This window comes from Vanellus vanellus (assembly GCF_965231255.1).
Source record: "Vanellus vanellus genome assembly, chromosome: 17".
Lineage (NCBI taxonomy): Eukaryota > Metazoa > Chordata > Aves > Charadriiformes > Charadriidae > Vanellus > Vanellus vanellus.
Genome location: NC_138922.1, coordinates 835,007 through 906,110, shown reverse-complemented (window position 1 = coordinate 906,110; position 71,104 = coordinate 835,007). Strand labels below are relative to the sequence as shown.

The 71,104-nt window shown below is 43.4% G+C and overlaps 2 protein-coding genes across 10 annotated transcripts; both read left to right on the top strand.

Annotated features, from left to right (window-relative positions):
- Positions 1 to 10,537: 10,537 nt before the first annotated feature.
- On the top strand, positions 10,538 to 28,713 carry LOC309678791 (myosin heavy chain, skeletal muscle, adult-like; the record flags this gene model as incomplete). Of its 4 annotated transcripts, none has more annotated exons than XM_082491946.1 (38): positions 10,538 to 10,741; positions 10,831 to 10,974; positions 11,068 to 11,224; positions 11,557 to 11,584; positions 11,681 to 11,789; positions 11,888 to 11,980; positions 12,859 to 12,922; positions 13,087 to 13,185; positions 13,288 to 13,391; positions 13,469 to 13,607; positions 14,777 to 14,895; positions 14,992 to 15,141; positions 15,844 to 16,014; positions 16,780 to 17,074; positions 17,195 to 17,280; positions 17,803 to 17,890; positions 17,985 to 18,102; positions 18,277 to 18,400; positions 18,486 to 18,622; positions 18,724 to 18,979; positions 19,946 to 20,188; positions 20,408 to 20,584; positions 20,670 to 20,815; positions 20,903 to 20,993; positions 21,082 to 21,471; positions 21,709 to 21,835; positions 21,940 to 22,058; positions 22,332 to 22,528; positions 22,820 to 23,003; positions 23,090 to 23,255; positions 23,429 to 23,553; positions 23,747 to 24,055; positions 26,706 to 26,909; positions 27,299 to 27,424; positions 27,520 to 27,690; positions 27,777 to 27,881; positions 28,015 to 28,110; positions 28,527 to 28,713. In XM_082491946.1, the coding sequence occupies 38 exons, from the start codon at positions 10,538 to 10,540 to the stop codon at positions 28,680 to 28,682; spliced, it is 5,817 nt and encodes a 1,938-aa protein (XP_082348072.1). In that variant the 3' UTR covers positions 28,683 to 28,713. The 4 variants fall into 4 exon arrangements, with proteins under 4 accessions (XP_082348072.1, XP_082348070.1, XP_082348071.1 ...); XM_082491944.1 differs by having other exon boundaries at positions 16,780 to 17,089; XM_082491945.1 differs by having other exon boundaries at positions 11,681 to 11,795.
- A 23,425-nt stretch (positions 28,714 to 52,138) lies between these two features.
- On the top strand, positions 52,139 to 68,709 carry LOC309678792 (myosin heavy chain, skeletal muscle, adult-like; the record flags this gene model as incomplete). Of its 6 annotated transcripts, none has more annotated exons than XM_082491952.1 (38): positions 52,139 to 52,342; positions 52,431 to 52,574; positions 52,668 to 52,824; positions 53,672 to 53,699; positions 53,798 to 53,903; positions 54,003 to 54,095; positions 55,203 to 55,266; positions 55,358 to 55,456; positions 55,550 to 55,653; positions 55,733 to 55,871; positions 56,121 to 56,239; positions 56,333 to 56,482; positions 57,392 to 57,562; positions 58,531 to 58,825; positions 58,946 to 59,028; positions 59,469 to 59,556; positions 59,651 to 59,768; positions 59,943 to 60,066; positions 60,152 to 60,288; positions 60,390 to 60,645; positions 62,467 to 62,709; positions 62,796 to 62,972; positions 63,058 to 63,203; positions 63,291 to 63,381; positions 63,470 to 63,859; positions 63,944 to 64,070; positions 64,304 to 64,422; positions 64,736 to 64,932; positions 65,226 to 65,409; positions 65,496 to 65,661; positions 65,835 to 65,959; positions 66,153 to 66,461; positions 66,606 to 66,809; positions 67,200 to 67,325; positions 67,421 to 67,591; positions 67,678 to 67,782; positions 67,926 to 68,021; positions 68,468 to 68,709. In XM_082491952.1, 38 exons carry the CDS (start codon positions 52,139 to 52,141, stop codon positions 68,621 to 68,623), a joined length of 5,811 nt encoding a protein of 1,936 aa, XP_082348078.1. In that variant the 3' UTR covers positions 68,624 to 68,709. The 6 variants fall into 6 exon arrangements, with proteins under 6 accessions (XP_082348078.1, XP_082348077.1, XP_082348075.1 ...); XM_082491951.1 differs by having other exon boundaries at positions 53,798 to 53,909; XM_082491949.1 differs by having other exon boundaries at positions 53,798 to 53,909; positions 58,531 to 58,837.
- Between the last annotated feature and the right edge of the window lie 2,395 nt (positions 68,710 to 71,104).

Below are 71,104 nucleotides of genomic sequence, written 5' to 3'. Positions count from 1 at the left end.
ATTCCTATATAATGCAAACTGGAGCTAGGTGTTGAGAAAAAAGACTCCAATGATAACAGGACTGCCACCATGGCCAGCACTGTGCATGAGCTTCTGTAGTCCCAAGTCACCATTATGTGTGATGGAGCCCACTTTCCTGGAAATGCTGAAACTTCTGCCTGCCAATGGGAAGCAGTGAATGAATTCCTTACTTTACTTTGTTCATGTGCATGATTTTTGCTTTACCTATTAAAGTGTCTTTGTCTCAGCCCACACGTTTTCACAGTTTTACCCTTTTACTCCCCCATCCCACTGGGAGTGAGTGAGTGAGCAGCTGTGTGGAGCTTAGCTGCCTACTGGGGTTAAACCACAACACTGCCAATACAGCAAAGCCCTTAACAGTGTGTTTTGGCTCAATTAAGGTGTAGACACCTTAGTCACTGAATACAATGAAAATTTTCTTCAGCCACTCTCACAAAGAATAAACCGTGGAATTGCAGACTCACCTCTGACAGCATGTCTCTTTTCCACTGCTTTGTGGGGCGACACACTCTGACCAAAGGAGCAAAGGTCTCAAGGGAAGTGGAGATAAGAAATAGGTGAAGATGTAAAGGCAGGTCATTGTCCTCTACTTGTTGGGAGCTTGTAGCCCAGGTAACGTGCTCTAGCTTACTCGTCATTTTGATAGCTCTTTACTGGACCGTCTCCAGTTTTTCCACATCCTTCTTGAACTTCAAATGCGATAGTGTATTCCAGGTGTGACTGCACCAGCCTCAAGTACAGGAGGGAAGGTAACTTCTTTCAATCTTTTGTGCACATCATTCCTAATGCAGCCCACTATGTGATTTGCTTTCCTCACAGTGAGAAAGCACTGCTGGTTTACATTCAAGCTAGCATCTTCCAAAACTCCCACATCCTTTCCAATGGGGCTAATGCTAAGACACTTCCCTGTCGGGGCGGCATTATTCTGCCTCAGGTGGAAAACTCTGCACTTCTCATTACTGAGCTTCATGAGGTTTCTATTGTCCTCACCCTCACATTTATCAAGATTCCACTGCATTGAATCTCTGCCGTTTGTGATGTTCAGCCACTCCTCCTAGATTAGTGTTCCTGCAAATTTGCCAAAGGTGCATTCTGTGTCATACTCAGGGTATTGATGAAGATTTTGAAAATATCTCATTGTTAACCACAGGGGCACTGTTCTCACTAATATCTCCCAGACAATTACTAATTAGCTGTTGATTTCTACTCCTTGAACAGTCCAGACTGTTCAAATATCACAACAAACCATTAGCCCAGCCCATACATCTTCAACTTCCAAATGAGACACCTGCAAGATATACTATGAAAATCCTTACACCTTTACACAGAGCCTAAAGTTGTTTAGCGTGGTATTTCACAAGGTGTAGTACTTCCACCACTGTCTCCTTATCCACGCACTTATTTCAGCTAAATTTTCCAGTTCGTGAGATAAATGGCACCAAGAAAAAAACATGGGTGGGTGGTGCAGAATGGGGTGTCTTAATGGGATACAGACTAGTAGTCTTGAGATGCCTCCTCTTTCCCACTCTACCTGTGCTGCCTTGCTGAGATGTGACTTCTTGCTCCTAGTCTCACAGACAATCATAGAACATGGTGGAGGGGAAGCCATGTCTTAAGGGGTGGCAGAGAATGAGGCAGCTGCCTGACCTACATCTCAAAAAGGATCTATTTTCAGTGCACCCAAATCCTCCCTCTTCCACGGGAATGTCAGCACTGCAGAGCCTTGCCCACGCCACATTGCTGCGCAGGACAGCCTGCATCCAGGGTCTACTCTCATTCTGCCTCTTCTCTTTTGACTCTGCTATGCTTTGCATTCAGCTACAGTGGAGTCCAGCCTTGCCGATATGGAAACACTGGCAGAAAGTTAACAGAGGCAAGGTCCATTTCCTTTCCCTGTTTCCATCAAGGTACTGTTGTTTCTTCCAGCAGGTCCTTCCTTTCCCAAGGACAAGGACCTTTGTCGCTGTTCCCCACTTTTCTACAGCAGCACTACAGCTACACTAGGAAATTAAACATGTCCAGGAACTTAGGCCAACTGGCATGGGACTGCATACGCTTATAGGAGTAAACTATTTCTGTATCAAGAATGGTGAGGCTGGATGCAGACTGTATTGGGAATGGTCCCAGAAAATGCCAGCTGTCCAGTTATGCCTTTGAACCTGCTTAGGAGATTGGTAACTGGCATAGGTCAAAAGCTTGACAGGGAGTCCACTAATATTTTATCAGTATAAGTGATTGGCTTCCCATATCTGCAAATGTTCCCTGGCATAGTGCAGTATACTAGGAAAGACATAGCACGAGACAGAGTTTCTCCAGGGTAATTCACCGATGTCTGCAAACTTTAGAGTAGACAAGAAATAGCCTTGAGGACTTTGGATTATTGAGGACTTCCGACACACATCCAAATTGTTCATGAAACCGTGCTGGTCTGGAATGGTTTTACCAATACACTTTCAAGTAAGATACGTAAATGAGCTACATTTTTCATCTTGATTCCCTTCCTTTATACTTTTTGTTTTGTTTAGTCAAAATGTCAAGTGTTGGCAACAGTTTCCAGTGGTATATAGTTCTTTCTTTTAGGGAACAAGGTGTTTTATAGCTGACTACTAGGATATCAAGTAAAGAATTAACCGTTTTTAAATATTCTTATTCAGCTGAAGGTAGAAGACAACTGGCAAATTAAAAAAAAAGTTAACTTTTTTTTATTTTCTTAGTGTGCCAAATTTAATGTTAACAAGAAGATTCCTCTAGAACAGGAAATGAACGGTGAGATGTCACTGAAATGGGGCTGTCAGTTGTGATCTGTGAGACCAAGATGACCGGATTTGCAAAGATGGGATTAATTTCCCCAAGGAGCCGGCAGGGGAGGCAGGTGTTCCATACCACGTGACCCATGCCCAGCTATAAGAGGCGCTAGCCGGGGAGAAGGGGGCAGTCGCTACTCGGGAGTGGGCTGTGGAGGTGCGGGTCCAGTCAGTGCACTGCGTGGCAGTACTGTAATCGCGTCCTTATACTCCTTTATCAGTGTTATTGTTTTTCTTTCTTCTTCCCTTTGGCTGTTCTGTTAAATTACACTATTTCAACACATGAGTTTTGCCTTTTTCTGCCGATTTTTGCCACGGCTGTGGGAGTCGAGCGAGCGGCTGCGTGGTTCTTTGTTGCTGGCTGAGGCCAAACCACGACACTAATGAAGGTCTGGCTGGACAACTAAGACTTTCAAATGTCTTCTTATATTGAAAGTTTCTCTAATAGCTTGGGTTGTAATTATGTGGTAGTCAAAAATAGTCACAGCCACAGCAATGAGATTTTCCTCTAGTATGCTTAAAGTGAATGGTTATATATGCTGCCTGCCCATGCCTTTTCAATCTTCCTGGTATGTTGGAGCTTATAGGGAACTGATGATGGCTGAGCTTCTGACTTTTGCATCTGTGTCAACCACACAACACTGAATAAGATAAATCTGAACCAGTGAATTTAGCTTTGAGTTCCAGTTGTTTAATTATGCTGTTTCTTTGTTCTGACATTGAAACCATCATTATTTAAATCTCATTCCATAAGGAAGTACTTGTAGTTTAAGAGGGAGTTGGAGTTTAATCAGTCTTTGAGTTCATCAGATAGCTGGAAGTTTCCTCCAAGACACGAGGCTGATTTCCTCTCAAGCTCTTAGCTAAGCTGTCTCTAAATTATCACCTGCTTTTGGAAGAAATAGAGCTTCCCGTTCCTGCCAAGGTGCTGGATGCATTGCAGGAGCATATGTACAGCATTGCCTACTGAGATGGAGCAGTTTCCTTCTTATGATACACCTTTGGGAACTATGGCTTTTCTTGCTACTCAGGTGGATGGAAGGTGTTCCTTTTTTGTTACCAGAAAATTGTTAAGATACTTTTAATTCTACTGAATTTTCTTTTTGAATTATAGAACAGACATAATTCACTCAAATGTAAGACCGTGTTCTTCAACATACATAGTACTGCCCCAACAGTACGTATTTGAGTGAACAAAAATTAGCTGCTGTTGAGTAGGACCAGAGTTAGGCCAAGAATAAACATTCCGGAGCATTCCAGCTTTATTAATGTATCCTGCTGTGGCCATCTCCATTACCTTGAGTCCTGGATCTTGTGAAGCAGAGTGCTGCACTACAAGCTTTTGCCATGCTAGTTCAACATGGTATTATTTCCATCAGAGACTCTGCTTGTACACAGAAGGAGACCTGAGAGCAACAAGGAAAAGGGTTCAGTTATATGTTACCCTGGGAATGGGGGCAAAGAGCAGGGGACATTAATATCAGAAAGAAGACATAAGAAGGAATTAATTTCTCCAGCCATCCCCTGCTGAGTTTCCATTAAGTCCTGGCAGCAGCGGGAATCAGCTACTTTTCTCAGCTGTTGCTGTAACCTGAAAAGAGCCCTGAAAGGCTCACTTCAAGGTCATATTGAGAAGATAGGGCAGTGCTGCACTAGACCAGGTGGATTCTGGAAAAGACAGTGGGACAGATTCTTTTATGAGAAACCTTCATATTTTAGATGAGATCAGTACATAGGCATTTTCCTCAATTTTTCTGGTACTGCACAGATAATTGCATTTTTCTCTCTGCAGATTGAAAATCGGCTTAAGTGGACATTGTGCCTGACTGCACATACACATCATCAGGTTTAAATTTTTATTACTCCCTCCAAAACCATTCCATTCAATATGTAGAAATTGTGTGAGGCTGCATAAGCCAACCAAAAGTTCTTCATAATTTTTTCACATTGTCTCTGAACAATATAAGACAATCACAGTGGGGAAAACTGTCTACAGTTTGAATTTGATAATACAATTCAGTAAAAAGATAGTTCTGTAAAGTAGACTTTTAAGTAAAGATGAAGACTGAAAAAAAATCCAAAGAATTTAAAGCATTTAAAAAAACAGAAAAAGCACTGTAACTCTATAACAATACAGGGTGTCACCTGAGTTTAGGACTGTGAAATATATTGGCAAACATCATTTTGCTCATGTACAGTAAACCTGTAAAGCATTTTAACAGTCAGCATCTGAATATCCATATATACTTACGTATGGATACTATAGAACTGTGGCATACAGCACTTAAGGATATAAGATTTTCACTGTTTTTTCGCGATTTTTATGAATATTGTTTCAATTATCTTCTTTGGTGTTCATAACACACTACACAGAAATGTACACAACTGTAATTTTTTCTGACTTAAAATTGGGAATTGGGCATATCTTTCATGTACCTTTAATGAAATGCCGTCATAAAAGTACATATGGATATTTTCTGCTATATAGCTGTGGCATAGCACACAGGGTGTAGTTATACCGTCCTGGGAACACTGGTAAAACCCACTTGAACATTAACTAAAAAAAAAATTGAATGATTTGCAGCTAGAGGAAACGTCATCTGACTGCTGAGAGGATATTAGGGAGTGAGGAAGGAATTCTTCTTTCCCATGGCCTGGCTCACATGTGAGAAGCTATCCTGGGATTGGGACCAATTCCATAGAAGGCTTTTGGTTTCCAAACTCTTATGTGATCAGACCTGATGCTACGTTGAAGCCCGCCATCCTAAAAACATGGCTGAGTGACTGTCAACACCTGGAGACACCTTGACTAACTGACAGCTTCCTTTTTAAACCAGACCTTGCCTCGACTGACTGCATGTCCCTGCCTGGCCATGCGCCTCACTACTGCCTGTTACACAGCTGGGTCCACATCCTGTGCACCACAACAGCAAAACCCCAGAAGAGCTCCACTGAAAAAACTGACTTTGTCATTGGCCATTAGAAATTCAAAGATTTTCAGTCCCTAAAGTCCCTCTCAGCTAGACTCTCCATATAGCCCCTGGAGATCCAAGCACATCCTGAAGGCACTTTGTCCCAGCCTGACAACACTGCATAAAGGCAGGCTTGCTACATACCACTGGGAGCAGGGCCCCACAGAAAAGCAGCAGCAGCTACTCAGGGAAGAACTCAGGTATATTGGTGGATGAAAATTGAATGAGCCAACAATGTGCACTTGCAGCCCAGAAAGACAATCAGATTTGGGGCTACATCAAAAGAAGAGTGGCCAGTAGTTCAAGGTAGGTGATTCTGCCCTTCTACTCCACTCTTGTGAGATCCCACCTGGAGTACTGCTTTCAGGTCTGGGATCCCCAGCACAAGAAAGACATGGACCTGGTAAAGCAGGTCCAGAGAAGGGTCCTGAAAATGATCTGGAACACCTCTCCTGTGAAGAAAGGCTGACAGAGTTGGGGTTTTTCAGCCTGGAGTTGAGAAAGGTTCAAGACCTTCTTGTGGCCTTTCAATACTTAAAGGGGGCTTATAAGAAAGACAGAGAAATACATTTTATGACAGGACAAGAAGTGATGGTTTTAAAATAAAAGAGGGTAGCTTTCAAATAGATAGAAGGAAGAAATATTTGACAATGAGGTTGTTGAGACACTGGAACATGTTCCCCAGAGAAGTTACAAACGCCCCACCATTTAAAGTCGGGTTGGATAGGGCTTTGAGCAACCTAATCTCATGAAAGATGTCCTTGCCCACAGCAGGGATGTTGGACTAGATGATCTTTGGAGGTCCCTTCCAATGCAACCCATTCTATGATTCTACTTAATACTTAACCTGTTGCTGCCAGAGGATGCTGCCTTTACAGTTCAGATATTACAACTTCCCTGGGAATGGGAGGCCAGAGCTCCCTCCCCAACCTGATGGGAGAAAACCCTCAGCTCTCATGTCCTGAGAGAGGTCTCAGACATCTCTAGTCCTCCAATGGTCTTCTTAACCCTGCATTCTGATCTGTGAAGACCCTCCTGTCCCCTCCTCGGCCAGGACCAGTAACCAACCGGGCTGCTGGACACCACATGGTATCCCAGTGCCTCAGTTTGGAACAGTTTTGGGTCCCAGACTGGGGTCCAGCCACATGAAATGTGGGTGCTACAATGTCAGAACCCTTCTTGGAGCAAGCTCTTCATGCACAGCGTAGTGCCTGATGCTGGATATTAGCTTGGCTCCCATGCATCATTTTTCTAACCTTGTCCCCCTGTCCCTGACCTCTTTCCCTGACTCCCTTACCAAAATGCCAGTAACCAGGAGAACAGTTTGCTCAGATCTGACAACATTTAAAGCAGCTTAAGTGACAGTGTCCTTTATCTAAAACTAGATGAGTTATTCTTCAGGACTACCAGCAAATTCCTCTTTCTCAGAGTGTCAGGACTGCCTGCCATCTCTAGTGCTGTGATGTAGGCAGCACTATGTTGATAGCTTTTGTTGCAGGAACTGCATGAATGTATAAATATGCAAGGTTAGGTTCTGGGAGTTGTGGGTAGGAAAGGGCTGAAAGGGTCTTTGCCTTTTTGCTGGTTGGTGAATTTGACAGTGGGAGCATGCATATGGGAGGCAGGCTTTAGCTGAGACTGTGGTTTGTTTATGTTAGAGGAAATGGAAGGTAGTGCTGTGTATTGATGGAGAAACTGAAGACTGCAAATCTCTACCTGCGCTGTCTTCTGGATATGTGAGCTGTGCTATGGGTTGGTGGAAGGGCTCTGGGATTCTGCAGGAGCAGAAATTTCTGCAGGAATGGAAAAAAACTTGGTTGATATACAGACTCTGTAATGACCTGTAACCACTCCTTGTTGAAAAGGGGTATGAACATTCAAATGGCATAGGTTTTTACAGGCCCAAATCTTTACCCCAGCAATTTGCTTTATGTATGTTACAGATCGACAGGTCAGACTTGGGAAAAAGACATAAGAAAGAACTGAAGTCCTTTCCTGAATTGCCAATATGGGTACTTTCTGATGAATTAAAACACCATCAAGAATTCTTAAGAAAGGAGCATCTGTTTTTCAGCTGCACTTACCTACATCACCAAAATCACAGCATAGCTTATGACATCTTCCTTTAGCATGAATTCATGCACAGGCTTATAACAACACTTCTTGGAGAATCTTACAATTTTTTGCAATTTCAAGTGTACAGGTGGGTACATGTGCAGGAGTGTATATATGGTCTTCTTCATACATCAGAAGTCACCTCACACCTCCTTCTGAGACTGCAACTTAGTAGTTTGGCCAGTGCCCTCAGCTGCTGGTTGCTGAGACCAAATCTTTGTCTCTTGGCTGGTCATCTTGCTGTGTCTGTGACTCTCAGGCACCAGCACTATCACACTGAAGGATCCAGATTACTCCTCTACTTTCAGAATTTTACCAACACATCCTCCAAATGCTTTTAGTAATACTTAGTTCCCTCTTAGTGACCTGCTTAATGTATTGCTCTTAGGCATTTCTTATAAGCTTCACACCATCACATGGGGAAGATAAATGTTGTCATCCCCATTGTACAGCTGGGATAGCCGCAGCACAGACATACCAAGCAATCCACCCTGGGTCATACAGTGAGTCGGTGGGAAAGCCAGCAATAGAATCCATAAGTCCTGCATCCAAGTTCTCTAAGTGCCTTGACTAGTCCAGATTCCCTCCTTAACACCCTTGTGAAATTATTTATAGGAGACGTATTCATATAGTCCGTAAGACATCAAAATTTTCTAATTATATCTAGCCATGTCAAATGACAATTATGCCCTTAGTTCAGTTTGCCAGACAATGCTTTGCCAAAGAAGGTTTGCCAAAAATTTTTTGACCGAAGAAAGAGTAGGCATCTGTAGCATCTGCAGACTAGATCGTATAAAATGTCCCTGCGACAAGTCTGTCCTGTCTCCACAGAAAGCTTCAAGGTAAGCGTATGGGGTCCGCAGGCTTGCAGGAAGGGGACGGTGCCCTTACATACCACAACATTCCTGCTGCCTCCAGCACTCATTTCCAGGAGGGCACTTAATTTCTCAGCTCAGGTTTTAAATCTGCTTTCAAGGCACCTGCACATTTTCACCCTGGATTTCTGTGCAGCAGCAAGTAAGGAGTTGCCATTTCTCTTTTACAGTACCGACCAGCTGCCAGCCTGCAAGCCACCCATCTGGTGTCACGAGAGGTAAGAATCTGATTTATTAATTCTTAGAGGGCAGAGAAAGATCCTTTTGGATGGGATTTCTGTACAGCTGAGTAAATGGTCACTGTTTCATCCTATATTTTCAAGCCAATGTGGTCACAGTGGAAGGTGCTGGGGTGCTCAAGGCTGGTAAGGTTTTCAAGTGAATCATAGAATCATAGAACAGCACAGATTGGAAGGGGCCTTGAAAGATCATCTGGTGCAATCTTTAAGTGGCTGTGTTTGAAGTCTCTGACTGCTAACTACAGACCAGAAAATCCCCACGGGCATATTCTTCACTTCTGCTTAACTGACCTAACAGGGAGTGAGGCGTGTTTGTTTCCCATCTTTGCTGTCACAGCAGTAAAACTGGACCAAGATGAGCACAGGAGGAAGAAGAGCAAAATTCAACATTTTGTCTCAGAGTGTGGGAATTAATGTATAATTTTGTCCAAAATTTGCCATTAAAGAAGTCAGAGTAGAAGCAGCTGTAATATGAGCAACCACACTCTGCTTGTCACCTCTGTAAAACCCAATGCTGCCGTTTGTTCCCCTTACTGCTCTGCCTGTCCTTTACCCCCCAAAAAATGGAAGCTGGAGCCCACCTCTTCTGTAAGCCACCACCTGTTCCTGCAGGGACAAATAAAGAATTATCATGTTACTGTATCATTTTAGTACAAATATAACACAATATTAAAGGCTGTGTAAATATTAGGTACCTAACTCTATACAGGATAGAAATAAATAAATTATTTCCTAAGCTGCCCACTGTTTTTTCCTGGGGGGGGGGGAAGAAAAAAGTAATTTTTCAGATAAATTAATACTGGCTTTAAAGTTCCATTTTTTTAAAATTCCTGAGTTGAGCTTTGAATCTTTCTGTTTAGCTTTGTTTTCACCTGAAAACATTATTTTTTAAAAAGCAAAAGAAAATAATAGAAATGGAGCAATGTCAGTGTGTTCTGCAACAGCACTACTCTTCTCTTGACAGTCATTGTAGCCATTTATACCTGGATTCAAGAACTCATTAAAATTAGCAAATAATTGTATCATTAATACAATGATACAAATGTTTTAGAGATTAAAACAAAGCCACTACGATGCTTCAGTTGTCTGTGTGGCACTCAAGACAGTGGTGTATGAGCCTTCTGATCTTTCTGAATTAGTATCACCTGGGAAGAAACTGCATTATATTAAAGAGTACCTAAGCAACTGAAAGGAATTTTGAGGTTCTTAACTTCATAGTACAGTGCTTAGGTGTTTGACTACTACGTGACTTATTTCAAATCGATTTCAGTGTAGTAGATCCTAAGTCAAACTATCTTCTAAAAGATAATCTTCACATTTTCCATAAATGTTGAATCATGCCACTGCAAACATATACAATTACTTCCAAGAAAGCTATGAATAGCATTAATGTATTTTTTTTTTCACATCTTTTCTTCTACTAGCAAGTGCTTATTTTTTAAAACATTTTAGCAACATATTTGCTCATTCACAGTGTCCTCTGCTGACAAGCTCCTTCATAAAGTGCAGCCATGTCGTCAGACTCTGAGATGGCCGTCTTTGGGGAGGCGGCTCCTTACCTCCGAAAGTCAGAAAAGGAAAGAATTGAGGCCCAGAACAAGCCGTTCGATGCCAAGTCATCTGTCTTTGTGGTGCATCCTAAGGAATCCTTTGTGAAAGGAACAATCCAGAGCAGAGAAACAGGGAAGGTCACTGTCAAGACTGAAGCAGGAGAGGTGAGTGAAAAACAAGGCTGAAGAACACCATTTGATTCCCAGTCTCAGCTCTTAGCTGACATACATGCACCTCTTTCTTCATCTGGCAGACCCTGACCGTGAAGGATGATCAAATCTTCTCCATGAACCCTCCCAAGTATGATAAAATCGAGGACATGGCCATGATGACCCACCTCCACGAACCCGCTGTGCTGTACAACCTCAAAGAGCGTTATGCAGCCTGGATGATCTACGTAAGTACCGGCAGCAGTCTTCTGTTGGGTAGTGAGGAGGAACTGCTGTGCCAGGCTAAGTGGAAGCCAACGTGCTGTCTCCCTTTCTCGCAGACCTACTCGGGTCTCTTCTGTGTCACTGTCAACCCCTACAAGTGGCTGCCGGTGTACAACCCGGAGGTGGTGTTGGCCTACCGAGGCAAGAAGCGCCAGGAGGCCCCTCCACACATCTTCTCCATCTCTGACAATGCCTATCAGTTCATGCTGACTGGTGAGTGACTCTATCTGTCTCAGAAGGACTGTACCATGAAATTCTCTGAAGGGATACTCGGTCTTAATAATAAGAGGAGACTTTTTCAAAGTCGTCATGGTTCTCATGCATACATACTATTGCACATTTTACTACCTTCACACCATCTTTTCTAGTATTTTAAATGAAAGACACACCTGCACTCAGTGAGGCCTTGCAGAGAGTTTTTTTGTTTGTTTCTTGAAGTCGAGCTGACATCATGGAGTTTAAAGCATAAAACTTACCTGACTACATTTCATTCTTTCTGTGTTGTTCATTGTGTTTTAAGTACTATATTTCTGCCTCTCTCACAGATCGCGAGAACCAGTCGATCCTGATCACGTATGTACACCCCCTGCTCGGGTCCCTGTGGGCTGCCCAGTGCCAGGGACCTCCTGCCTGACCACACGCTCTCTGCTTCTCTCTCTGGTTTGACAGCGGAGAATCCGGTGCAGGGAAGACTGTGAACACAAAGCGTGTCATCCAGTACTTTGCAACAATTGCAGCGAGCGGGGATAAGAAGAAGGAGGAGCAGCAGTCAGGCAAAATGCAGGTAATTTAATAGACACTGACTTGAATCAATGGTTTTCTCTGCTCCTGACGTGATTTTTGGAAGGGTAACCAGCAATAATTATCATCCTGCAGGGAACGCTTGAGGATCAAATCATCAGCGCCAACCCACTGCTGGAGGCCTTTGGAAATGCCAAGACTGTGAGGAACGACAACTCCTCACGCTTTGTAAGTTGCTTAACCAAATGATTCCTGAAAAATAGTAAACAGGAGTGCATGGCAGTCATTCTTTTCTGTTGTTCAGCCACCATGTTTTCAAGAGTAAGAGTGGATTTTCTTATTTTCTTATTTTCTTACCACTTATCTTAAAGGTAATTCTCCAGATTTCAAAAACAGGTATTCTATGAAAAAAATTAATTCTCGTTTGGATTGGTATGGAAATTAAAATAACAGATCACATGCCTTTTCTCCTGTAAGGTATTGCAATGTTAAACAATAGCATTTTTTAGTTTTTATTTCTATTTCCTGTTTGTTTGCTGAAAGACAAGACAATGTCAGGAAGAAAAGGAGGGAGGTTAGGAAAGATAGCAAAGAAAGAGAAAGAGAGATAAAGACAGAAAAAGAAGAATGAAAGAAGGAGAGAGAAAGAAAGAAAGAAAGAAAAAGAAACAGAGGGGGTGGGAGGGAGGCAGAGTTTCTACTTGAATAATATGTTTGCTTTATGTTAAATTTGATCAATCAGAAGTGGCTTATTTGACACCAAGACAGATTTAAGCAGCTGAACTAGTTAAATGGCTATTCCCCAATCATTAAGATGACTGCTCTCTGAACACAGGATATAGTTAGAAGAATTTGGCTAATGAAATCCACCCATTCCTTCTAATTTGTACATTTGGCATACATAAAATGGATAGCTGTGGCACTGTTGATTACTTTTAAGCTCAAAAATGTAAAAGACAACTTTACATCAATGTTGGAATTATAGCTGTTTCTCAAGAAAATGTCTCTAAGTAGAAATCTTGTGCCCAGTGGATGACATGGCAAAACTCTTAATTTCAGATATATTTTTATGATGTAAATCTTAAGACCCTTTTATTCCTTTAAAGGGCAAATTCATCAGAATTCACTTCGGTGCCACAGGAAAACTAGCTTCTGCTGATATTGAAACATGTAAGACACTTTCCTGAACTGTTCACAATCCATCCATTCACCCATTTACTCATACAACATCTTTTCACCCAACAATCTACCCTGCCTTCCCTGCTTTTCTTCCCATCTTCTCCCTACTTTCTTTTTTTGCTGTCTTCTTGTTTCTAATTACGTTTTCCCTCCAGATCTGCTGGAGAAGTCCAGAGTCACTTTCCAGCTCAAGGCAGAAAGAAGCTACCACATATTTTATCAGATTATGTCCAACAAGAAGCCAGAGCTAATTGGTAGGAAGAAGGACTAACTTGGAGGAAGATTGCTGAATATCCCCTCACATTATTACTCGCTTGACTAAACTGAGACTGCATGTCCCCTCTTTTTACTTTCAGACATGCTCCTCATTACCACCAACCCATACGACTACCAATTTGTGAGTCAAGGTGAGATCACTGTTGCCAGCATTAATGACCAGGAGGAGCTGATGGCCACAGATGTAAGTAACAATTAAAAACGTTGTACCTATTGTCACCTCTCCCAGGCAAAGCTTTTATTTTATTGTTCCTGTTGCAGAGTGCCATTGACATCCTGGGCTTCACCGCTGATGAGAAAACAGCCATCTACAAGCTGACGGGGGCTGTCATGCACTACGGGAACCTGAAGTTTAAGCAGAAACAGCGAGAGGAGCAGGCAGAGCCCGATGGCACAGAAGGTATCAGCAAAGTCTGTGGTTGACCTGTTAGAAACAGAAGTATCAATAATAATACAGTATTTGGAAGATGGAGAAAGAGAGCAGTGGAAATGTGTAAAAAGTATTTAGGTGTAGCTAGTATACAGGTATAAAACTGCCATCCTAAATATACCCTTTTTCAATTACTGCCTAATCTTTATTTGTAGTATATATATTCCATGTGTGTCTGTAATTCTCTCCTGGACTGCCACAGTTCTAGGTAGCACATGCTGCTCAGTGTGCTTGTATTAAAGACACACTGAGAAGAGAAAGATCTTTTCAGAAAATGTATTTCTGGTTGTTTTTTTAAAGAAAAATCAGTGTTAGAACATCTCCTTCATAAATTACACGTTATCTAGGAATTTTGCCCAGCTAAAAGGGAACTTTTCTTCAATTTCTTTCTTCTCCTTTGGAGATTCAAACCCATCGCCACCACTACTTAGCAGTATTATTTGAACATCGGTCTAGGTGAAACACAGGTATAATAGGGAAGAACTGACTAAAATTTCTACTTCTCAGCTGACTACTTAATCACTTAAATGTTATATAATGCATAAAAGGTTTAAAATGACTAAGCCCTATCTACTTCTTCCAAAGAACGCTCACAGATGGACTGAAGTTTTAGATTTTGATCCTGAATGATGAATATGCTTGCCTTTCTGCTATGTCTATAACAAGACTCCAGAAAGGGGCACTACTTAATTGTTGCCTGTAATTTTAGAATGCATTCCTTTTTAGGGCTGTAGCTGCTGCCAAAGAACACAGGTAGCCCAAGTACCTAAGTGTATGTTTTGGATTACACTCAGCTGGCCAACCTGCTAACGCTTTTGTGTTTTGTTGCCTGGCTTATAGACACCATGAACTGATGAGCTGCACCTTTCAGGATGAATTTTTAATAAATAAATTGTTTCTAGATGATTCTGTGAAGATTTTTAAAGACACAAATACCATTTAGGTGTCCTGTTCTGAAAAGCTTTCAAAGCAAAGACGATTTTGGTTTTAATGAATGTCGTGTTTCCTCTGAGATCCAGTAAGTAGAGTTTGATCACAAGGACATTCAATATTGCAGTTGCTTTGGACAGGGTTCGTCACTCAAAATGCTGCATGTCTTGTTAGTCTTTATTTTTCTGTTTCCTTGTTCTTATATTTAGTTGCTGACAAGGCTGCCTACCTGATGGGTCTGAACTCAGCAGATCTGCTCAAGGCCCTCTGCTACCCCCGAGTCAAGGTTGGGAATGAATATGTGACCAAGGGTCAAACTGTGCAGCAGGTAACAAGCAGCTGGTGACCGGGAGCCTCTGTCTTGTATCACTTACTATGTGCTCCAGATATTGTCTTCCTTCTGCTGCATTCTTCTTTATTTTAGGTGAACAATTCAGTGGGTGCTCTGGCAAAGGCTGTCTATGAGAAGATGTTCCTGTGGATGGTTGTTCGCATCAACCAACAGCTGGATACCAAGCAACCCAGACAGTACTTCATTGGTGTCCTGGACATTGCTGGCTTCGAGATCTTTGATGTAAGGATTCCATGTTTGAGAAATGCTTTTGCAGGGGGAGGTTGCTATATCAAAGAACTTACAAATAATATTCTTGTGAAGGTTTAACATGCTAATCATTTGTAATTTTCTGGAAAAAAATCCTTCATTGGCTTTTGTAGCACAGAGCAAAATCCTCAGAAGCTTCATCAGTACAAGAACTGAGTTATGTTGTTAATGAAGAAGTAGCCAATAGAATTTTATATGTTGTAATATTTTAACAGTTTGAGCTTAATGTTAATGAGTTTTTAAAACCCAACATAATTACAATAATTTTATATAAGAACTTCTAGGGTAGAACTAGGATTTGGAGATACATTGACAAACATATAACAGTTTCAAGAGGTGCAAATCGTTTAAAGGACCAAGGAAGGAATAGATAAGTGTTTGATCAGAGATATCAAGTGTTTAAAAATTGGCGATCAGGGCATACATTCTTTTTGGCTGAACAAAAAAAATGCCAAAGTACCTTATGAATTTTAGGAGATTCACTAGGAATATCTGCTCTGGAAAAATTTCCACTTTCATTATGTAGGTATTTCTTTGGGGAGCTGCATATAGGTCCTGCTATGGTCCTGATAATACAGTTGTGTTTTAATTTGGGAGTCTTATAAAGGGTTGAGAATGATTAAGAAACGTGCATGTTGACAATGGGTTGTTGTTTTTCTTTTTTCCGCTGGGAAGTTCAACAGCCTGGAGCAGCTCTGCATCAACTTCACCAATGAGAAACTGCAACAGTTCTTCAACCACCACATGTTCGTGCTGGAGCAGGAGGAGTACAAGAAGGAAGGAATTGAATGGACATTCATTGACTTTGGGATGGACCTGGCTGCCTGCATCGAGCTCATTGAGAAGGTAAACTTTTGTATCATATTTTCAGGAACTCATTGTTTGAAATCGGAATGGTTAGATGTTATTCGAAAAAAGGGGGTCTTCCATGGGTAGTTTCCTGCATTCAGCTTTAGTTGTTGAAATATCTCTTGATCTGCACTATTGCTTGTTACGTACTAGAGATATTACAAGTCCACAGATAGCTATGGAAGTCATTCCACACACACCTTCTCTGTATGAAGGGTACCTTCACTTGCTTAATTAAATAACTTTTTTTTTTTTTTTTATCAAGAACACAGGGCAGCTCCCAAAGTAAAATAAAAATATTTTCTTAAGGCTCTGGAATAAAGTTACCTGGACAATATATTTCTTTTCTAGATGGTTCATGGCAAAGTAAATACAGGACAATACAGTCAGTGCCTGAATTCTGAGTGCTAAAAACTGAAAGAGACTTCTTGTAGTTTTGTATTACTTAGGGAGTTGATTAAAAGTATAAAACCTGAAGTAAATATGCAATAGACATATTTGTGAAAGACAATTTAAAATATAATCTTTCTCCTCCTCATTTTTGAACATGGTTTTTGGCATAAAAAAAATTCCTGAATCACTGTGCCAAAGTGTGAGTCAAGCAGGTGAATCATTTAAACTCACGTTTTAGAAAGTTTTCTTCATGGCAAGGGTATTGGTTGGTTTCTCAGCTTCCTGTATTTTACTATATTCCCTTCAAGACCAAGTTGTTATCATCTTATTCAATAGATATTCCCTCTTCCTTATTGTACTGTCTTCCAGCCCATGGGCATCTTCTCCATCCTGGAAGAGGAGTGCATGTTCCCCAAGGCAACTGACACCTCTTTCAAGAACAAGCTTTACGACCAGCATCTGGGGAAGTCCAGCAACTTCCAGAAGCCCAAGCCTGCCAAAGGCAAGGCTGAGGCCCACTTCTCCCTGGTGCACTATGCTGGCACGGTGGACTACAACATCACTGGCTGGCTGGAGAAGAACAAGGACCCCCTGAATGAAACCGTCATTGGGTTGTACCAGAAATCATCAGTGAAGACACTGGCCTTACTCTTTGCCTCCTATGGTGGAGCAGAAACAGGTTAGCTTTCCAAAATTCTTTTTTTTTTTTTTTTCCAAAATTTGTGATATGTAAAGATGCAACGAAGAGGATAATATTTAAAAAATCTTTTTTTTGTTTTTGAAGAGGCTAGTGGTGGTGGTGCTGGTGGTGGAAAGAAGGGTGCCAAGAAGAAAGGTTCTTCTTTCCAGACAGTCTCGGCTCTTTTCCGGGTAAAGTATGAATTTCATTACCTGTAAAGTGACGTGAACATAGTTTCAGACCTGAGCTATCTAAACTCCTGTTCCTCACATGACATTGGTTTTATGATAAAACAACAACAATATGAAATAATCAGAAGTTATTCACTGCCTTTTCCTGTTAATTGTCTGTTTCCATTCGGATTTGTTTCAAGCAGTTTTCAGCTGATCCCCTGAATTTCTTTTAAAAGCTCACTTACATTCTTTGTGAAAAAAGTTTTTCAGAATCTAGGATATAATATAAATATTAATCCTACAAAGGCATGTGTTAAATTTGTTATGCAGTAATACCTTATTTCCTCTAGAAAAAAGTGTGGAATTTTAACCTTTCTTTTTATGAGAATACTTAAGTATATAGAAGGTTTGACTAAAACAAAATATTGGGTTTGAAAGCTTCTTCCTCCTAATATTCATTATATTAGTTCCTTGGCATCTAGTTACAGAGTACAGAGAAGTAACTTTTTTTAATCTGTCCTGCTATACATGATCCCACAGGAGAACTTAAACAAGCTGATGACCAATCTAAGGAGCACTCACCCCCATTTTGTCCGTTGCATCATCCCAAATGAAACAAAAACACCTGGTAAGACACTCAAGCAGAAAGAGAAGTTCCTCTCATACAGCCATTCCCCTCTGCACTGGAAACTGTGGGATTCATTTATGCTCTGAATTGCTAGGTGCCATGGAGCATGAACTGGTACTTCACCAGCTGCGGTGCAACGGCGTGCTGGAAGGCATCAGAATTTGCAGGAAGGGTTTCCCCAGCAGAGTCCTCTATGCTGACTTCAAACAGAGGTAAGAGCACTGCACTTCTCAGCACTATTAAAAGCAATGTTGGTTCATTCATATAGGTTCATTCAGGCTGGACTTTTGTTGTAAAAATTGCTATAGGTGAGCTGGTGGGGTTCAGTAGCTAGTGTGTGTTGGCTGGGAAAAAACAGCCTTATCTTCCTCTTTCTCTCCTCACAGATACAAGGTGCTTAATGCCAGTGCCATCCCAGAGGGACAGTTCATTGATAGCAAGAAGGCTTCTGAGAAGCTTCTTGGCTCAATCGATGTGGACCACACCCAGTACAAATTTGGCCACACCAAGGTACAAATCCTCATTGCCTCACTCACGCTGTGCCTGTGCTTTGCTCTACCTGACAGTGATGTGCTGCAACATTCCCTTTCTCAAGGTCTTCTTCAAAGCTGGGCTGCTGGGACTCCTGGAAGAGATGAGGGATGAGAAGCTGGCACAGCTCATCACCCGCACACAGGCCAGGTGCAGGGGCTTCCTGATGAGAGTGGAGTACCAGAGAATGGTGGAGAGGAGGTAGACATTCCTCATCTTCAATTAAAGTCACTGTACTTGGGGGAAACTCTTTGCACTCTTCGTACAGAAAATATTCAATGTACATTTTAATTATGCTTCAGGGAGTCCATCTTCTGCATCCAGTACAACATTCGTGCATTCATGAATGTGAAGCACTGGCCCTGGATGAAGCTGTTTTTCAAGATCAAGCCCTTGCTGAAGAGTGCAGAATCTGAGAAGGAGATGGCCAACATGAAGGAAGAGTTTGAGAAAACCAAGGAAGAGCTTGCAAAGTCTGAGGCCAAGAGGAAGGAGCTGGAGGAGAAAATGGTGAAACTGGTGCAGGAGAAAAATGATCTGCAGCTCCAAGTGCAGGCTGTGAGTAATTTATTTTTTTTTTAATGGGAAAAATGAGTAAATAAGATCTAACTTTTCTTCCATAGTACAGAACTCTCAAATTGCACACTAAACTGCCTTACAAAATATTTTAAGCTGAATAACATGTAACTAAAGGTAAAATTCAGGCCACATTCCTTCCTTACTCTTTCTCACTACTGCAAAGTGGAGTTTAAGCTAAAGAATGACCTTTTAGTCTTAATGCTTACATGTATGCATCTCCATGTGAGTTGACGACATAAAGCTACATTGTAGTTATTTTAGTGTATTTAGCGGAGTGGGGACAGTGATTCAGTTGACCAACTATTCTGCCTTAATTCTGTTCATGAAATGAAGAGCCTAGTGCCATTTTTTATGGCATATCTCACCTGAGCACCTGTGGATACTGCTTCTAGAAGACTCAAATGCCCATTACATCCTACAGCACAAATGCTAGCCTTGTGTGTTTGTCTCCAATGCAATTGGGCCTCTTGAAACTTTTAGTAACATTTAGGCAACACCCTTAAGTTGAAATGTCCATTTCAGGGAAAGGCAAATCTTGTTCTAGTGTGCACTGACTGTATTGGCTGGGTATGAATCTATAAATCAATGTTTTGAATACTTTCTCAATGGTGGACTTATTTACATTTCTCAATACTACCCCATAAATTACATCCCACATTAAAAAATACAATCACCTTCTAAAGGAGAAAAGGGAAATATCAATTCAATGCAAGTGCCCCTCTGACATACCTGAAATAAACAACATGAAATGTAATGGAGCTAGATACAGTATCTAATGTTGAAAAAGGTACAGAAAAAAATAAAACTGATTAAAAACTAACTCTAAATTTGTAATTTCTAATACAATTACACAGTAATATCTTCCCGAAAAGAAATACCGATGTTCTTTCTGATGCACATCTTTTCCTTCAGCACTGAATAACCTGTGCTGTATTTCCCCACCAGGAAGCTGATGCTTTAGCTGATGCTGAGGAAAGGTGTGACCAGCTCATCAAAACCAAAATCCAGCTGGAAGCCAAAGTAAAGGAAGTGACTGAAAGGGCTGAGGATGAAGAGGAAATTAATGCTGAGCTGACAGCCAAGAAGAGGAAACTGGAAGATGAATGTTCAGAGCTGAAGAAAGATATTGATGACCTTGAGCTAACACTGGCCAAGGTTGAGAAGGAAAAACATGCTACTGAAAACAAGGTAGACACATGGGGAGTCACATAAAGGGCCAAGACATCACTGTTCCCAGAGTAAGATCTTGCTACCATAAAGCATGTTGGCTTTATTAAAATTTGAGCTGTGCATTCTCTGAGCATCTAAATGATACATGAAACACCTGGCAAGCACTGCAAAGTGAAAACGTCACTGCACAAGCACACATGATTTCTACCAAATTTTGATACTTGCTCATATTTGTAGGTGAAAAACCTCACAGAGGAGATGGCAGCCCTAGACGAGACCATCGCCAAGCTCACCAAAGAGAAGAAAGCCCTCCAAGAGGCCCATCAGCAGACACTGGATGACCTGCAGGCAGAAGAGGACAAAGTCAATACGCTGACCAAAGCTAAGACCAAGCTGGAGCAGCAAGTGGATGATGTAAGCCCACGGGCATAGAGCAAGAAGAGGACAGGTATGGAGTTAGACCTGACTGGTGGAGCACTGATGGTCTTGTTGTGTTTAGCTGGAAGGGTCCCTGGAGCAGGAGAAGAAACTGCGCATGGACCTGGAGAGAGCTAAGAGGAAACTCGAAGGAGACCTGAAGCTGGCCCATGACAGCATAATGGATTTGGAAAATGACAAGCAGCAGCTGGATGAGAAACTGAAGAAGTAAGTGTGGCTGTGGGGCACCTGAGTGCTGGGCTGGTGCACTTGTCTTTTCTCTGTGAGCTCTACCACGGTTTGCTCTGCCCAAAGGAAAGACTTTGAAATCAGCCAGATCCAGAGCAAAATCGAGGATGAGCAAGCCCTGGGCATGCAATTACAGAAGAAGATCAAGGAGCTGCAGGCAAGTCTCTGCCCCTTCCCCTCTCTCACCCCGTCCCAGGTCAGGAAGGAGGAGGACATGGGTGTGAAGGGTCCCTGATGTTCCCCAGGCGCGTATTGAGGAACTGGAGGAGGAAATTGAGGCAGAGCGAACCTCTCGGGCCAAAGCCGAGAAGCATCGGGCTGACCTCTCGAGGGAGCTGGAGGAGATCAGCGAGCGCCTGGAAGAAGCAGGAGGGGCAACTGCAGCTCAGATTGAGATGAACAAGAAGCGTGAGGCAGAATTTCAGAAGATGCGTCGTGACCTCGAAGAGGCCACGCTGCAGCACGAAGCCACGGCTGCCACCCTGCGGAAGAAGCACGCGGACAGCACGGCTGAGCTTGGGGAGCAGATCGACAACCTGCAACGAGTGAAGCAGAAGCTGGAGAAGGAGAAGAGTGAGCTGAAGATGGAGATTGACGACTTGGCCAGTAACATGGAGTCTGTCTCCAAAGCCAAGGTATTGACAAATGTACTGAAAACAATTTAAAAATAAATAATGTTGAAACATCTTTTTAAAATATGGTCATTTACTATATAATTCTCTGTCTCTGCATGGAACTGTATTTCTAACCCCCTAACACCAATAGGCAGAATATAGCTTGCATGTCTGTTCACATTTTTCTGGTGAGAATTATGCTGTTCAGAGTAAGGAGTCCAGATGCTAATCTTCTTTAGTTCTCTGTGATCTCCACAGGCAAATCTGGAGAAGATGTGTCGCACACTGGAAGACCAGCTGAGTGAGATTAAGACAAAAGAAGAAGAGCATCAGCGCATGATCAATGACCTCAGTGCTCAAAGAGCGCGTTTGCAGACAGAATCGGGTGAGAGAGCCTCCTCTGTGCTGTGGAACGGGAGAGCATCCAAAACCAGAGTGTTTGTGTAATGGATAACAATAAAAATATTTCCTTTCTGTGTACTTTCCTAGGTGAATATTCACGGCAGGTGGAGGAGAAAGATGCTCTGATTTCTCAGCTGTCAAGAGGCAAGCAGGCATTCACCCAACAGATTGAGGAACTCAAGAGGCACTTAGAGGAAGAGATAAAGGTGATGACTTTTCCTACAGCTGGCCACTGAAAACACTCTTAACTTCACACTGCCTAGAGAGGACAGGGTCTGCTTAGCACAAGCCATACTGGGAGATCTTCATTAGTGAAGTGATTAGTGTGATTAGTGGATTAATTCCTTCAGGCTTACCTCTGTCCTTCATTGCAAACACATGCACCCTCCCAGCAGTTATGTTCACAGTGTTAAATTAGTCCATTGGAAGAGATTTCCCAGTGTATTACCACTCCTGTCCCAATCCTACTCTCTACCCAGGCCAAGAACGCCCTGGCCCACGCCTTGCAGTCTGCTCGCCACGACTGTGACTTGCTCCGGGAGCAGTATGAGGAGGAGCAGGAAGCCAAGGGGGAGCTGCAGCGTGCCCTGTCCAAGGCCAACAGTGAAGTGGCCCAGTGGAGAACCAAATACGAGACAGACGCTATTCAGCGCACGGAGGAGCTGGAGGAGGCCAAGTACGTGGTGACATGATGTGAAGAACCCAGGGGGGAGTGAAAATTGACAGGCAATATGGGAAGATATTCTGAGGAACGTCATGCATGTGTTTTGGACAAGAGTAACAAAAAGTGGGAATCTTTATCCTATGGAAGATTTAGTGGTTTAGTAAAGGCAAAGGCTAAGAACAGCATCAATGAAGACCTTCACTGTGTGACTGCAGACGGCAAAATGATTAGGTACGCTCTTGTAGAAATAAAATCACACTGGTTCCTCTGTGCTAACTGTGAGCTATGCTTACCACCTCCCAGGAAGAAGTTGGCACAGCGCCTGCAGGATGCAGAGGAACACGTGGAAGCTGTGAATGCCAAATGTGCCTCCCTGGAAAAGACCAAGCAGAGGCTGCAGAATGAAGTGGAGGACCTGATGATTGACGTGGAGCGATCAAATGCTGCCTGCGCAGCTCTGGATAAGAAGCAGAAGAACTTTGACAAGGTCTTTTGGGCTCCAGGCCAGGGGCTCCAGGGCAGAGCGTCCCCTCCTGGTTGCCACATGCATACTCACGCCCCGTTTCTCTTCAGATCCTGGCAGAGTGGAAGCAGAAGTATGAGGAAACGCAGGCTGAGCTGGAGGCCTCCCAGAAGGAGTCTCGCTCTCTCAGCACGGAGCTGTTTAAGATGAAGAATGCCTATGAGGAGTCCTTGGACCACCTGGAAACACTCAAGCGTGAGAACAAGAACTTGCAGCGTAAGTCCCTGGCCCTCTGCTCCTGGCAGGGCTTTCTCCCCACCCACCACTACCATCGAAATCTGTGGGTCTGTGCCTGCAGGTCGGCAAAGATACCTGTCACCTTGGTGCACCAGGGCCTTTCGACATTCAGCTCTCTGCCTGACCATTGCACTTTTCACCCTTCCTTGCAGAGGAGATTTCCGACCTCACGGAGCAGATTGCCGAGGGAGGAAAGGCGATTCATGAGCTGGAGAAAGTCAAGAAGCAGATTGAGCAGGAGAAATCTGAAATCCAGGCTGCTCTGGAGGAAGCTGAGGTACATGCCCATAATCACTGGTGTGTGCACTAAAACTATGAGCAATGGGGAAATATGGCTAAAAACTGCTTGGTCCCGCCCTGCTCTGTCTGGGGAGTGCAGCCAGCTGAGATTCCCTGAAATATTCTGTAATAGAATAGAAAGCAAGCAGTAACATTACTTCTGTTATAAATGTTTGTGTCCCATTGTCCAGGCCTCCCTAGAACACGAAGAGGGGAAGATCCTGCGCCTCCAGCTTGAGCTCAATCAGGTGAAGTCTGAGATTGACAGGAAGATAGCAGAGAAAGACGAGGAAATCGACCAGATGAAGAGAAACCACCTCAGAATTGTGGAGTCCATGCAGAGCACCCTGGATGCTGAGATCAGGAGCAGGAATGAAGCCCTGCGGCTGAAGAAGAAGATGGAGGGAGACCTGAATGAAATGGAGATCCAGCTGAGCCATGCCAACCGTGTGGCTGCAGAGGCACAAAAGAACCTGAGAAACACACAGGGAGTGCTCAAGGTATGTTAAGCTAAGCATGGGCACCTAGGTGTCTAGCTTGTCTAATAACGGAATCATAGAATCATAGAGTGGTTTGGGTATAAAGGGACCTTCAAAGATCACCTAGTCCAGCCCCTCTGCTGTGGGCAAGGACATCTTTTACTAGATCAGACTGCTCAAAACCGCATCCAACCTGAAAGTGAACACTTGCAGTAATGGGGCATCCACAATATCCTGTTACTGGATACTAGGGAGGAGATATCAGCTCCTCCCTCTTCACTTCTACTCCTCAGGAAGAGGCAGAGAGCAATCAGGTCACCCCTCAGCATCCTCCTCTCCAAACTAAACAAACCTTGTGTCTTCAGCTGCTCCTCAGAGGACATGTCTTCCAGCCCTTTCACCAGCTTTATTGTCCTATTGTCCTCCTCTAATTAGATTCAAGTACCTTAACATCCTTTTTAAATTGTGGGGCCCATAACTGTACACAATATTCAGGGTGAGGCCACACCAAAGCTTAATACAACAGGAATTCAGCTCCAACTGTTTTTTAGCTTTCCTGATCCTATTTCTACACATCTGGGCTGCATCTTTATATTCTTCTGAGGATACATCTCTTTGGTTCCACTGGCTTCTTACAGAATAGTTTGACCAGGAGGTCCTTACTTAGACATGCTGTTCTCCTGCCTTCCTTGCCTGATTGCTTACACATAGGAATTGCTAGCTCTTGCTCACTAAGAAAAAATGTTCTTAAAGAGCTGCAAACTCTTTTTTCCTCCTTTATCCCTGAAGGCAGTTTCCTGTGGGGTCCCATCCCTTAAACAACTGAAAGTCCGCTCTCCTGAAATTCAGGTTCTTGGCCTTACTCTTCATCTGGCCCATATCCCTCAAGATTGTGAATACCACTAAGGCCTGATCACTGCAGCCCAGGCTACTTCCAACCTTCTCATCTCTAATTAGTTCATATATGTTGATAAGCAAGAGGTCTAGTAACACTTTTCCTCTGATTGGGCTGTCTGTCCCCTGGATGAAGATACTATCCTTGATTCACTCCAGGAGTCTCCTGGCCTGCTTACAGTTTGCTGTGCTGCTTTTCCAGCAGATGTCAGAGTGACTGAAGTCCCCCAGCAGGATCAGAGCAAGTGTGAGGCCACCTAGATGAAGTAGTAGCATTTTGTCAGCTGGCTCCCCTTGGTCAGGTGGCCTGTATTAAGCACCAGCCACAAGATTTCCTTTCTTGGCTTGGCCTCTAATTTTTAGTCATAAGCTCTCAATCTGGCTCATCACTATTTTTCAAAGACAGCTCTGTGCAATCCATCCATTTTTTACATAGGGAGCAACCTGCCTGCCTCTCCTTCCTTGTCTGTTCCTTCTGAACAGTTTATAGCCATTGATTGCAGCACTCCAGTCATGCAATTCATCCTGCCAAGTTTCAGTGATAACGATTAGATCGTCACTTTCTAGCTGCACAGTGGCTTCCAATTCCTGCTGTTTGTAACACATGCTACATGCATTGGTATAGAGACACTTCAGTTGCGCTATCGACCATATCACCTTTTTAGAGGAAAAAATCCTAATTCTTTTGGAGTATTTCACAGATGTTTGTTTCCCTGTTGCTTCCTAATACATCAGCAGCCGCTGGTTCTTCTCTGTTCTTCAGAACTCCATTCTCTTTCCCCACTAAGTCTAGTTCAAAGCTCTGGCCAGCTTGTTGGTGAAGACCCTCTTGCCCGACTTGGTCAAGTAAATCCCATCAGTTCCCCAAAAGACTAAGCTTCTCAAAGGTAGATCCATGATCACAGAAGCCAAAACCTTGAATGTGGCATGCACTAGACAGCCAGGCATTCACCTTTTCAATTTTTCTCCCCCTTCCTGAACACCTTCCGCTGAGTGTAAGGATAGAGGAGAACCCCACCTGTGCTCGAGATCCTTTTAACATTGTTAAAAGTGACACATGGTCCCTCTTTTGATGGTTATAAATTGCCTTCTTGCAATATCATTAAAGCCTACATGGAATAGTAGGAGCAGATGATAATCTGAAGGCTTCACCAGGCTTGGCAGCCTCTCAGTGACATCACGAATGCACGCTCCTAGTAGGCAGCAAACTTTGTCTGGAGAAATTGTCTGGACAGCAAATTAGCGTTTTGGTGCCTTTCAGTAAGGAATATCCGTTTATTAATAGCTTATGTGCTTTTCTGGTGGCACTGGTTCTAATGTGAGTGGGTGGTTAAATCAACTTTACATGGTTGTCTTCTCCTGGATCCTGTCAGTTACTTCTGTGTTCTTAATTTTTCAACCCCAGCACATCGTGTCTGTTACATAAGGATGTAACATTTCAGAGGATGGGGAAAGGTTCTATCTTCTGCCCCAAGCAGGGACAAAGGTCCAGTTTCCTTCATATTGTAATTTACATTAAGTTTGAATTCAGGCTTTCTTCACCTTGCACAACCTTAAATTCAGGCAGGGCTCTCACTCAGCCTCGGACAGTGTGCAATACCCTATATCAATCTCCTGCTCACATTGTTAGATACTGTGCGTATACTGACATAGTACTTCAGCATATAAATACATATTATATCTAGAAATATATATATTATATTGACATAATAATTATTAAACCGGTGGTAATTATCATTGTGCAACAGTGTTGTGCCACCTCTTTTCTCTCTCAAAGGATACCCAGATACACTTGGATGATGCTCTCAGGACACAGGAGGACCTGAAGGAGCAGGTGGCCATGGTGGAACGCAGAGCAAACCTGCTGCAGGCTGAAATTGAGGAGCTACGGGCAGCCCTGGAGCAGACGGAGCGCTCGAGGAAAGTGGCTGAGCAGGAACTGATGGATGCAAGTGAGAGAGTTCAACTCCTCCACACCCAGGTTAGATTCATGAGATTTAAAATCTCAAGAGAGGTTTCTTTTTCCCTTTCCAGATTTTTTATCTGTCTAAATTCTCAAACAAATAATCTCTTGTAATAAAACCCTTCACTTGAACCAGAATTATTGCCCTTGTAGAAAGAATTGGATTCTAGCTAAATATGTAGGATTCCATTAACAGGAGTCAGAAGTGATGCTTAAAATTTTAAGCTCTCCCCTCTCTGTATGTGTGTATGTGTCTCCCCTCTGTGCATGACCTGACAAGACTCATCATTTGAAGGAGGTTGCTATTATTAGTTATATAGATGATCATTTCAAATGTGAACAGTACCTTTCCAAAGTATGTGTTCTGTTTTGGAAGTAATGGGACAATATTTTTTGTTGTTCAACAGAACACCAGCTTGATCAACACCAAGAAGAAGCTGGAAACAGACATTGCCCAAATTCAGGGTGAAATGGAGGATACAATCCAGGAAGCCCGCAATGCTGAAGAGAAGGCCAAGAAGGCCATCACAGATGTGAGTCGGGGGCTGCTTTTATTGCTGATTGTGGATGTATTCTCCCAAAATGTGTCTCCAGCCCTAAAATGGCTTTGAGTCTTTGCTCTCATCAGGCAGCCATGATGGCAGAAGAGCTGAAGAAGGAGCAGGACACCAGCGCCCACCTGGAGAGGATGAAGAAGAACCTGGACCAGACAGTGAAGGACCTGCAGCTTCGTCTGGATGAGGCTGAGCAGTTGGCCCTGAAGGGAGGCAAGAAGCAAATCCAGAAGCTGGAGGCCAGAGTGCGTAGGGCTGGTATTTGTGCGTGAGTGGGTATGTCCCTTGGAGAGATACCAGGGAAGCTCCAAAGATGGGCTTCTCGTTGCAGGTGCGGGAGCTGGAAGGGGAGGTTGATGCTGAGCAGAAGCGCAGCGCTGAAGCGGTGAAGGGTGTGCGCAAGTACGAGCGAAGGGTGAAGGAGCTGACCTACCAGGTAAGGCAGGAGGCCTCCCTGGGCTGACAGGGATTTCTCACAGCAAGTTGGATTTTGTGCACACCACGCCCATTGACCTCACTTGATGGGAAACCAATAATTCATTCTCTTTCCTGCTTACCAACCACTCTAGTCTGAGGAAGACCGGAAGAATATTCTGAGGCTCCAGGATCTGGTGGACAAGCTGCAAATGAAGGTGAAATCCTACAAGAGACAAGCTGAAGAGGCTGTAAGTATTGCTTGGAGAATGGGCAAGTATTGCTTTCTGTGAGTGTCACACAGGTGCTGAGGAGTCGATTATCAGAAATTTGGAAAACGGCAGTGATCAACAGTCGAGGCTTTTAGGGGTTTTGTCATCCAGATACACTCCTGATGATATGATGATGCGAGATCTGAGCACCAAACAAGTGGGAGAATAAGTACACAGGTGACAAATCCAAGTGACAAAATACCTCCTCAAGAATGACACGGTAGTGGGGACACTTGCCATAGTGGGGTCCTGAATAAGAGAGGATGAGCAGGTCTATGTGAGGCTTCTGTGTAAGCAGTGGTGGGTGGGGGGTGGGGGTCTGGCAAGGCTGAGGCGCAGGAGGAGTGAACCCCCTGCCCTGGGCTCCTCACCACCGACTCCCTGTCCCCGCACAGGAGGAGCTGTCCAATGTCAACCTCTCCAAGTTCCGCAAGATCCAGCATGAGCTGGAGGAAGCCGAGGAGCGGGCTGACATTGCAGAGTCACAGGTCAACAAGCTGCGAGTGAAGAGCCGGGAGTTTCACGGCAAGAAGATAGGAGAGGAAGAGTGAGGATGTCATGAGGCAACAAAGTGACCTGAGGGATGCACAAAATGTGAACCTTCTGTTGCTTTCTTCTGTAATTAGTCTTTGTAACCATGTCAATGTCTAGAGAATAAAGACCATAGATTCCTTTGCATACACAGCAGAAGCAGTGCTTTTGGTTGTTACATTTCAATTCTGCAGGTAGATAAGTTTGGGGCATTTTCAAATGAAACATTTTATTTCATTTTAACCCTTGTATAGCAGTACAGCTTTAATTATCCCATCTCCAGTATTTCTCCACTTCGTCCTATTATATTACTGGGTAGGGACTAACACTAATTTAATTCCCATACTGGCAGGAGGAGAGGATCAAGCCAAAGGCAGGATGAGTACCTTGTCTTTCCTGGCACAGCAAAAAAATTTCTGCCTTGAGAAGTCCTCTTTCTAAATGTGTGCAAAAGAGGTTCTTTTCTCTGGTCCTATTCTAACTTTGGCAAGTTGGTTTTAGAGGCAAGTTACCCCATAAAAAAAAACACCTTGAAACCCGAAGGCACCTGGGTGACATCATGGAGGTACTTACACTTCCTTCAAAGAATGCAGGTGAAGGCCACAATCTCTATAGGGTGGATTTCTATTGAGCCAAATTAAAGATCATGTGGAACTTTTTTCTTTTTTTTGTGGAAGAAGTTGTTAACAATCCATTCTAAATCAAAACAAATAATGTATTTGGATAAAAAGACATTGCAGTTCCTTACTTTTTCTATTAGACAGAACAGGCAATATTAAGACAGAATGCTCCTGTTGTAAATGAAAGGGAGATGGATGAACAGATAGGTAGAAGTAAGAGTGAACAAGAGGACTCACTATGGGGTAAACCCCAATGAATTTAACAAGAAGAACCACCAAAACAAGCTAGGAACTGCTGCAGTACTGTACAGTATTTACCAGTATGGAAATATTAATATAGGACTATAATAAGCTTTTGTGCCACGGAATAATGTGAAGTTTTGTATAAATATAAAAAGCTAAAGGAACTAGTTTTCATAACGTAAGATAAGACTTCAAGTGGGAATAATTCTGGGAACATCACAGCTTTAAAGAAATCACAAAATCTAACATTTTATGGAGGAAAACAACATAGATGATAATGTCAAACTGTGTCCTACCTCTTGTGGCAATGGAAGAGTTGGAATGTAGACATTAACTGTATCCTGGCTGGATAGAGAAGAAACAAGTCACCTACACAATGTGTGCTCCTCTGAAGCTTTAAATGAGTGACAGCTTGTCTCCTGCAAGGTGAGAAACAACACTTAAAATACGGAACAGCCATTCCATCAGCACTGGACACTGGTGCATTGCATAGCTGCTAAGGGCAGGATTCTACAAGCAGATGGCAAGAACGGTAAAGGACACTTAGCTCTCTCTCACTACAGGGACACTTAGGGCTCCCTCAAGATTCCTGGCTAGCTCTACACCGCTACATTTCCAGGGAGTACTTCAAGAAGCTATGAAGTTGCTGGGGAAGGCAGATGGAGTTGTTGGAGGGGAGGTGGGGAGAAGACAGCAGGAAGGAAGCCTTTTGCGCTGACCATGGCGGTCAGTGTGTTTCCAGCAGCAGCATTCAGGATTAGGTCGTCTTCATTCTCCCAAGCATACTGAGGTTTACACCCAAGAAATCCTCCCATGTCATAACTAAATATGGAAGCACTTTGCTAGGCAGCAGCTAAATGTATTTAAGGAAAAGATGACACCCTCTGTTGACTCCTGTGTCACCGTAAGTGATGCTCATGAGAGACAGCATCTTTATGTGTGAAGCTGTGAAAGCTGTATCAGTGCCAGCGATCTCTGGGCACCAAGAACGGAAAGCCCCCCTCCCCTCCCTTCTCACAGTATGCCCCCAAGAAATAGGTGGGATTCTTTCTTTCCAGACAAAACCTTGAAAGGAAGAAAAAGCATCTCGTTTGTACTTAAAGCACATATTTCTGTAAACAAACAACCCCAAAAGCCTATTCCAAAGTCAGCGTACTGCAACTGTGCCTCGGTAAAAGCACGGGTAAGTATTTCTGCCTCCATGGGTTCCTTTTTAAACCTGCTGACTGACTAGCAAATGACACAACAACTTTGGGGACCGTATTCTGATGCCTAAAAATCCCTGTTCCCCTTGGACAATATTACCACGACCATCCAAAATGAACAACCTGGCCTGACTGTGGAAGAATCATGATGCACGTGAAGCACTTGAAAATGTTGGGGCTCATCTCTTACCTGTAAGAAATTATGGCTTGAGACTTTGTTCCTAAATGCTCAGCTGATGAAAGGCAATGTTGGAGGTTCCTTAAATGACAACGTCTTGCTCCGACTGTCTGCTTCAAACTGCACGTGTGGGAAATGGAGAGAAGTCCCACACATTGCACTGGGTTGACCTGGCCTTGCCATCGGCCATCCCGGAAAGCGTGATCGTAGACTTCTTGGAATCAGAGGGGGATATTGATGGGAGGGGTAAGGACAACTAATTTCTCCTCACTTTGTGATTTGCTGCCTTAAGTGGAGGACAGGAGTCATTTTGCATTGACACACTATTTCTGGAGTCAGACTGCTTGTGACCTGGTAAGTGCTGATGCAAAGGTAACTGATCTTGGGAAAAACACAAGTCCATAATAGGCATAAAAGAACATCTCCGAGAGAAGGTCTAAAATAGATGCAGCTCCATTAGAGCTGCTGCTGCTGCTTGTGGGCTATGGAGTTCTCTGACCTTAAAGAGCTCGGGCATGAAAGAGTGTGGTGTGTCTCCTGAGCACAAAAGCATCAGCCCTATAGGAGGCACAAAGACATGGAGAAAGTATTTCTGACCTGCAGAAAGAAGTTCCTTACAGAGGCTTCTTGCCAACAACGTTGGATTCAGCTTTCCAGTTCTCTAAGTACTTACCGGCCATGCGCTCAGGCCACAGAAACTTTGCCTTGACGAAAAAAGTGCGTTCCACCCCAAGGACAAAAAAGGAGAACAGAGAAAGAAAGAGAAAGCAAAAGAGAAGGAGAGGAGAAGAGGCAGAAAGAGAAAAGGAGAGGGAAAGAATGGGAGACAGAGAGAGAAGGAAGAGTGAAATGTAGAAAAAGACAGAGAGAAAAGAGGAAGGGGAATCCACACTGCTCTTGTGAAATAACTGTCCATCCTCCCATTTCATGCCCATTGCCTTGCTACCTCAGTGCCGGTCTCGTTGGGTACAAGGTTGCCTTGGGAAACAGATCCGCTTTCTGAATGTCTGCTTTGTCCTGGCACTGCAGGAGGGGCAGGCAGGCAGGCTGCGTCTGGTGCCTCCTCACACCCCAAGTCCTCGTGAGCTGTGGTGCCAAAAGAAATGACTGAATACATTGAAGGGAGGTTCACCTTGAGAAAGCAGAGGTACTGGTGGAGAATGGGAGGGTGGGTAGAGTGCGTGACACTCTGGTGACAGCGGAGAGAGTAAGGGCACACTGAACCCTGCATGAGATGTTATTTTGTATGTGGATAAGCTAGTATTCCTGTGACCTTCACGCAAGCAACTATGAAGTGGACAATGAAGTGGACAACTATGAAGGACAATGACAGTGAAGTCATTGTCCTTCTCCTCATACCTCCAGCCTGGTCACAGCATTGGCATAAGTATGTCCTGCACGGCAATGACACTATATGCCAGCCAATAGATCAGAAGCCCTGTGTGAGCTGACAAAGAATTGAAAATCTCCTTTTAATGAAAGCAAATCCGATCCTGGGTTGCATCCATAAGGGTAATACTAGCAGAGTCAGAGACGTGATCATCCTAATCTACTCAGCACTTGTCAGGTCACACATGGAGTTGTGTGTCCATCTGTGATCTCCATAATTCAAGACATGGACAGACTGGAGAGGTTCCAAAGGAGGACCACAAAGTTGATCAAAGTACTGGAGAAACTGGCCCATGAGGAAACACTGAAGAAGAGTCAGGTGTTTTCTCCCTGGAGAAAAGATGGCTTATGGGGACACCTCATCACAGTTTTCCAGGACTTAAAGGGTGCTACAAAGAGAAAGGAGGCTCTTTCCTGACAAGGAGCAACATGGAGCAGACAAAGGGTAACAGGTGCAAGTTGCACCAGGAGAGGTTTTATCTTGATGTAAGAAGGATATTCTTACAGTGAGAACAATCATTCACTAGAACAACCTCCACAGGGAAACTGGTGGAGTCCCCATTGCTGGAGGTTTCCACAATGCAATTAGATAAGCTCATCTAGGTTCCCTTTCCCATGAAAGGCTGGGCCAGATAATCTGTTGTGGTCCCTTCCAACCTGGGTTGATCTACAATTCTATGATTTTTGAAATTTTTCATAAAGAAGGTTGTGGCAAAAGAGATGCAATATCTGTATGGCTTCCATTTATATCCTCAAAAGTGTCAGGCCTGAAAATGGAGCTGATATGTTTCCATACAAAGATCTTTATGTTTCTACTGTAGATGAATCATATCTCATAATCTTTTCTTCTCTCACTACAAGCTGGTTAATTACTCTTTCTAATACTGAACTTTGAATACTGATTTCTGTCATTTCTGCTTCATTCTCCAGCATCTCAGACATCCTTTTCTTCCCATTGACTTCTCTGTCTTTCCACCCTACTCATTTTGTAACTAAAGCTCCAGTGTGTGGTAGAAAAAGTATCCTCTATATTACCCTCATTTTATTTAAAACATTGTTCAGATGTCACCCTCTCAGGTTCACTGTGATGATAGGAGGAGGATAATTAGCTAACTCTGGTGCACTTTCAAGAACTGCTTATCCTAATATACCAGATCATAGTTTTTACCTTCCTGTCTACTGCTCAGTGAAATGGTACCTTCCCCTTAACTGCAGATTATCTGTCGCTGTAGCTTTTCAGGAAGACACTTGGAATCCACACTGAAAAAGGATAGCATCGCCATTACAAAAAATGCAACTCCCAACATTCCATAGCAGGAGAAATAACAACTTTGAGTTCCGTGCATTGAAGCTAGAGCACAAGTATACCAAACACTAATGACAGAGGGACAGCACTTGGAGGGGGAAAAGCCAACCATTCATACAAAAAAAACACCCCCCCAACAATTCTCCCCAATCTTCACCAGCAGCACTATCCTGGGGCTCATGCTCCATGGATTTTAGCTTGCATATCTCATAGTCATGCAATGAACATCCTGAAGTGCTTTTCATCCCAGAGGATGCATTCAAGTCTCTCATTAGTTATGTTGACTAGCGACTTTCTTCCAGAAGTCAGTTCATGTCTTCCACATTTTTGGGTTTGGTTTGGTTTTTTTTTTTTTTTTTCTGCACCAACATGGAATTCTCTACTAGGGATACCAGAGCAGATCTTAGAAACACGTTTCATTGCCAGGCAACACATCGTGCCAGCCACAGCATGGCACACAAACAGCCTGCATGAAATACAAAAAGATTCCCTCACCTTAATTTGGTCTGACCTAGTTCTTATTGTTTTTTACATGCAAGGTATGTCCTTACCATTGCCACGGTCCAGTACTCAGCTGCATCTTAGCAGAAGGGGAGGGATGAGAAGTTTTGCTCTGCTAGATTAGAGCGTTGGCATTTCTTTTTGGCTTGTGCTAACATTCCTGGGAGTTCTCATTTTACACAGAGGGCAGCAGAAACACTGCCGCAGCATAGTCTGGGCATTCCCTGTCAGACAGTTAATCGGGATCCACAGGGTACATCGATGCCTCCAGCATGCCCTCCTCATACTGAGAGTCTGGTTGACAATAGCACTTGGAAGCTGCAAATCCCACGGGGAACATTTTTGAATACAATAATCTGGTTTACCAGATAATCCAAAGAAGTACAAAACTCAGTTTAACTGAAACTGTTTGTCTGTTTTACCTGTGAGCTTTTTAATGTAACTTACTACATTGCAGATATGTCTGTACATGTCCGAGTGTTTCAGTATTTACTACATTTCTGACAGCTTCACTATTACCCTTGAAGGTGACAAAAAACTGTCATTTGAAGAGTGATGACGTTAACTATATCATTGGGCCTAATTTGTTCAAATGTGAGAAAAGGTTCTAAAAGATGATCCAAATGGTCTCATTTCAAGCATCAATATATGCTTATATATTTATATGTCTAGTATAAGCTTTTTATGAGCAGAAGACCTTGCAGGAGAGACTGCATAAAAAACAGTAAAAATTGAAGTATAAAAAGAGCACTACAAGAAAACAAGCAGAAAAGATAAACAATTTATGCTGGTTTTTACTTCAGAAGGGAGGAAGTTTCCAGAAAGAACGTCTGTTAATAGAGCAAAATGTGAGCAACCCTTTTAACTTAAGGTCTGCATTAGATACTTTAGATTGTAGGAGAAAATAATATCTTGAACAGTAACACATCTGTTGCAGCAAATTTTATATACCCAGCAATATTAAAAAAAAAAAAACAACACAAAATAACAGATTGAATTGTTGTAGAAGTGACTTGTTGTTTAAATCATGTTTAGTACCAAGGGAATAAAATGTTGTACCTGTAATACCAGACTTTTAAAACTTTACTGATTGTGGGGAAGTAAATCTGTCAGTCTGACATCTACATAAGACAAATTCATAGAAACCACAATAAGAAGAGAACTGGAAAGTGAAAGCTGTGTCTCACAATACATTTGACCTCAAGAGAATCAACAGGGACATGGATAAGAATGACCTAGTCAATACAGTATGATGAGATTTTGAAAGGTATACACATGCTCCCACATGACATGGGCAAAAGTTGCTTTGATGGGAAAGAAATGTTTACTTTGTGAATTAGAAGACAGGACATGAAGCATGGAAACAAACGCCTAGCTGAGATGGGAAGCCACAAGCAGAGTCCCACAGAGATGTGAGTTTAGGGCCTGTGCAGTTCAACATATGCATAAATAGTCTGGAAAAAAATGACTTAAAAAAATGACAAAATCGTGGTAAGATCTGCTTGTGATACTGAAATTGCATGGAATGTCATGACTCAGAATGATTGGATGGTTGCCTAACAGGTCAGTTGAAAGTTAGGTTAGTGATATTTAATATTTATAATCTAATCATTTCTCTACATCCCAAAAAATTGTTTATTCATTAAAAAGATCTTGGTATATTTATGATGGTTCTTTGAACTGTCAGCCTAAAAGCAGATTGACCATACAGATGGAAAAATAGGAGTTTTTATGCAAGACACCAATGACAGATCAGAATATATCATTACATCATGGTATAAATCATTCATGTGCTCAAAGCTTGAATATTGAATTTAGTTTCAGTAACCAGATCCCAAAAAGGGGCAGAGAAGGGTCTCAAGTAATATCAGAGACAGAGAACTGCTCCCATACAAGGACATCTTCAGATGCAAGAAGAGATGATTGAAGCAGGATGTGATAGACATCTATAAAATCAATAGTTGTGTGGACAAGGGGAAGATAAATAGATTGTGTCATATGTAGATACAAAGCAACAAGCAGCAAGTAAACTTACTTTTAATGTTAGTAACGCAAACATGCCTTTCTGCATTTCTTTGTCAGCTGCTACATGAAGGAACAGCACATAAATTTTCCCGTGCCATCTGGCACACATAAAACAGCACCTCATGTGACAGTTCACAGTACTAAACTGCAGCATCTCTGAGACACATAGCAGGATGTATCCTGACAGCCTACGGCCCAGCTATGCTCCTCAGAGACGATCCTTCAGGCACACTGCCCCAGAGTGTTTACTCAACATCAGTATCTACACTGTCTTTGTACCCAAAAGAGCACATCTTGGGCACAGGATGATGTGGTGCAGCATTGATAACACCACTACTGTGGCTTCTGGGCATGGTATACTGTCTTCCTTCTGTGCATGGGCTGCAGGAAACTGTGGTGTAACAACTGTTCCACAGCCAGCAGAGAAACTGCTGCTAAGGTGGGAAAAAGTCAGGTATGGAGCACTGTGAGGTGGGGAAAGGAGCGCTTCCCGACCAGGCAGCCAGCCTGTCAGCTGAACCCCTTCAGCTGGCAGGGCTGCAGGGACCTTTGCTCCTCAAAATATTCTGGCAGTGTCTGAGATAACAAGTGAATGATGAGCATATTTGGAAAGTTCCTCTGGCTGACCTGGCTGGGAAGGCACAAGCCTCGCTATTCCTTTTCTGTATTAGCCACGTGCGTTACTTGCACAGCGCTGACAAGGAGGAAGCCTGACGGAAAGCAAATCCATCAAAATAAAAAGGAGAAGAACTGAACGGAATGGTATGTTTGTGATCAGTGTCCAGCCCAATATGCCCTATTGGTAAAAGCCTTTGGCATAGGGTAGCCAGATTGTTCATTTAGGACATTTTCCAGGTCCATAGAATCATAGAATGGTTTAGGTTGGAAAAGACCTTGAAGATCATCGAGTTCCAATCCCCTGCCCTAGGTAGGGACACCTCCCACTAGCCCAGGTTGCCCAAGGCCACGTCCAGCCTGGCCTTGAACACCTCCAGGGACGGGGCCTCAACAACCTCTCTGGGCAACCTGTGCCAGTGCCTCACCACCCTCAAAGTGAAAAACTTCTTCCTAATGTTCAATATGAACTTGCCCTCTTCTAGTTTAAAGCCATTCACCCTCGTCCTATCGCTACATGTCCCAGTAAAAAGTCCTTCCCCAGCTCTCTTGTAGGCCCCCTTTAGGTACTGGAAGGCCACAATAAGATCTCCTCGGAGCCTTCTCTTCTCCAGCCTGAACAGCCCTAACTGTCCACATGAAAAGAACAAACACTCAAAGGGAAAACCACAGTAAAGTGTAATTTCCTAAGTGAAATTCAGATGCGTTTGCACACACAGCTCATTCTCAGGTGGCAGTGAAGGTAGCAGGACAGATGGGAAGCCATTCAGTTCAAGACTGTAGAAGATGTAGAAGGTGTGTGCAGGCTATTCATTGCCACACAGCCTCAGACACCAGCGAGGCTCAGCCACTGCCAGGGAGACACTGCTCGGGGCTGGCCTTGGGGCTGACCCAGAGCAACTGCCATGTCCTGACTCGCCTGTCACCACCAGCCAACACGCAGCAGCAAGGCGGGTAGGTCCCCCTCGGAGAGCCTGCAGGCCAGGTGCTGCTGCTCCGGAGCCAGGGCAGACTCTGGTCCCTGGGAGGGAGGACATCCCTCTGTCTGCACAGGCAGGCGGCCTGAGCACAGGCAGCATCAGACATGCAGCCACTGCTCGTGGCTCTGGGCAGAGTGTGCACATGGGAGGCGAAGCACTCCATACACCCACCCCATGGCTGCAAAGCCACAGCCTTGGATGCTCACTGGGTTCAGATGCCAAGGTGTGACCACCGCACAGGGGGGCCAGGCTCACAGCCGAGCAAATCCCACTGGCAGGCTGCTATGGGTGGTGGAGACACACCACCAGGGCTTTCAGCCAAGCTGCTTGACCCAGGACTTGCCCTCTTCTTGTCTGGACAAGGCAGCTCAGGCCACGCCTGGTGATACTGGCTCCGGGCTGCTGTTGGTTTCAGTTTGGCAAGTCATTGATGTGAAATGCATGAGACAGAGAGCTCAGGGAGGCAACACCCCATAGGTTTGCTCTGTAAGGATCTGTCCCATTTAAAAACAGGCAGGTGGCTTGCAGTGCTTCTTGGGCACTGGCCAAAACCCAGAAGCAAAGGAGCAGCTCCAGAAGACGGACGCTATGCTGGCAAGAGGAGGAGCTGAATGACCAGGACTGATGGCAGGCCTGAGACATGTTCAACTACCATTGGGAGTTTTGAGGGGCCAGAAAAGTGCCATATCAGACAAAGGCAGGAGCAAGTATGGTGGCATGAACATGTGGCAGCTGGGCAGACATGGTAACCCTGCAGCATGTTGCCTTGGGTCTGGAGCTCTTGTATGGGGTCCGTTGAAGCTCAGGGATGTCTTGTCCCTCCAGCAGGTTTGGCTGAGAATGTGCAGAGTATTTCCGAGCAGGTGTCATCAGGGTTTTATACAGTTCCACTGCTGCTACCCCTGCAGTTTCCCAATGTCAGCTGATGTACTCAGCATCATCTTGCCTCTTTGTGAAGCCTACAGAACTCCTGTGACTTCCACTGATGCTCTGAACTCTGTCTCTCAGGCATTCTTGCTGACGAACTCTCTTCCTACCTCAGAATTAGTATAGGAGGATAGTTTTTACCCCAGTGTCACACAGCTCACATGGATCAAATATCAAGTTATAATTTCAGCTGTCATTTTAGCCTTCAGTACACACATTCCAGGAAAAACAGTATTTTTCTTCTAAGAAACTACTTGTGCCTTATTTATGCTAGCATACCCTTCAGGCATGGTGATAGTAAACAACCCAGTTCCTTGGAAACAGGAAAAATTACCAACTTTCTTATCACAGAGACTGCAGTCAGATTAATACCTTAATAAGAATCACACAATTTTAACAGGTCCTCATTTCAAGCTGGAGGTAATGTGCCCATGCCTGGGATTCTGAATTTCTTGACATTAACTTGTTCCAGTTCCTTGCAAATATAATCTCAGTGTTGAGTTCTCTGAAACTGTAATGGTTGTATTTATGAACAATTTTTTCCCTAAAATAATTATTATTTTTCATCACATCTGTAACTTTATTCTTTACGTTTTCTTTTTGTCATTTAGAGCAGGAAGATCAGTTATAGCTCTCCAACAGCAATACCTGCTCTCCTTTTTATTTAAGACATATCTGTAGGCCTCAGAGCTGTGGAAATAACTTTGTGAACTGGGTATAAGCAGGTGTAGTGAGAATTCCATTGCATGATTTCTGGGGCAAGGATTTTGCAAAATTACTTCACCTATGGATCTAATTCACATTCAGGTCTGGCTGAAGGCATCCCTGTGTGCGCTAGTCCATCATTGTACTTGTAGAGGCAGAGCCTTTTTTAGTGTCAACAACCACTGGGTCTTCTGGGAGCTTTAAAATGGCAGAGCTGCTAGATATAACCCTATCTTTTCATCTCAGTCTCTTCATCTCCTCCAAGCTCAGGATCGGTGCATACCTAAGAGCAAGAAATCAGGAAGCAGGAGACCTGCATGGCTGAGCAGAGAGGTTCTGAAAAAACTCTGAAAAAAGGGAGTTTACAGTATGTGGAAGAAGGGGCTGGGGATGAGTATAAGGCAGCTGTCAGGTTATGCAGGGATGAAACAAGGAAAGCCAAGGCAGCCTTGGAATTTAACCTGGCGAGGGACGTCAAGGCCAATAGGAAGGAATATGTTTATATAGGAGGCAAAAGGAAAACTAGGGAAAACGTGGGCCCGCTGTTGGTGCTGAGGTGACAGATGATGCAGGGAAGGTGGAGTTGCTGAATGCCTTCTTTGCTTCTGTCTTCACTGCTCAGGCCAGCCCTCAGGAGTCCCAGACTTTGTGGGTAACTGAGAAAGTCTGGAAGGAAGCAAGACTTCCCCTTGGTTGAAGAACAACATGTTAGAGATCAGTTAAGTAAACTGGATACCCACAAGTCCATGGGTCCTGATGGGATGCACCTCGAGTGCTGAGGGAGCTGGTAGAAGTCATTGCTGGGCTGCTCTCCATCATCTTTGATAGGTCCTGGAGAACAGGTGAGATGCCTGAAGACTGGAGGAAAGCCAATGTCCCTCCAGTCTTCAAAAAGGGCAAGAAGGATGACCTGGGAAACTACAGGCCGGTCAGCCTCACCTCCATCCCTGGAAAGATGATGGAACAGCTTGTTCTGGGCGTCATCTCCAAGCATCTGGAGGAAAAGAAGGTTATCAGAAGCAGTCAACATGGATTCACCAAGGGGAAGTGATGTCTGACTAATCTGATAGCCTTCTATGATGACGTGACAGGATGGGTGGATGAGGGGAGGGCAGTGGATGTGGTCTACCTTGACTTAAGGAAGGCTTTCGACACTGTCTCCCACATCATCCTCACAGGCAAGCTTAGGAAGTGTGGGTTAGATGAATGGACACCGGGGTGTATTGAATAGTGGTTGACAGATAGAACTCAGAGGGTTGTGGTTAGTGGTGCAGAGTCTAGTTGGAGGTCAGTAACAAGTGGTGTTTCTCAGGGGTCAGTACTGGGTCTAGTCCTGTTCAATATATTCATCAATGACATGGATGAAAGGATAGAGCACACCATCAGCAAGTTTGCTGATGACACAAAACTGATAGGGGTGGCTGACATGCTGGAAGGCTGCGCCGCCATACAGCGTGACCTGGACAGGCTGGAGAGTTGGGCGGAGAGAAACCTTATGAAATTCAACAAGGGCAAGTGTGGGGTACTGCATCTGGGGAGGAATAACCCCATGCACTGGTACAGGTTGGGGGCTGACCTGCTGGAGAGCAGTTCTGTGGAAAGGGACCTGGGAGTCCTGGGGGACAACAGGATGCCCATGAGCCAGCAATGTGCCCCGGTGGCCAAGAAGGCCAATGGTCTCCTGGGGTGTATCAAGAAGAGTGTGGCCAGCAGGTCGAGGGAGGTCATCCTCCCCCTGTACTTTGCCCTGGTGAGGCTGCATCTGCAGTACTGTGTCCAGTTCTGGGCTCCCCAGGTCAAGAAGGACAGGGAACTGCTGCAGAGGGTCCAGCAAAGGGCTACAAAGATGATTAGGGGATTGGAGCATCTTTCTTACGAGGAAAGGCTGAGGGACTTGGGGCTTTTTAGTCTGGAGAAAAGAAAACTGAGGGGGAATCTTATCAATACTTATAAATAATTAAAGGGAGGGTGCCAGGTAGATGGGAACAGTCTTTTTTCAGTGATAGAACAAGAAGTAACAGGCACAAACTTGAACACAGGAAGTTTCATTTGAGGGTGGCAGAGCACTGGCACAGGCTGCCCAGAGGGGTTGTGGAGTCTCCCACACTGGAGACGTTCCAAACTCGCCTGGACGCCGTCCTGTGCAACTACTTTAGGTGACCCTGCTCTGGCAGGGGGGATGGACTAGATGATCTCTAGAAGTCCCTTCCAACCCTGACCATTCTGTGATTCTGTGATCTCCATGTTCTTTACCATGCTGAAGCTGTAGAACTGTGATTTAACTGTGATTTTGTTGTTTGGGTTTTTTTTGTTTATTTTTGTTGTTGTTTGGGGTTTTTGTGTGTTTTTTTGTTTTGTTTTGTTTTTGGTTTTTGTTCTTACCAGGTCACAAAATAGAGAACTTTTGCTATTGAATACATTACATTTTGCACCAGAGTGACATAACACATGTCCCCCTGGTATACAAATACCCAACTCCAGGAAATGGATGAATTCATAGAAAATTCAAAGACACGATTGCTGGCTCAGAAAGTCTCCAAGCAACAAATCAGAGGGGCTCTGGCAGTATTCTCAGCAAGATCACTACACACTTGCTATGTTCATATATTCTAACTGGAAATTCCCTCATGGCAAGTATCAGACTCAAGATCCTGGGCTAGGAAAATCTTGATACAGATATTCTTATGTTCATTCCCATAATATGAACAATCACTAGGACTCAAATGTGACAACGGGTGTTTCAAAGGGTCAGAGACAGTCATTGTTGAGACATTTCCACTTAGTTCCACAATTCAAACTGCACCAAAATGCAGCCACTCGCTCTCAGACTCTTTTCAATAACCGCAGAACATGGGGGAGAAGCAGTTGTATTATAAGGTGTGGCAGAAAGTGGGGCAACTACCTGATCTGGCTCTAGGTGACACCAGGCTCTAGGCGGCCATGCTTGTGCAAACATGTTGAACCAAATGACCTCCAGAGGCCCCTTCCAACCTCAGCCGCTCGGTCATTCTGTAATTCTGTGAATTTCTCAAGAAGGATCTATTTTCAGCATGCCTCGATCCCTCTCCTCCATGGGGAATGTCAGCACTCCAGTGCTTTGCCCAAGACACAATGCTGTGCAGGACAGTCTGTATCCAGAGATGTCTTTCAATCTGCCTCTTCTTTTTCAGCTGTGCATGTTTTGCTTCCAGCATTGGTAGAGTCCAGCCCTACAGAGATGGAGGAAACAAGAATGGCAGGAAAGTAATGATTGGCAGGAACCAGTTCCTTTTTAATTTTTGCTTCAAAGTTTGTTTCATTCAGTAATATTTTCCATAACATTGTTTGGGCACCCTTTACCTAGGTACATTTTATAAACATGGTAATTCACTGCTTTCCTTCTACTACCTCACTGTACTCAATCAAATTATACAAGTGTAGAAATAGGAACCAGCAGCAGTAGTTACATTTAAGAGTAGTAACAGTGCAGACTCCTCCTAAATGTTTAACAGATTTTAACTCCTCCATTTAATAGAACTGAAAGATGAAAGGAAACATTGCTCAAATTAATGCATCAGTTTTAAGTGATAAATATTAGACTTTTTTTGCTTTCTTGGTAGATTTAGTAAAAAAAAAATGCTTGCTTTTTCAGTAAGAGCTCTCACAAATGAACTTGGCCTTTCAATCTCACTTAGCTGCTAAAAGCTGACAGTGACAGAGATTTGTAAACACTGAAATTTTAGCTGAACCTAAAGAAGCAGTTCTTCAAGATAAGGTGAGTTGAAATAGTAAATTGCATATGATGGGCGATCCTACTTCTCCAACCCTTCCCCTTCCAGGACTGAACAAAAATGGACGCGCTCCAACAGGTCCATGTCCTTCTTATGTTGAGGGCTCCAGAGCTGGATGCAGTACTCCAGGTGGGGTCTCACGAGAGTGGAGTAGAGGGGCAGAATCACCTCCTTTGACCTTCTGGCCACACTTCTTTCGATGCAGCCCAGGATACGGTTGGCCTTCTAGGCTGCGATTGCACATTGCTGGCTCATGTTGAGCTTCTCATCAATCAGCACACCCCCAGGTCCTTCTCCTCAGGACTGCTCTCCAGCAATTCCCTGCAGAGCCTGTATTTGTGTTTGGGATTGCCCCGACCCAGATGTAGGACCTTGCACTTGACCTTGCTGAACTGCATGAGGTTGGCTTGGGCCCACCTCTCCAGCCTGTCCAGGTCCCTCTGGATGGCATCCCTCCCCTCCAGCGTGTCTACCTCACCAAACAGCTTGGTATCATTGGCAAACTTGCTGAGGCTGAACTCAACCCCACTGTCTGTGTCACCGACAAAGGTAATGAACAGTACAGGTCCCAGTGCCGATCCGTGAGGAACATCCCTCATCACTGATCTCCACAAGAAGGACATGGGCTTGTTGGAGCAGGTCCAGAGGAGGGCCACAAAGATGCTCTGAGGGCTGGAGCACCTTTATTGTGAGGACAGGCCGAGAGAGTTGAGGATGTTCAGCCTGGAGAAGAGAAGACTCTGGGGAGATCTTATAGCTGCTTTTCAGTATCTGAAGGGCACCTACAAGAAAGCTGGAAAGGGACTTTTTACGAGGCTGGTAGTGATAGGCCGAGGGGGAATGGCTTCAAACTGGAAGAGGGGAGATTTAGAATAGATATTAGGAAGAAAGTTTTCACTCTGAGGTGGTGAGGCACTGGAAGACGTTGCCCAGGGAAGCTGTGGCTGCCCCATCCCTGGAGGTGTTCAAGGCCAGGTTGGACGGGGCTTGGAGCAACATGGTCTAGTGGGAGGTGTCCCTGCCCATGGCAGAGGGATTGTAACTGGATGATTTTTAATGCCGCTTCCAACCTAAACCGTTTTATGATTCTATGATCTTGAATGCTTCTGTCATGAGCAAAATTTGTTATTTCACTATTTACTTGCATACGACTTACAAATAAGTACATCATAACACACATTCCAGCACAGCTCACTATGGGATTCTACTGAAAATGTTCCTCCACTGTGAAAACCAGTCCTATTAGATTTTATCATTTGATTTATATCCATTGTTTCCTACATTTTACACATCATAAATCCTGAGAATAGCCTTTCTACTTCTCCCATGATGGCTTCTTTCTTTAACTGATTATGATGAGGGACTTCACTGAAAATGTCTTGATTGTCTAGCCTCATAATTTCAAATAGATTTTCTTCTCTGTCTGATTGTGTATCCCTTCAAGAAATCCACTTTCATGAGGCATGGCTTTCCTCTCTTCTGCTTTTACAGAATTATCCAGCTTGTCAGGTATGAAGACTCCCTTTCCTAGAATTATTCACAGAATCACAGAATTACAGAATGGCTGAGGTTGGAAGGGACCTCTAGAAGTCATCTGGTCCAACTCTCTTGCTCAAACAAGGAAACCTAGAAGCTGTTCAGGACAATGTCCAGATGAGTTTTTAATAACTCTAAGGATGCAGACTACACAACCTCTCTGGGCAACCTGTCCCAGTGCTCGGTCATCTTCACAGAAAAAAAAAATGTTTCCTAATGTTACAGAGCCTCCTGTGTTTCAGCTTGTACCCATTGCCTCTTACCGTTGTCACTAGGCACCGCTGAAAAGATCCTGGCTCTATCTTCTTTACACCCTGCCTCACCCAGTAAATAAATACACCAGGTATTTATATACTTTGATGAGATCCCCCTGAGACTTCTCTTCTCCAGGTCCCCTCAGTTCCAGCTCTCTCAGCCTTTCCTTACTGGAGATGCTTCAGTTCCTTAATCATCTTCACAGTCCATTGTTGGCCTCTCTCCAGTATGTCCATGTCTCTCTATGTCATGCCTTCTTGTGGAGCCCAGAACTGAACAAGTACTCCAGCTGTGGCCTCACCAGTGCTGAGCAGAGGGGAAGGATTCCCTCCCTCAATCTGCTGGCAGCACTCCTCCTAATGCAGCCCAGGACACTGTTAGCCATCTTTGCAACAAGGTCACATTGCTGGCTCAAGTTCAGCTTGGTGTCCACCAGGACCCCCAGGTCCTTTTCTACAAAGCTGCTTTCCCATTGGTCACCCCTGGAAAATATTGGTACCTGGGGTTGTTCCTCCTTCCCAGGTGCAGGCTCCTCGTTGAACTGTATGAGGTTCCTGTCAGCCTACTTCTCCAGTCTGTCAAATTCCTTCTGATGGCAACCTTACCTTCTGGCATATCAGCCAGTCCTCCCAGTTTTGTGTCATCAGTGAACTTGCTAAGGGTGCAATCTGCCCCATTGTCCAGATCATCAATGAAGATGGTAAAGAGGACTGGACCTAGTATTGAACCCTAGGGTACACCACTAGTCCTTGGTCTCCAATTAGACTTTGTACCACTCATCACCACCCTCTGAGCCTGGCCATTCAGCCAGTTTTCAATCCAACTCACTGTACGTTCGTCCAACTCACATTTCAACAGTTTCTCTGTGAGGATCTTATGTGAGATGGTGTCAAAGGCCTTCCTGAAGTCAAGGTCAACAATACCACTGCTCCGCACTACCAGGCCAGTCATTTCACCACAGAAGGTGATAAGGTTCATCAAGCATGACTCCTCTTTGGTGAAGAAATGCTGACCACTCCTGATGATTTTCATGTCCTTCAGGTGCCTGGAAATGATTTCCAGGGTTAGTTGCTCCAACACCTTCCCAAGGATCAAGGTGAGGCCTGTAGTTCCCTGGGCCCTCCTTCTTTGCCCTTCTTGAAGATAGGAGTGGCATTTGCTTGCCTTCAGCCTCCAGGTACTTCTGCTAATCGCCGTGATTGATCAAAGATTATCAAGAGTGACCTCACAATGACACCAACCATCTCCCTCAGAATTTGTGGGTGTATCCCTTCGGGGTCCATGGATTTTTGTATATCCAGTTAGCTTAAGTATTCCCTGACATGATCCTCTTCCACCAAGGGTATTTCTGCCTTGTCCAGGCTTTCTCCCTTCTCTCTGTGACATAAGATTTCTGAAGGTCTTTCTAGCAGCATTCAGTATCTCAGCCTTTTCCATGTCTTGTGTCACCAGGGTCCTCAACCCCTTCAGCAATGGGCTTAGATTTTCTTCAGTCTTTCTTTTGTCATCTATGTACTTACAGAAGCCCTTCTTGCTGTCTTTTACATCTTTGGCCAGATTCAATATCATTTGGGCTTTGGCTTTACTAACCTCATCCCTGCATGCTCAGACAGCGTCTCTGTATTCCTCCCAGGTTACATGTCCACCCTCTGTATGCTGCCTTTTTGCATCTTGAGTTTTGCCATGAGCTCCTTATTCATAGAATCATGGAACCATAGAATCGTCTAGGTTGGAAGGGACCTTTAAGATCATCAAGTCCAACAATCAACCTAACACTGTCAAACCCACCACTAAACCATGTCCCTCAGCACCACATCTACCCGTCTGTTAAATACCTTCAGGGATGAAAATTCTACCACTTCCCTGGGCAGCCAGTTCCAATGCTTGATAACCCTTTTAGTGAAGAACTTTTTCCTAATATCCAATCTAAACCTCCCCTGGCACATATTGAGGCCGTTTCCTCATCCTATCACTTTTTACTTGGGAGAAGAGACTGACCGCCACCTCTCTACACTCTCCTTTCAGGGAGCTGTAGAGAGTGATAAGGTCTCCCCTCAGCCTTCTTTTCTCCAGGCTAAGCAACCCCAGTTCCCTCAGCCACTCCTCATAAGACCTGTTGTCTGGACCCCTCACCAGCTTCATTGCCCATCATCCATGCAGTCGTCCTGCCATTTTCTTTACCTGAATTACTACTCCATCCTGACCATGTGCCTCAATAAAGGCAAATGGTAAAATTACCTATTGTTACGTATGGAGTTTCACATATTTGAGTCTCACGTGTTAGAGATCTGTCAGCTATGGATGAAATACTTCGGGCCTTGAAAAAGCAGGTCTAGGTATCTCAAGAACGTCCTTGATGAAACAAAATTATTTTCAGTGGGAAAAAGTAAACTGAGAAGAGCCATGAAAGAATTTTATGGGCAAAAAAAGTTGATAAGTGCAAAGTAATACACACAGACAAAACAACCCAAACAATCAAATATCGTGATGGACAGTGTTCAGATCTATGGAGGTGCAGTATTAACACTGAATGTGATCAGATCTTGAAAGAAAGAAGGTAGAACTAGAAAATTATAGGGCAGAATGTCAAAGTTAATGAGAACTAAATAATGATTTCCATACAAGAAGAGATAAAATAGATTGGTATTATTTGCCTTGTTATGCGGAGAGGGATTATTGATTTTTTTTCTATTATGGGAAGAACTAGGGATTGACAGGGAAATAAGCACCACTGAAGTAAAGAAAGTACTTTTCATTAAATTATTTTAAACTATAAATCTCATTGCCAGAGAGCTCTTTGGATGCCAAAAGTAAAATTGGTCCTGAAGTGATTAAATCAAAGGAAAAAAAAAATCTAGCAAAAGCTCTTGAACACAGTTGCGTGTCCTCCTATGGATCTCTAAACTCAAGATTTCCAGAATGTTGGAAGACACCCAAATGAATGTTATTTTATATTTATACCTAGAGATGGAATACAATTTAATGAACAAGGTGGCTGTTCTCCCTGATACATTGTGCTGTATTATGTTACAATTGAAAGAAGTGAGTACTTCAGTCAGAAGCTGAGTACTATTTAATAATCTGACAAAGATAAGCAGTGCAGACCACAGTAGAATCCACATCTCATATCCAAGGTCTGTAAGTAGAGAGCTCTGTAAAAGGAGAGCTGTCATCAGACTTATGGTGGCCTCAGAAAAGGTTAAGGTATGCACACAAATGTCACCATGCTTGCCCAGTGAATGATTGTCCCTGCTCCCTTAGCTCAGATTCATGGAGCATCTATGGCCTAAGTTATTAGTAGTTACCCTCATCCCTCTAGTCAGCATTAGTTGAAATTCCCTCCTTAGGAATCTTCTCATATTATTTATAGGAGATTTATTCACATAGCTAGTGAGAGACCAAAATCTTCTAATTATATCTAGTAACATCACTTTCCAGTTTTCAGTGCATTCGGTTTGCCAGACAATGCTTTGCCAAAAACAAGGTTTGCCAAAAATGCTTTGCCCAAAGACAGAGGAGGCATTTGCAGCATGTGCTGACCAGACTCTATAAAAGAGTCCCTGAATCTGGGCTGTACTGTCTCCAGAGAAAACTTCATGGTAAGTGCATGTCTGTGGCTGACAGAAAGGGACAGCGTCCCTGCAGTCCACATGTCCCACTTCAGCCCTGCTGTCCCGGTGTATGTATCTGTGTCTGCAAGGATTTAATAACTGTACGATAAAGCATGTCAGTATTTTGACATTGCGACCTGCCTGTGGAATTCTGTGCAGCAGTAATGAGGGATCTGCCATTTCTGCCTTACAGCACTGATCGTTCTCCAGCCTGCAAGGCACCTTCTCGTATCATAAGAGGTAAGAGCCTGATTTATTCACACTTAAGGGACAAACAAAAGCGTGGCAGATTTCTGTCGAACGGATTTCTTCACGGTGACAAACTGCTGTAAAATTGTGGGGGCAATTGTTGTATGCCCATATATTCCTGGCCACTGCTCAGTTATGGTAGATACAGCATGCTGACGGTTGGGTAGGCTGTTCATGGCAAGCAAGCTTTCCAAAGTGGCTGTGCTTGAAGCCACTAGCCACAGATGTCATGCCAGGAATTGCTTCTCGGGGATTCCTTATGTTTAATTATGGATCAGTGAAGTTAGATGATCTGTTCTGGCACGAAGTCCAGATAGAGACAGCCAACAGAACAGACTATTGCAAAATCTTGAAGTTTTTTATCAAATTATATGTATTACTGTGCATGATACTAGCCAAAAATGTATATGAATATACTTTTCAGACAATACTGCAGGGTTACAATCTGCATTTGGTCCTTGTACTAGGAAACCTGGTAAAAATGCAAAAATCAACTCAGCAACAAAACAAACAAACAAAAAAAGGAGATTCCTTCCTCTGAAACAAAACAGAGTAAAGTGAAGGATCTGCATGCTACTAGGAGTTGTTGCAAATGTTAACATTTCATTGGCTTATTTAGGTAATTAAAAGTCACGACATGACATCTAAATAAGTTGCTTGTTTGTCTAATCTTCCCAGGAACTCAGGTGCTTTCTATTACTGGACACATGGTGTTTCCTTGGAAATACAGTACTGCAGTTAGATATCCAGCTTTGATTTGTAAATTCTTGAACTAACCTTCTAACTTTGCATATAATTATTTTCACAAATAATTAGCATGCAAAGAAATAAGTAGTTATGCAGTATTTTAACTTAACATATTATCTGTCTTTAGATACCATTTGCTTATCTACTACTTCCCAGAGTTGTCCCTTGCAACAGATTTCTGCCATAGTCAAGGAAATTTCAGTGCAGTTGATTTGAGGTGACAGCCACACTAAAATTTAAGCATGAGATCAAATAGGATAGGATAGGATAACTGTAACTTATACACTTAAGTTCTTGGACAATGGAACATGGGGGAAAAAAAATGTCTTATTTTGTTCAGACAGATCTCTAAAATTTCAAGTATGACTTTCTTAGATCATTAAAATTGTATTATTGTCCACACCCAGAATTATTTCTAATTTAGACCTGGGTATATCTCCCTGTTTAAACACAGAAACAAATTTGTTTGTATCTCTAAGGCGCCAAAAGGACACAATTTGGTAAGCAAAGGGGGCCCAGCTCGCACTGACTAGTATAGCTGATAGCACAGATAACATTCACGGATCGTTTCAACAGTAGGAAAGCAGCCATACACCCCCACTTTATAATCAGAATCTATGCTAAAACGTGAGGAGGCTGGAATCTGAGCTTTCTTTAGCCTGAGGGGGTTTGCTTTGTCCCACCCATGCTTTAGATGATTGCCCTTGCCACAAGGCTGGAAGGCATTCTTCATCACAGGACCTTTCTTTCTTCTGGAGGAGGTGTGCCATTGTGCAACCAAGAAGGCAACACTCATGGAAGGAGGACAAGCAGGAGGGCAGTTGCTGGAAGGGTGCAGTTGTTTAGAACCTGCACTTGGTGTTTCTGGCCCTAAAACACCCCTTTGAGTGACACAGAGAGAGAAGGTCCACACCTTATTTCAAAGACTGATGTTACAATGCTGGCCTGTTTAAACAGTTTGTGGTAAGAAGAAAACAGCTCCAGAGAATGATTCAGAGCAGCAGCAAAAGATATAGTTATTCCTCAGAACACCTTCTAGGCTCACCTACCTCTATTTTGTGCATAGGCAAGCAAGGCTTTTATTATGGGCTTTTTGGTTTGGCAGCTCTGGGTAGGTTGTGTGAATATCCTCTTCCTCTGGCATGGTGCCTCACTGTGATGCTTCAGTTCTGCTTTGGAAACCATTCCTTAATATTTACTTGCAGAAGGACACAAAGCATTTATAGCATGTTTTTAAAGCTTCGAGCTTACAAAATTGCAAGTGCTTTATTGAAGTTGCATTCAATCACAATATCCTTGCAACATTCCTGCACAAATGCTTTCATTTAAAATTTTCCTGGTGAAATATCCAATCTCCTGAGGCTTATTAACCTAACTGGAAAGAGCAACTTTTTGAGGAGGGGTTGGTGGCTCTAAACACAGAACATGAAAAGAATGCAGAATTTGCCCTGCTCAACTTGACAAGGCATAAAGTGACTTAGCCACTTTCCAAAGTTATGTAGATGTCTAGAAATGTAAAAAGAAACACAAATATTCCAGTTAGAACTTTTCAAAATTTGAATCACATTCTAGAACACATCAGTGCTAGAAATATGTCAATGACAGGAGCATGATACTTATCATCACCATGAGCAACCAAAATGATGGATGGAATGCATCTTCAGGAACTGGGCAGATGACATCAAATTAAAGGACTCATGAATATGCTACAGAGCAATGTTACCCTTAAGAAGGCTCCCCAAAGTCTTCAGCCTGGAGCGGACAAGAAGCTCATGAATTTTAGCAAAGACAGTGCGAAGTCCTCCACGTAGGAAAGAATACAACAACAAGATATGTTGGCTGTTATTTGGATAGATAACACCTTTGTAGAAAAGGGTCATGAGTCCTGGTGAACATTGATGTGCCTTTGTGGGAATGAAGGCCAATGACACATTGTCAGGCACTCATAACAGCGTAGCCAGCAGGTAAAGGGAAGTGACTCTTTCCCTGCATTCAGCTCCCACATCTGGAGCACTGTGTCCAGTTTGGTGCTGCCTGGTGGCAGTAAAGACAACTGACATTCTGGAGTGAGTCCAGTGGAGGGCTTCCAACACAGGTAAGAGCAAATGATGTATGAGTAGACGTTGAAGGGGTGGGGTTTGTCCACTCTGGAGACAAAATTAAAATCCGGGTGTCTTATTGTTATCTTCAACAAAATGTGCATAGTTACACAGTAAAAAAAAGCCAGGCTATTCTCAGATGTGCAGAGTGAAAGCATGAGGGACAATGGATATATGTTGCAGCAATGGAAATTTTTGTCAGGTATTAGGAAAAAAAAATTCACCATCAGGGTGGTCAGACATTAAACCGGGATGCAGAGGGACTGAGGAATCTCCACTCTTAGAGATAATCAAAACTTCACTGGAAAAAGTCTCTGGGTAACTTGATCAAACATTTGCCCTTCACAGGAAAGTGAACCAAAGAACTCTGAGATTCTTCCCAAATCACAAATTCTGTGACACTGTTTAAGTTTTTCAATAAACTGCACCACAACAAAAAATCTTGAGTCATTTGGGCAACGTGTCTGCTCTTCCAGAGTGTTCTCTGCTGACAAGCCCCTTCATAAAGTTCAGCCATGTCATCAGACTCTGAGATGGCCATCTTTGGGGAGGCGGCTCCTTACCTCCGAAAGTCAGAGAAGGAAAGAATCGAGGCCCAGAACAAGCCATTTGATGCCAAGACATCTGTCTTTGTGGTGCATCCTAAGGAATCCTTTGTGAAAGGGACAATCCAGAGCAAAGAATCTGGGAAGGTCACTGTCAAGACTGAAGGTGGAGAGGTAGGTAAAATGCAAGATTTACAAATAGCATTAAATTCCTGCTCTGAGATCTTAGCTGACATACATGGATCTCTCTTTCCTCTGACAGACCCTGACCGTGAAGGAAGATCAAATCTTCTCCATGAACCCTCCCAAGTATGATAAAATCGAGGACATGGCCATGATGACCCACCTCCACGAACCCGCTGTGCTGTACAACCTCAAAGAGCGTTATGCAGCCTGGATGATCTACGTAAGTACCGGCACCAGTCTTCCGTTGGGTAGCGAGGAGGAACTGCTGTGCCAGGCTAAGTGGAAGCCAACGTGCTGTCTCCCTTCCTCGCAGACCTACTCGGGTCTCTTCTGCGTCACTGTCAACCCCTACAAGTGGCTGCCGGTGTACAACCCAGAGGTGGTGTTGGCCTACCGAGGCAAGAAGCGCCAGGAGGCCCCTCCACACATCTTCTCCATCTCTGACAACGCCTATCAGTTCATGCTGACTGGTGAGTGGCTCTCAGAGTGATTCTATCTAAAAGACATTATAAAAGTAGTCACAGAGTTTCCCTGATAAATATGCTGATATTTTCTTAACACATCATTAGAGTTCTATTTCAGTCATAGCATCAATCACTGCTAATTTAAACAGGAGTTTTTCACATCAGTATTTCTAAAGAGGAAGCATAGTGCCACAGATAGTTAGTGTGTCAGGAAAAACAATAAGCCAAGTGGACTAGGTGGAACAAGGAGTATAATTACGTCTGTCATGAAATAGTGTAATTTAACAGGGTGTGAGATCCATATGTGATGTGAAAATTCTGTCTAATGATGTCAAGTTAATTCATCAAAGGGCTAGAGGAAAAATCAATGTCACAAATATTCACATTTGTTTTGACAAATCCATGGCACAAAAAAATGAAAGAGAATTATATATTGCTGTTAGTTTTGCTTCAATCTTTGCATTCTTTTTTTTCTCTGTGCTACTGGATTCAGAACTATTACCAATGCTCAAGATTCCTTTGTCATGGGTTTTTACTATTCCTTTCTCTACTGCTCTAAAAACAGTCTGTGTAGCAGAAAATTAAACAACAAAACCAGAAACAATTTATTGTATGCAGGAGAAAAAAGACTGTAAAGAGTTCAGTAGGGAAGAAACACATGTCCCTTCAAGGTTTTAATTTTTCGTGAAAAAGCATTACTTTGCAAATAATTGAATTTTTAAAAACTGTTACTAGCAAGCAAAGGAAAAGCATGCAGATATTTTTCTTGTCATTACTTACATTTACTGCATTAATTTTCAAATTTTTTGTGTTCTTCATTTACAAAGTCTATTTGTTTCTGCCTCTCTCACAGATCGCGAGAACCAGTCGATCCTGATCACGTATGTACACCCCCTGCTCGGGTCCCTGCGGGGCTGCCCAGTGCCAGGGGACCTCCTGCCTGACCACACGCTCTCTGCTTCTCTCTCTGGTTTGACAGCGGAGAATCCGGTGCAGGGAAGACTGTGAACACAAAGCGTGTCATCCAGTACTTTGCAACAATTGCAGCCAGCGGGGATAAGAAGAAGGAGGAGCAGTCAGGCAAAATGCAGGTTAATTAATAGATGCTGGCTTGAATCAAGGCTTTCCTCTGTTCCTGATGTGATTTTTGGAAAGGATAACCAGCAATAATTGTCATCCTGCAGGGAACGCTTGAGGATCAAATCATCAGCGCCAATCCACTGCTGGAGGCCTTTGGAAACGCCAAGACCGTGAGGAACGACAACTCCTCACGTTTTGTAAGTTTTTGGTCAGAGAAGCTGACGTTTACAGGGGAATAAGGATGTCAGAACAGACGTTGTCACTTCTTAAGTGTCATGGTTCGATGATTGTATTCATTGAACTAATATTTTTGTCATATTTTTCTCAACTAAAAACTAACTAGGCTATCTAATAAACAAGTGTAGTACAGCAAACAAATATTTACAAAAGGGATCTTTCAATATGTATAAATATCTATAATATTTAATATTTATAAATATATATATATACATAGTGCTTGTATCTGTCATACAGACTGTAGATACAAATTTGTGTAAATCGGTATAATGCAGAAGGAAGGAAGGGAGGGAGGAAAAGACAGATACACAGGATAGAAATTGCCTGTATCAGATCAGCAAAAATATGAATATCTGGGTTTTAAGACACAGAACCGGGCAGGTCTACTAATCTGAACGTTCAGACCTGGATACAAATTGTCTGGGAAAGGAAAGGGACAAAGATGTCTTCAATACTTCCTATCAGAAGCCAAACTAGTCTATGAAATGTCCTTTTGATCGTTTTAATGCAAAAAGCCATTTGTAAGTTTTATTAGATAAGCTGTGAACATCCTTGAGAAATCACAATACCAATCCACAGCTTCAGCAAACTTCTATGTCTGAGTGTGTTGCACTTATCCCCACAGCTCATAAAATAATGGCTGCTATCTGTTTTTCCACAAGATCCAAAAAACTCTTCTAACATTTACACCACCAAAATCCACCTTCACAGCATCCTATCTCATTAAAAAATGAGGTGACTGCATCTTGGCTTTCTCTATGTTCATCTATGATAACTCAGGCATAAATGACCTATTAAAATGATTGCTTAGTTGTTTTCTTGTTCTTGTGCATTCAGGGTCGACACTAAATAATAATAACTTGGCTCAGATCTTTACCTTAATATTGCCAGTAGAGAGAGTTTCCAGGATTATTTTTTTGCTCTGTTTTGCCTTTTTTAAAGGAAAATAGGAAAAAAAAAATCAAAAAACTTCAAAGTTTAAACCCTCTTCTCTGAGGAGAATATAAGGTTACATACTTCCAGTCCTAGTGAAATTTCAAAATGCATTTTCTCTTTTCCTTCTAAAGGGCAAATTCATTCGAATCCACTTTGGGGCCACAGGCAAACTGGCTTCTGCTGACATTGAAACATGTAAGAGACCTCCTCTCCTGATCACATTCCTTCCTTCCTTTCCACCTCAATGTACTTTTGCAGGCCTAACTCTTTCTACCTTCCTTGCCAGATCTGCTGGAGAAGTCCAGAGTCACTTTCCAGCTCAAGGCAGAAAGAAGCTACCACATATTCTATCAGATCATGTCCAACAAGAAGCCGGAGCTAATTGGTAGGAAGTCTGATGAACTGCTTGATGGAATCTGAACGTGTTTAACATTTATCTTCATTCCTACAGCCAGATATGTCCTATTCCTTTTTACAGACATGCTCCTCATTACCACCAACCCATATGACTACCAGTTTGTGAGTCAAGGTGAGATCACTGTTGCCAGCATTAATGACCAGGAGGAGCTGATGGCTACAGATGTAAGTGACACAGAGCATATGGTATGGTGACAGTTCCACTTAATGGCCCAGAGGTTTATTTGAGTGTTTCTGTTGCCAGAGTGCCATTGACATCCTGGGCTTCACTGCTGATGAGAAAACAGCCATCTACAAGCTGACCGGGGCTGTCATGCACTACGGGAACTTGAAGTTCAAGCAGAAGCAGCGTGAGGAGCAGGCAGAGCCCGATGGCACAGAAGGTACTAACAAAATCTAGAACTCCCAATAACAGAAACCATTACATAGCGGGCAGTTGGCATTCAGGTATCTTGCTCCAATTTACTTTCATAAAGACATGAATCTCAGCTTTCATAACACTCATGCTTCCAGATTTCCCTTCAAGCTATCACAAAACTGCAGCGTTTATACCTGCACCTACACCTTAGAGGACATCCAGTTTCAATGATCACTTCTCCTCTGTCACTGTCTTCCTCTCTCTTTGCATATAGTGGCTGACAAAGCTGCCTACCTGATGGGTCTGAACTCAGCAGATCTGCTCAAGGCCCTCTGCTACCCCCGAGTCAAGGTTGGGAATGAATATGTGACCAAGGGTCAAACCGTGCAGCAGGTAACAAGCAGCTGGTGACCGGGAGCCTCTGTCTTGTATCACTTACTATGTGCTCCAGATATCGTTTTCCTTCTGCTGCATTCTTTATTTTAGGTGAACAATTCAGTGGGTGCTCTGGCAAAGGCTGTCTATGAGAAGATGTTCCTGTGGATGGTTGTTCGCATCAACCAACAGCTGGATACCAAGCAACCCAGACAGTACTTCATTGGTGTCCTGGACATTGCTGGCTTCGAGATCTTTGATGCAAGTATCACAGAAACAATAGTAAAATCTTGAAAGGGCAATTAGGTCTCAAGAGAAACTGGAGAATTATGGTGGGTTTTTTGAAAACATTCCATTCACTTGAAATTTCAAATCAAGTTTTGCATTTTTTGAAAAATATTATTTTTCATTTTCTGGAAATGCTTTCCTTCCTTGTATATGTCACTGCTTTTTCTCCACCACAATACATGAGCCATAACACATCTCCATGTAACAGGTTTATGTGACATACAAGGAAGAAGCAGCTGCCTTTTACAGAATTAGCACAAATGTTATAGCTTTTCAATAATTTCAGCTTAGTACTAAAAAAATCCACTGAAAAATAGCACACAAATACTGAAGATACAATATCACGGCGTGTAGGAAGAGAAAGGACCAAAGTCCCACACAAAATTGTGCCGAGGTTTTGGCAAAAGAGAAAATTATATATCCTTTGAAGAGCTAACGGGTGACTCCAACAGGAAGAATGTATTGGCTGCTTTTAGTGCAACAGGGAAGTTCTACAGACATTTGGGCAAGGTATTCGAGTCCAAGCCAGGACTGGCAAATACTGACAATGTCTGATTATTTTTTTGTAAGGACAATGGGCAAATATAGATAATATGAGAGAAAAGAGTGATATAAATTGCACCTCGATAGGGATAAGACTGCCAAATCATTTTGGAATTTGAAACTATATATATCATTAAAGTAGCAAAGAGCAAGAAAACCCAACCCCATTAAAATTAGTTAATTTTAATTATCTAATGAAAATTAATTAATGGGGTGGGTTTAACATTAAAAAAATCCTTGTTTTAACTGGGCATCCCTGCGTGGGAATTTGAGTCCATAGGAGAAAGCAATACAGGCTTCATCATGAGAATGGGTAAATCTTCTCTTTGCACTGAGCAGTTCAACAGCCTGGAGCAGCTGTGCATCAACTTCACCAATGAGAAACTGCAACAGTTCTTCAACCACCACATGTTCGTGCTGGAGCAGGAGGAGTACAAGAAGGAAGGCATTGAATGGGAGTTCATTGACTTTGGGATGGACCTGGCTGCCTGCATTGAGCTCATTGAAAAAGTATGTTGATTGCATTTAAGATTTTGTTATTTCTTCTTTGTGACAGAATTTTAGGATTTTTCTTCAGCCTTATATATCTTGCCTTAATGCTTCACAAATCGACCTATTATTATCCATTTGTGTTCTTCTCTATTTGTAGCCAAAAAGTACCTTTTAATTTCAAATATTGTATGTATTCAGAAAGTAATTTCTAAGGACCTTTGTGATTAGGCTATGAATGAGGTATCTTTAGGTTATCTATTAACTACACTATTATGCATTTTTGAAAAAATTAACTGTATTTTTGCTTGTTTGGCAATAGAAGAATTAATGTGATCACACATAATTTGATGGCAAGGATTCTCTGTAGGTGTGCTTTCTATTCTAATAAGATGAAAAATCTTCATGCATTAGAAGATTTTAGAAATCCAGAAACAGTTTTCAGTATTATGATTATGATTTCAATATTAATACTGTGGTTTCTGAAACACTGTTTCTAATTAAAATCATACTTGTCTATCAGAAAAGGTACTGGATGGACAGGAATGAATAAAACAATCACTATGTTTTGTGTAACATCCTCTTCTATAAGAATAAAAAGACAAAGATATTTTATAAAAATAATATTTCAGGAAGTAGCTGAAAGATTTGCTTATCTTGAACAAAGGTCAGTTTTAGTAAGACACCTTCATCTACACAAATTTACTTTGGGAAAACATTAATGCAAAAAATAAAAATCTCCTTTTGATTCATCAGTTTCCAAATTATTTAGAAAACTTTGTGTGATTATTGTGATACTATCACTTCTGAAACACATTAGTTTCAGACACAAAGTCTTGTTTTGTCTAGAACTGTATCTGCAAACCTTAATCATTTGGTTCAACTTTGATCCAAAAATTTAATTAATTTCTCAGTTTTCTGCACCTTACTGCAGTCTCCTGAAGGCAGATCTTTATTTTATCGCTGTTATTTTTTGCTGCTTCTCCCAGCCCATGGGCATCTTCTCCATCCTGGAAGAGGAGTGCATGTTCCCCAAGGCAACTGACACCTCTTTCAAGAACAAGCTCTACGACCAGCATCTGGGAAAGTCCAACAACTTCCAGAAGCCTAAACCTGGCAAAGGCAAGGCTGAGGCCCACTTCTCCCTGGTGCACTATGCTGGCACGGTGGACTACAACATCACTGGCTGGCTGGAGAAGAACAAGGACCCCCTGAATGAAACTGTCATTGGGTTGTACCAGAAATCATCAGTGAAGACACTGGCCTTACTCTTCGCCTCTGCTGGTGGAGAGGCAGGTCAGTTCTCTGAAATGTCAACTCTTTAGTGCATAGCAGTTCTGCAAAATTGTGGAATCATGAATGGGCCCAAATGTCATAAATGTTTCATTATCTTCACTTTATCAGAGACCAGTGGTGGTGGCGGTGGCGGCAAGAAGGGTGCCAAGAAGAAGGGTTCTTCTTTCCAGACTGTCTCAGCTCTTTTCCGGGTAAGTAAAGACTTTATCTTTTCCTCTATGCAAATTGGAATTAAATTTTATTATTTTCAATTGACTCAGCAACAGTAAAAAACTAAATAAACACCTTCCTTTCAGATACTCATTTAAAAAAATAAATTTATGGAATGAAAAATGACACTGTAAAGTCCTAAACTTACACTTAAAATAAATATTAATGTTCTCATAAAACTATGAAGTACCCAGCCTTTATCTCTCATTGGGTTGATGGCAATTTTTTTTTTCATATTCTAAAAGGTGATGTTCAATGTTTAGAATCAGAGGGGTCTGACATATTGATTGAGATATTATCAGTTGATAAGTTTCAGCTCAGTACATGTCCATTGATAGGCCTTTTATGCTAAGTTCAAAGAACCTAAGAGTTAGTTTTTCCTTGTTTCATATAAACACCCACTAAAATCATGATCCCACAGGAGAACTTAAACAAGCTGATGACCAATCTAAGGAGCACTCACCCCCATTTTGTCCGTTGCATCATCCCAAATGAAACAAAAACACCTGGTAAGACACTCAAGCAGAAAGAGAAGTTCCTCTCATACAGCCATTCCCCTCTGCACTGGAAACTGTGGGATTCATTTATGCTCTGAATTGCTAGGTGCCATGGAGCATGAACTGGTACTTCACCAGCTGCGGTGCAACGGCGTGCTGGAAGGCATCAGAATTTGCAGGAAGGGTTTCCCCAGCAGAGTCCTCTATGCTGACTTCAAACAGAGGTAAGAGCACTGCACTTCTCAGCACCATTAAAAGCAATGTTGGTTCATTCATATAGGTTCATTCAGGCTGGACTTTTGTTGTAAAAATTGCTATAGGTGAGCTGGTGGGGTTCAGTAGCTAGTGTGTGTTGGCTGGGAAAAAACAGCCTTATCTTCCTCTTTCTCTCCTCACAGATACAAGGTGCTTAATGCCAGTGCCATCCCAGAGGGACAGTTCATTGATAGCAAGAAGGCTTCTGAGAAGCTTCTTGGCTCAATCGATGTGGACCACACCCAGTACAAATTTGGCCACACCAAGGTACAAACCCTCACTGCTGCACTCACGCTGTGCCTGTGCTTTGCTCTACCTGACAGTGATGTGCTGCAACATTCCCTTCCTCAAGGTCTTCTTCAAAGCTGGGCTGCTGGGACTCCTGGAAGAGATGAGGGATGAGAAGCTGGCACAGCTCATCACCCGCACACAGGCCAGGTGCAGGGGCTTCCTGATGAGAGTGGAGTACCAGAGAATGGTGGAGAGGAGGTAGACATTCCTCATCTTCAGTTAAAGTCACTGTACTTGGGGGAAACTCTTTGCACTCTTCGTACAGAAAATATTCAATGTACATTTTAATTATGCTTCAGGGAGTCCATCTTCTGCATCCAGTACAATGTTCGTGCATTCATGAATGTGAAGCACTGGCCCTGGATGAAGCTGTTCTTCAAGATCAAGCCCTTGCTGAAGAGTGCAGAATCTGAGAAGGAGATGGCCAACATGAAGGAAGAGTTTGAGAAAACCAAGGAAGAGCTTGCAAAGTCTGAGGCCAAGAGGAAGGAGCTGGAGGAGAAAATGGTTTCTTTGCTGCAGGAGAAAAACGATCTGCAGCTGCAAGTGCAGGCTGTGAGTATTACCATTTATTTCCCACTCAGAAAAGGAGTCTATACATTCAGACTGCTCTTTTGCAAGCAGAAGGTCAAACTACAGAGCACCAAAAGTCAGATAGTTGGTGAATTACCCATCATATGTAGTGAAGTTGAGGAAGCAAGTGTCTAGCAGTGATGTAGTGAACACTGACAGCCAATGCAAAGAAGCAGTGAGCTCCAAATGGGAAGTCAGTGCTCTTGCTTTCTGAGGAAGAAGCCGTAGCTAGCCAAGATGAATTGCTCAGGACAGGGCAGTACATGAACCTCCAGTTCCCTTTGAGCAGGTAAGTCCTGTGGGCAGTAGCTCCACTTCACCAGCATTAATTAACTTTGGATAGTAAATGCAACTTAGAATTCAAATTGATGTCTGTGAATTCAGCCATTTAATAACTAACGGTTAATTGTTCATTCAGGAATTGGGCAATATGGCTTGAAGTTTCTCCTCAGTCTAAAAAGAAATTAATCCACAGCTTCTGCTTCTGAACAAAAGTCTCATCTCCCAGGGTTGGTGTATGGTATTTTGCTATGATCAAGCGTGCTTAATATTCCCTGAGAAGTTGAAAAGGAACAGGTAGATATACTCTGATACAGGCAGATGTTGAACCTCCCTGGTGAAATGGCTGTCTGCGTCCTGCCCATCCTTCTTTAACCCATAACCCTTAAATGCAAAATGTACATACCAAATTTGGAGAGCATATGTATGTATAATAATATTTAACCATCATCTCTGGGTAGGGATTTCATATTTCTGTATTATTTAGACACAGTTTACTACAATGCAGAATGACAAAGGCGATAAGTAATAAAGCAAAATCTTTGATTTCCGAGTACTGTAGTGATTTCTATCTGCAACCTGGATTTTCACAATGTGATAGATTTACTATTAATAATATTCCATGAAACTTGTACACACATCAAATTTAGAAAAATTAATTATTATTTTAAAGTATATTCCAACAGTATTTGATATTCAAAGCCCTTACAAAGCAATTCTAAATTACTCCTTAAACTGTTGAAAGCAGTGAAATTAACAAATATTCTATTCCAGTTTCCCTAGTTACACAGCGATCTGAGTATTCAGTTAGTAAATGGGAAACCTAGTTTTTTTTTCTCAGTCTACAAGAGAAAAATAGACACATATTTTGATCTTCTTATAAAGGTATCTGTCAGTCACACTCATTTAGGACAAAGATATTAAAATGAAATACCAAAGACCAAAGGAATACAAAGCCATCTGAAATCAGCATAAAAAATCCAAACAAACAGGCTGGAAATATGATATATGTGCACTTTTTTAAAAAAGCAATACCTCTATAGTATGTGCAGTAATTTTAATGAATATAGAAGTGTGATATACATTTTTATCTAGCAGTTTTTCTCTTCAGAATAATAAATCCTTTACACGCCCAAATAATACTTGGTTCAGCACTAATTACAAAAGGAAAGTCACTGATTACTGTATATGAAGTAAAAAACCTGCAAGTCCATTCCTTTGAAAAATTAGTAACAGAGATGCTTAGGTTTCTGTGATGCCTCGAAGTGCATGAGGTATTCTCACAACTGCAGTTCCTGAGAGATATTTATGAAAGAGCAAAAAAAAAAAAAAATTGAAGTAGTTGTAAACAAAAAACTTGCATAACTATTTCCCAGACAGAAAAATTGACAACATCGTTTAGCTGTTTGAGTGGAAGGGCTACTTCAGACATGGCTTTTACATATGTCAAGTTAGTAAGATAAAACATGAAAACAAAAAAATTCCAAGTATTATAAAGAAACAAAATCTGTGTCTCCCCACCAGGAAGCAGACAGCTTGGCTGATGCTGAGGAAAGGTGTGACCAGCTCATCAAAACCAAAATCCAGCTGGAAGCCAAAATTAAGGAGGTGACTGAAAGGGCTGAGGATGAGGAGGAAATTAATGCTGAGCTGACAGCCAAGAAGAGGAAACTGGAGGATGAATGTTCAGAGCTGAAGAAAGATATTGATGACCTTGAGCTAACACTGGCCAAAGTGGAGAAGGAAAAACATGCCACTGAAAACAAGGTATACAACAGATCTTGTGACACACATGCAAGGAAAATCGTTCACATTCCAATTCTTGTAACAGTGTTGTTTGCTTCTTCTCAAAGGTGAAAAACCTCACAGAGGAGATGGCAGCCCTGGATGAGACCATCGCCAAGCTGACTAAAGAGAAGAAAGCCCTCCAAGAGGCCCATCAGCAGACACTGGATGACCTGCAGGCAGAAGAGGACAAAGTCAATACCCTGACCAAAGCTAAGACCAAGCTGGAGCAGCAAGTGGATGATGTAAGCCCACAGGCATAGAGCAAGAAGAGGACAGGTATGGAGTTAGACCTGACTGGTGGAGCACTGATGGTCTTGTTGTGTTTAGCTGGAAGGGTCCCTGGAGCAGGAGAAGAAACTGCGCATGGACCTGGAGAGAGCTAAGAGGAAACTCGAAGGAGACCTGAAGCTGGCCCATGACAGCATAATGGATTTGGAAAATGACAAGCAGCAGCTGGATGAGAAACTGAAGAAGTAAGTGTGGCTGTGGGGCACCTGAGTGCTGGGCTGGTGCACTTGTCTTTTCTCTGTGAGCTCTACCACGGTTTGCTTTGCCCAAAGGAAAGACTTTGAAATCAGCCAGATCCAGAGCAAAATCGAGGATGAGCAAGCCCTGGGCATGCAATTACAGAAGAAGATCAAGGAGCTGCAGGCAAGTCTCTGTCCCTTCCCCTCTCTCACCCAGTCCCAGGTCAGGAAGGAGGAGGACATGGGTGTGAAGGGTCCCTAATGTTCCCCAGGCGCGTATTGAGGAACTGGAAGAGGAAATTGAGGCAGAGCGAACCTCTCGGGCCAAAGCCGAGAAGCATCGGGCTGACCTCTCGAGGGAGCTGGAGGAGATCAGCGAGCGCCTGGAAGAAGCAGGAGGGGCTACTGCAGCTCAGATCGATATGAACAAGAAGCGTGAGGCAGAATTTCAGAAGATGCGTCGTGACCTCGAAGAGGCCACGCTGCAGCATGAAGCCACGGCTGCCGCCCTGCGGAAGAAGCACGCGGACAGCACGGCTGAGCTTGGGGAGCAGATCGACAACCTGCAACGAGTGAAGCAGAAGCTGGAGAAGGAGAAGAGTGAGCTGAAGATGGAGATTGACGACTTGGCCAGTAACATGGAGTCTGTCTCCAAAGCCAAGGTACACAAATACCCTATAGGTATTGTTAGGTACTATTAAAAGTGTGAATGGTTAATCCCTCCCTTTCCATGGGCTGACACACAGACAAGTCTGGAGAAGATGTGTCGCACACTGGAAGATCAGCTAAGTGAGGTTAAGACAAAGGAAGAAGAGCACCAGCGCATGATCAATGACCTCAATGCTCAAAGAGCGCGTCTGCAGACAGAATCAGGTAATGCATTCACATCTCTGATTTGTAAATAAATAATGTCAGAGAGTTACTGCAGAAATTACCCCTCTGGACACACAGTCTCTCCAACATGCTTAGTCTTCCCTGTAATGAGAAATGCATGAAATGGGATCATATGGTTCTGCAAGGTCTGCTAACTTCTTTTAGAGCCCCAAATGTTCACAATGCTGTCATCAATGGCAATAAAAATCTTGTGTATCTGCAAACTTTTCCAGGTGAATATTCACGGCAGGTGGAGGAGAAAGATGCTCTGATTTCTCAGCTGTCAAGAGGCAAGCAGGCATTCACCCAACAGATTGAGGAACTCAAGAGGCACTTAGAGGAAGAGATAAAAGTGAGAACACTTTCCTTATTCTTTCTTGTCCATTAGATTTCTCCTCTCTAAGAGGTGCTTCGGACACGTAACTTCTGAATTATCACGATGACATAGGAAAAAAAAAAACCACTTCAGGAATACACTTCAACTCTTCTCATGCTTGCTATTCCAGAGTTTATCTATTATTTGTTTTATCAATCCCAGCTTCTTTCCCCATTCAACGTATTGTTGTCATTTTGCATAGAAGAATACTCCAGTGTCCAATAATATTTCAGTAAGGAGATTTCACAGGGTATTTCCCTTCATTTTATCATTACTCTTGTTACTGCAGGCCAAGAGTGCTCTGGCCCACGCCTTGCAGTCTGCTCGCCACGACTGTGACTTGCTCCGGGAACAGTATGAGGAGGAGCAGGAAGCCAAGGGGGAGCTGCAGCGTGCCCTGTCCAAGGCCAACAGCGAAGTGGCCCAGTGGAGAACCAAATACGAGACAGACGCTATTCAGCGCACAGAGGAGCTGGAGGAGGCCAAGTACGTGGTGACATGATGTGAAGAACCCAGGGGGGACTGAAAATTGACAGGCAATATGGGAAGATATTCTGAGGAACGTCATGCATGTGTGTTTTGGACAAGAGTAACAAAAAGTGGGAATCTTTATCCTATAGAAGATTTAGTGGTTTAGTAAAGGCAAAGGCTAAGAACAGCATCAATGAAGACCTTCAATGTGTGACTGCAGACGGCAAAATGATTAGGTACGCTCTTGTAGAAATCAAATCATACTGGTTCCTCTGTGCTAACTGTGAGCTATGCTTACCACCTCCCAGGAAGAAGTTGGCACAGCGCCTGCAGGATGCAGAGGAACACGTGGAAGCTGTGAATGCCAAATGTGCCTCCCTGGAAAAGACCAAGCAGAGGCTGCAGAATGAAGTGGAGGACCTGATGATTGACGTGGAGCGATCAAATGCTGCCTGCGCAGCTCTGGATAAGAAGCAGAAGAACTTTGACAAGGTCTTTTGGGCTCCAGGCCAGGGGCTCCAGGGCAGAGCGTCCCCTCCTGGTTGCCACATCCATACTCACGCCCCATTTCTCTTCAGATCCTGGCAGAGTGGAAGCAGAAGTATGAGGAAACGCAGGCTGAGCTGGAGGCCTCCCAGAAGGAGTCTCGCTCTCTCAGCACGGAGCTGTTTAAGATGAAGAATGCCTATGAGGAGTCCTTGGACCACCTGGAAACGCTCAAGCGTGAGAACAAGAACTTGCAGCGTAAGTCCCTGGCCCTCTGCTCCTGGCAGGGCTTTCTCCCCACCCACCACTACCATCGAAATCTGTGGGTCTGTGCCTGCAGGTCAGCAAAGATACCTGTCACCTTGGTGCACCAGGGCCTTTCCCCATTCAGCTCTCTGCCTGACCATTGCACTTTTCACCCTTCCTTGCAGAGGAGATTTCTGACCTCACGGAGCAGATTGCCGAGGGAGGAAAGGCGATTCATGAGCTGGAGAAAGTCAAGAAGCAGATTGAGCAGGAGAAATCTGAAATCCAGGCTGCTCTGGAGGAAGCTGAGGTACATGCCCATAATCACTGGTGTGTGCAATAAAATTATGAGCAATGGGGAAATATGGCGAAAAACTGCTTGGTCCCACCCTGCTCTGGCTGGGGAGTGCAGCCAGATGAGATTCCCCGAAATATTCTGTAATAGCATAGAAAGCAAGCAGCAACATTACTTCTGTTATAAATGTTTGTGTCCCATTGTCCAGGCCTCCCTAGAACACGAAGAGGGGAAGATCCTGCGCCTCCAGCTTGAGCTCAATCAGGTGAAGTCTGAGATTGACAGGAAGATAGCAGAGAAAGACGAGGAAATCGACCAGATGAAGAGAAACCACCTCAGAATTGTGGAGTCCATGCAGAGCACCCTGGATGCTGAGATCAGGAGCAGGAATGAAGCCCTGCGGCTGAAGAAGAAGATGGAGGGAGACCTGAATGAAATGGAGATCCAGCTGAGCCATGCCAACCGTGTGGCTGCAGAGGCACAAAAGAACCTGAGAAACACACAGGGAGTACTAAAGGTACAGTACACTGAAAAAGGTGCTGACTGGAAAATTTTAAAAATTTTCTTTTCTACAAATCTAGCAGTTTTATATTGATGTAACAATAGGAAATCAGAAAATAGGAAAAATACACCTCGAAATCTGTCTCTTCTATCTTACCAGGATACCCAGATACACTTGGATGATGCTCTCAGGACACAGGAGGACCTGAAGGAGCAGGTGGCCATGGTGGAACGCAGAGCAAACCTGCTGCAGGCTGAAATTGAGGAGCTACGGGCAGCCCTGGAGCAGACGGAGCGCTCGAGGAAAGTGGCTGAGCAGGAACTGATGGATGCAAGTGAGAGAGTTCAACTCCTCCACACCCAGGTTAGATTCATGAGATTTAAAATCTCAAGAGATGTTTCTTTTTCCCTTTCCAGATTTTTTATCTGTCTAAATTCTCAAATAAATAATCTCTTGTAATAAAACCCTTCACTTGAACCAGAATTATTGCCCTTGTAGAAAGAATTGGATTCTAGCTAAATGTGTAGGATTCCACTAACAGGAGTCAGAAGTGATGCTTAAAATTTTAAGCTCTCCCCTCTCTGTATGTGTGTATGTGTCTCCCCTCTCTGTATGACCTGACAAGACTCATCATTTGAAGGAGGTTGCTATTATTAGTTATATAGATGATCATTTCAAATGTGAACAGTACCTTTCCAAAGTATGTGTTCTGTTTTGGAAGTAAAGGGACAATATTTTTTTGTTGTTCAACAGAACACCAGCTTGATCAACACCAAGAAGAAGCTGGAAACAGACATTGCCCAAATTCAGGGTGAAATGGAGGATACAATCCAGGAAGCCCGCAATGCTGAAGAGAAGGCCAAGAAGGCCATCACAGATGTGAGTCGGGGGCTGCTTTTATTGCTGATTGTGGATGTATTCTCCCAAAATGTGTCTCCAGCCCTAAAATATCTTTGAGTCTTTGCTCTCATCAGGCAGCCATGATGGCAGAAGAGCTGAAGAAGGAGCAGGACACCAGTGCCCACCTGGAGAGGATGAAGAAGAACCTGGACCAGACAGTGAAGGACTTGCAGCACCGTCTGGATGAGGCTGAGCAGTTGGCCCTGAAGGGAGGCAAGAAGCAAATCCAGAAGCTGGAGGCCAGAGTGCGTAGGGCTGGTATTTGTGTGTGAGTGAGCATGTCCCTTGGAGAGATACCAGGGAAGCTCCAAAGATGGGCTTCTCGTTGCAGGTGCGGGAGCTGGAAGGGGAGGTTGATGCTGAGCAGAAGCGCAGCGCTGAAGCGGTGAAGGGTGTGCGCAAGTACGAGCGGAGGGTGAAGGAGCTGACCTACCAGGTAAGGCAGGAGGCCTCCCTGGGCTGACAGGGATTTCTCACAGCAAGTCAGATCTTGTGCACACCACCCCCAAGGGGAGCCATTGACCTCACTTGCTGGGAAACCAATAATTCATTCTCTTTCCTGTTTGCCAACCACTCTAGTCTGAGGAAGACCGGAAGAATATTCTGAGGCTCCAGGATCTGGTGGACAAGCTGCAAATGAAGGTGAAATCCTACAAGAGACAAGCTGAGGAGGCTGTAAGTATTGCTTGGAGAATGGGCAAGTATTGCTTTCTGTGAGTGTCACACAGGTGCTGAGGAGTCGATTATCAGAAATTTGGAAAATGGCAGTGATCAACAGTCGAGGCTTTTAGGGGTTTTGTCATCCAGATACACTCCCGATGATATGATGATATGATACCTGAGCACCAAACAAGTGGGAGAATAAGTACACAGGTGACAAATCCAAGTGACAAAATACCTCCTCAAGAATGACACGGTAGTGGGGACACTTGCCATAGTGGGGTCCTGAATAAGGGTGGATGAGGAGGTCTGTGTCAGGTTTATATGTAATCAGTGGTGGGTGGGAGATGGGAGTCTGTGTGTTCTCCCAGGGAAGAGGCGCAGCCCCACAAGGCTGAGTCGCAGGAGGAGTGAACCCCCTGCCCTGGGCTCCTCACCACCGACTCCCTGTCCCCGCACAGGAGGAGCTGTCCAATGTCAACCTCTCCAAGTTCCGCAAGATCCAGCACGAGCTGGAGGAAGCCGAGGAGCGGGCTGACATTGCAGAGTCGCAGGTCAACAAGCTGCGAGTGAAGAGCCGGGAGTTTCATAGCAAGAAGATAGGAGAGGAAGAGTGAGGATGTCATGAGGCAACAAAGTGACCTGAGGGATGCACAAAATGTGAACCTTCTGTTGCTTTCTTCTGTAATTAGTCTTTGTAACCATGTCAATGTCTAGAGAATAAAGACCATAGATTCCTTTGCATACACAGCAGAAGCAATGCTTTTGGTTTTTCCAATTCTATTCTGCGGTTACTTAAGTTTTGTTTGTTGTCAAAAAAGTTTCAGGAGTAAGCTCCAGAAATTAATTTATTTTCTGGAGTAAGATCTAGAAACTCTACTACACCAACAACTGTAACAGTTAGAGCCATCAGAACAAAGAAAATATTTTGCACTGCACTACAGTGTTTCCCAGAATGGAACTGCAATTTAAAGTTAGAATTATTTTCTATAAGAAGAGAAATTTTAAAGCTATATTTTAGAAGGTTTACAAGATTACATATCAAGAGGAACAGTTTTGATTATTGAAAACTAGAAGTGAGAACAAGTCTGGGAAGATGATAGCGTGAAAGAAATCTCCAAGTCTGACACTCTGAGAATACAGGGAAGCAATAAACATCGTAGGTCCACAATGCCAACTTGTGCTTCCTGTCTGCCTTTTGCAGCAATAGATGACTTTTGTTGTATTAATGAGCTGAACACTGGGTTGAAAGTAGTAGCCAACAGTCACTAACTTTTTTTTTTTCATCCCACATCCGATAACAATGCCATGAAATAAAATCAGAATACAATGTATGCGTACAACAAAAATGAGGAGGCTTCAAGGCAGAAAGGATGGCTCCCAACCACAGCCATTCTCATTAGTGCCACGAGGGCACTGGTCACTCTGGTCAGATGGCAAGTCCGGGTACCACTCGTGCCTCCACCCTGAAGCAAAGGGCTTTGTCCCCACTGGGAGATCACAATGACACTCTCATTAGTGCTTAATTTCTCTGGAATAGTTGTTTAACAGAGACAGCTGCCTAATTCCCTGCACAGGAAGCAGCAGTGCAACTTAAAATACAGCCATTCCATCAGCACTGGACACTGGTGCATTGCATAGCTGCTAAGGGCAGGATTCTACAAGCAGATGGCAAGAACGGTAAAGGACACTTAGCTCTCTCTCACTACAGGGACACTTAGGGCTCCCTCAAGATTCCTGGCTAGCTCTACACCGCTACATTTCCAGGGAGTACTTCAAGAAGCTATGAAGTTGCTGGGGAAGGCAGATGGAGTTGTTGGAGGGGAGGTGGGGAGAAGACAGCAGGAAGGAAGCCTTTTGCGCTGACCATGGCAGTCAGTGTGTTTCCAGCAGCAGCATTCAGGATTAGGTCGTCTTCATTCTCCCAAGCATACTGAGGTTTACACCCAAGAAATCCTCCCATGTCATAACTAAATATGGAAGCACTTTGCTAGGCAGCAGCTAAATGTATTTAAGGAAAAGATGACACCCTCTGTTGACTCCTGTGTCACCGTAAGTGATGCTCATGAGAGACAGCATCTTTATGTGTGAAGCTGTGAAAGCTGTATCAGTGCCAGCGATCTCTGGGCACCAAGAACGGAAAGCCCCCCTCCCCTCCCTTCTCACAGTATGCCCCCAAGAAATAGGTGGGATTCTTTCTTTCCAGACAAAACCTTGAAAGGAAGAAAAAGCATCTCGTTTGTACTTAAAGCACATATTTCTGTAAACAAACAACCCCAAAAGCCTATTCCAAAGTCAGCGTACTGCAACTGTGCCTCGGTAAAAGCACGGGTAAGTATTTCTGCCTCCATGGGTTCCTTTTTAAACCTGCTGACTGACTAGCAAATGACACAACAACTTTGGGGACCGTATTCTGATGCCTAAAATCCCTGTTCCCCTTGGACAATATTACCACGACCATCCAAAATGAACAACCTGGCCTGACTGTGGAAGAATCATGATGCACGTGAAGCACTTGAAAATGTTGGGGCTCATCTCTTACCTGTAAGAAATTATGGCTTGAGACTTTGTTCCTAAATGCTCAGCTGATGAAAGGCAATGTTGGAGGTTCCTTAAATGACAACGTCTTGCTCCGACTGTCTGCTTCAAACTGCACGTGTGGGAAATGGAGAGAAGTCCCACACATTGCACTGGGTTGACCTGGCCTTGCCATCGGCCATCCCGGAAAGCGTGATCGTAGACTTCTTGGAATCAGAGGGGGATATTGATGGGAGGGGTAAGGACAACTAATTTCTCCTCACTTTGTGATTTGCTGCCTTAAGTGGAGGACAGGAGTCATTTTGCATTGACACACTATTTCTGGAGTCAGACTGCTTGTGACCTGGTAAGTGCTGATGCAAAGGTAACTGATCTTGGGAAAAACACAAGTCCATAATAGGCATAAAAGAACATCTCCGAGAGAAGGTCTAAAATAGATGCAGCTCCACTAGAGCTGCTGCTGCTGCTTGTGGGCTATGGAGTTCTCTGACCTTAAAGAGCTCGGGCATGAAAGAGTGTGGTGTGTCTCCTGAGCACAAAAGCATCAGCCCTATACGAGG